This window comes from Microchirus variegatus (genome assembly GCF_963457635.1).
Source record: "Microchirus variegatus genome assembly, chromosome: 5".
In the NCBI taxonomy this organism is placed as follows: domain Eukaryota; kingdom Metazoa; phylum Chordata; class Actinopteri; order Pleuronectiformes; family Soleidae; genus Microchirus; species Microchirus variegatus.
In genome coordinates, this window is record NC_139806.1 from 19,867,175 (window position 1) to 19,926,480 (window position 59,306).

Sequence of the window (59,306 nt, forward strand, 5' to 3'; positions counted from 1 at the left end):
ATGGAACTGCTTATATGACTCACAGAGGACAGACAGTCATGCCAATCATATAAATCTATAGACAACTGCGATTGTTAATATTAATCTTCCTGAAGTGAATTGTGAATAAGTTCGGCTCTCTCTGTGTGTGTGTGTGTGTGTGTGTGTGTGTCCCCCACCTCTCTCCCTCTCCCTCCCTCTCTCTCTCTCTCTGGTGATGGGAGGAGCGCAGCTCAGCTCCTCTCTCTATAAGAAGTGTTGAACATTGAGCAAAGGATTTTACACAGCTACTCAGGAGAAACGAAATGATCTGCCCTGGAGCCGCAGCAAAATGCTGGATGGACACCTACTCCTGGGATGGTTATCATTCACAGTTATAGTGCATCTTCTCAACTTGCCTGGACCAACCGCAGCATATTTCGGGTAAGCACTGACAGACAGAGGAGCGTGATGCTGCTTTCATTGATTTGATTGGTTGGTTGGTGACAAGTTATTATTTTTTTTCCCTCTCCCTCCTTTAATCCTCTAACTTTCCACTTAATTTATTTTTTTTTTTTTAACAACAAAGTGAGTTGTTTTGAAAGCATGTTTTGATTTCACTCAGGTCAGTGAGGTGTCACTTGGCCGCGGTTGCGCAGCGGCCTCACAGCTGGTGGCTGCCTGCAGCAGGTTGTCTGCACATGATTTGGCCCCACTGAAGTTGCTGACAGTCACTTTTTTGGAGACAGAAAATGTCTTAGCAGGCTAGGAAACCGCATCTATTGAAACTAGATAGACGGAGCCTTGAGTTCATCCCTCCCCCCCCCCCCCCCCCCCGACACACGCTGTTGAATTCCCCTGGCGTGACTGAATGGCAGGTAACGGTGCGCAGTGATTATCTTGCGCAACTAAGATCAGAACCTTTAGTCGACTCTGAAAACAGCCGCGGAGGGAAAGGTGAGTGTAAATGCCTCAGACTCAACAGCTGGTAACGATAAAGCAAACTGACTGACTGAGTGAACTAGTGGCCGAAACGTCTGCTCAGCTTGCACAGAAAATTCCCCCATCCAGCATAAACATATCACACAACTCCGGCAGAGGTTTTCTTTTTTTCTCCCCCTGCTGCCTCCATCAAGTTTAAAAAACACTTTGGAACATGTGCCGGGAAATTAATCTCAAACATTTAGCTTTGCGCGAATCATGTCACAATAGTGTTTGATTTAGACATAGCACAGGGGGTGTGCGTTTCAATGCCCACAAAACGCCTTGGATTCTAGGTGTATCCCACTATGACCTCCACTTAAGAGTGGCAGCTACACTTTAAAGTTTCTCCAGTTTGACTGTAAGTGCATTCTTTCCGCTCTGTCTCAGAATATTTTTCACTCAACTGACAATAACTGTATTTTTTACAACACCTTTCAAAACAGAGTTGCAAGGTGCTTCGCAATAAATAAAAATGTCAGAATACATCAACATCAATATAAAAAACTTGAAACGTTTGCGTCAGTTATAAGACAAGATTTTAAAGACAACACTAAGGTCCTTTAAACATCTTGTTTGATGAAAGAGCAGCAGTTTCTTAAAATGATCAGGTGGCATCACCTACTTAACAGAAGCAAGCGCTTAGTGTTTCTTTTATTAATCCCTTTATTGTGTGTTGATGGAATTGTTAGTGAGGCGCATGGAGACAAATGGCTGTAGGCTGCAGAGTGATGACACTTGAGGACTTTCGAGCAGAGTCAAATTTATGGTAGGTATGGGTGTTTTGTGTGGGATCCAGGAGTGTTAGGTGATCTGGGAACACAGTTCCCTCAGGGTGTGTTACACTGGTGTGCTGGACCCGTCGACCTGTTGAAGTGGCTCTCACTTTCATCAGCTTATCCTGAATAAGGTGTAAAAGTCTCGGGAGGCCAGTCAAAACATACAAGCACGTCAGGTTTGGAAGCACTTGAACACTCGTTAGACATCAAAGAGTCTGAATAACCCGGATCGCTGAAAGTTACACCCAGTTTTTCACATTTCTGGGTAAATGTTGTTCTGGTGGGTGTTGCGCCGAAGTGTTGGCACTCATCCTTGGAAACTGGGTGATGCAAACATGCTGCATGGCACCTGTAATAGCTCCGCATGCTGGAAATATCACGGCCCTTCACAGTTAAACGTCATCATCTGTAATGCTCGTGCATATTCTATATGAGGTACTTTCTCCGTCTCTGTCTTTGGTTTCAATGCAGCTCTAAAGTTGCATTAGAGCGACAAATGTGACCCCCGGCTCTGTGTTTCTGCCTCCCACCCTGTTGCAGTGTCAACTTTGGCAGGCAGTGTGTATTACAGTGGCCGTGCCAATTTGGCACACACATCTGCCTTAATGGTCCCAATGGTAATGCATATTTACTTATTCAGTTAGCACTTGTTTTCAGTTTCTTCTGTCAGTCTGTTCTCTATCTGCGGCCTGTGACATGTGGTATTACAATCCTCCTCATTTTCTCTTCTGCAGCCCCGGTGAGCGAGGAATATGAATGAGTGTCAGTGAATGATTTAGCCCTGCAGTTGAGGAACATGGAACATACTGACAGAGAATGCACAGGTGACACAGATACAAATGTGACTGCCCCCCCCCGGCAAACTTCCCAGAAATTCGACACCGCTGACACTCCGGCACAGTCCTGCTCAGCTTTGACTGTGGTACATACTAACATAAACCTGTTCAAATAAATATTCCATGAGCACAAGGCATCCTAGGGCCTCCTGGGTACTGATTTACTCAAAATAGAGGGTCAATGTTGCATACCCAATTTCCAGAGTGCGGTGGAGCGTAAGTGTAACATAAACACAATCTCTCCTGCCCATAGTCTGCGCAGCTGAGGGTGGGGTGGGATTCCTGGCGTAGTCAAGCACCCGCTTAAATTGTCATCCTTTGCCACAAGAATGTGAACACTCATTTTCCTTCCCTCAGCCTGTTGTGGCAGGTGCTGGTTCTGCTCAATCCGTTATCATTAGAGTTTGAATCGGAGATGTTTATCGAGCTTTCTTTACCTGACTTCATAGGTCACGGCACCTCGGCGAGATCCAGGGTAAACTGACAAGAGGAGGAAGGAGGAAGTGATTTGTTTGCTCGTTTGACCTCGTCACGGCTCAGAGTGCTGACTGTCTGTGACAACTCTGCTGATTTGAATTTCACTTTCAGTGAAATAGCATGTCATTCTGTGGTCTAGTAAACCACGCTGCATGTTGGTCCAAGCACTGCGTCAAGAGTTTGTTTTTATTTAGTCCATTTGTGATATATATACAGGAAGGTTGCCCACAGTCATGCAGCTGGGATTTACCCATCGCTGCGGCAACGCAGCATCTGCAGGAAGCAAATACACTGCTGCTCTAATTAATTGCGCTGATCTCTTTATACAGTGTATCATCAGTTTGCTCCTGACGAACAGATGTGTGATTGTTTTCCGCGCTCCTTTAGCGCGTGTGCCAGAAACCAGAGGAAAAAACAAATAGGATGTGTGTAAATAAACCGATGTTATTTTTTTTTTACTGTGCAGCTGTAAAGGGGTTTTAATCACTACTCTGAATTAGTTCCTGGTGCGTATCAAACAGCAGGTTGGTCTTAAAGGAGCCACATTTTCTTCTCGCACAGCACAGTGATGTTACAACTTGTTTTTTAAGTGGCTCCATGTAAACATTCCTTTTCGCTCCCTCCTCGCTCACTCTCTCTCTCTCTCTCCTCCCGTCACCGGGTTCGCCCGCCTCGTGCGTGCCGGCATCCCTGCAGTGGTTTGTGGGGAGCTGCTGGGTGATTACCACTCATTAGGAGCAGCAGAGTTAGTGTGGGCTCAGGCTGGCGTTGTCTGGCAGACAGTGGTGGCGGGCATCTCATTACCAGGCAGTAAGGACTGATTAGCCCTGACGTGCAGCAGGGCGGGGAGCCCCATTGATAGAGGGATTTCCCAAACTTTATAGGATATCCTGTGGCCACAGCCACACCTCATAGGGTATCACTTTACTGTGAGACAAGAAGATAGGATTCTCTCAGCACTGGTGCTCTGACCTTGCAGTGTGGTGAGATCATGCAAAACTGGAGGCTTAGATAACAGACCCCAGAAAAAGCAGAGCTTTGTTTACTTTATATTTCTGTTTGATAAGTCTGGATTTGAACTAAGCCCGGCTTTGCTTTGACTGCTCTGCTCTTTGACATCTGTCTGTAAAGGCCTGCTATCCCCGTGGATGCCACAGGGTGGTGCAGTGTGTTCTGAGAGGGCAGGATGATCCTCAATCAGCTCTTTTCAACCTGTTTTGTGTAACAGTAGGAGAGTGGGAAATGAAATGTTTAAACATCACATCTAAAAGGCAGCCGAGTGTGTGCAAAAAAGAACAGAAAAGAAAATACTTCTGTGCATGTTTAGTTGTGGTCAACCTGCCTGAAAGTGTGTGAGCTTACGGAGCAAAAATTCATCTATGCATAGTGTTACTGTTTATTTTACAGCTTGAATCATCAGAAACGGCACACACCAGTGATGTGCTGTTATAGAACAATGACATGACTATTTTGAAAAATAGAGGGTTATGCCCAGCATATATCGCATCACAGGACCGCCAGTTCTGGTTTAATCAGCTGAGACATGTTTTGTTTTAAAAGGATGGCAGCTCCAGCTCAGTCCCATTAGTCAGCTGTGCACACGAGTGGTGGATAGTCGGAAGATATGGGAGGGAAACTCCCATTGAAGGAAACTTGTCGGCCAAACTGCATGCATAATGATCTTTGCAGATGGAGCTGGAGACATGGGTAATTTGCAAAACAGGAAAACTAATATAGACTCACGATACTTTTAGTGGTCAGGCATTGATGAGATGATGCTTGTTAGTAAGACTGCCATGTCCTGTGTTTTCCATTCTTGACCGCAGGCACATTTTCTCTGCCTGATTTGTGGGGAGTGAAGAGACATGATACGTGCTAAGATTAGCAGATCGACAAAGTCTCACTATTACATACATCCATACATATATATATATATACACATGTTTTTATCTTCTAAAAATACATGTGTTTCCTCGTGTCTAACAAGTGTGTGTTTTTAATTAATAAATCTGCACCAGTTATCATAAAACAAAAAGCTTAATTAATAATATGTATGTAATAATATGCATGATTTCTTGTAGAATGGCATACGTTTTAATGAACTTAAGCCAATACTCATATTAGAGCCATTTGCCTTAAACACATTCAATATTTCAGTATGAGATGCAGCTGATGTGAATACGAAAAAAAGAATGTTTAAAAATGTTGAATAAGAATTAGAATGCCTTTTATGTCAATGCGTTTGTAGAAGTTGTATTGTCAAGTTGTTTGTAAAAAGTAGAGACCACAATCATCTCTGCTCCACATGGATCAACAACCCACGTGTAAAATCAATACTATCAGCATCAGTCAAGCTCTCAATCAAATGCTTCTTATTATTATATTAGTCAACCACATAAGGCATACGTTTTTATCCATAAATCCTGAGCAATAGTTTCACAGCAGACACAGTCAGACTGACATGAATGTGTCTGGACATGATCGATGTTCACCACTGCGATCAACCCTTGAGGAGTTTTGTGTCATGTCAAAAAAATCGCCCATCTGTATGACATTCAACTGGTTGACAAGAGGCAACCATTTTGACACAAAGTGATAAATGAGCAGCATGTATGAAACTCAAGCTACTGGCAGATATACTGTCAAAATAATTTCTCTGCATTATAGATTTAACAGCAGCGGATTAAAAATAGCCTCATGTGTTTTTGCATATTTTGTATTTGGAGTAATGTGGGCCTTGCAGGAACAATACAAACTCTTTTAGTAATGACAGTAAATAATGGTTAATGAACTCGGCCACTTGCAGTTACTGAGGCATGACTGATTCAAAACAGCCACTGTTTTGTTTTGGATTTCGTGGTTTGACTTTGTGTGCTTGGTTTACTCACAGAAGTGCTTCTGGCAAAAAACCCAAAACACCAATGCAACCCCACTCCTTCTAAACATTAAATATCTGGAGTTTGCAGTCAAGCTGTTGCGCACTAACCGAATGACCGTGCTCTGGGTCTTGAGTCAACATGTGCGAATTGGTGAGAATTGAGTAAAGTATGTGTGCCTGAATGTGTTTGGTGTGTGCTGGTACAGCACTCCTCTGTGCCATGGCGTAAGCTAGAACAGGGGAGTCATGCGGACACTGCTGTGCGCCCAATCTGTGCCAGTCACACAGTGACTATAACTGAGCTGCTGACCTTAGAAGCCTCGAGTTCTCACATAGCAGTTAAACCTCTTACCTTGCACCACACTCCCTTCCCCAAACCAAGCATGTGTAGCCCCTATACTCCTTACAAGCACTTGCATTCATGGCTTTGGATTAAAAAACAATACATATATAAATTTAGTGATTTTTTTTTATCAATCAACACACGCAATTCAAATTTAAGTATCAAGAGAGTCAATATCGAGGACATGAGCCAATCAGTCAATTAGTGGGAGTAGTCTGACACCAGCCTATGTTGTTTGTGAATGACCAGAAGAGACAGCAGATGACATAACTCTGGGTCATATCCTGTTAAGTCATGCAAGATAGTGGACTTTCCCTCTTTACGTTGTGGGCAGCACTTCGTATAAGCATTGCTTGACATTCCCACACTTTACAGAAAGGCTTATTATACATATAATAATGACTTACTAAGTCCCCTGGCCCCTACCACTTTGTTTTCAAAGTCATGTTGTCATGTTACTGTACTGTGTCAGTCACAGCTTGTAGGAGTAGTCACAACACCCAGTCCTTTCAACCAGTGACTAATCTTATCTTAGCCTCATACACAATTGTTCACACTTTGCCCTATTTCTGGTTTTAATGAGTTAGGGAATGAACAGTGTCACTATGGAGAAAATAGCAGGATTTTTCCTTTAAAAAAAAAAAAAAAAAAAAAAAACTGCTTGGAGGTGGACAATAGCCTGGAGACTCCCTGTACCAGAGAGCCTTTTGACACTGATTCATGATTCCTACAATTATTCAAGTCTAAGCAGTGGAGAACATTGTCAGCCTTAGTTAGAGTGGGCCAGAGGGAAAACACCACACACACTAACATTCCTACTACCTTTGGCATGGCCTGGGCTGTGATACACCAGATGGGACTTGGGCAGGGTGGTCTGAAGTTTATCCCACATTTCTGAAAAAGCAGACCCCCCCCCCCCTTCCCATCCCCACCAGAAATAAATGAGCACTTTAAACATTGTGATGGCAGGAGGAAAAAGTGAAAGAGAGAAAAGGGAGATCGGCAGGGTCAAGGGTAATTTCCATACAAAACCTTTAATAATAGTAGTTTGATTTTTATTTTCCATAATACACCGATTAATCTCATGTTTGGACAGTAGTTTGTCAGTTTTGACAGCTGAACTCGTCCAGGACACATGTTCATGTCTGTCATTGTCTTGTGTGTTGGTTACTTTCACAGACAGCGGTGGTGGTTTTGTCTAGAGAAGGCTTTGTTTTGAGCCAACAGCTGGGTGGAATGATTGGCATTCGTTTAGAGTAATTGGCCAGTGGGAATAGGGGGTGTTCAGAAAAGAGGAAGAAAAAAGAAAAGAAAGAAGGAGAGGGGGGTTGGTTGTGAGCTTGAGGACACCAGACCACACAACCTGCAAGTTCAGGCTGATGGAGAAACTGTGGCTTTTGTTGCTTTTTCTGCATGGGCGCGTTCAGCCACGACTGACTCTCTTGTAGGTGTTGACTTAAGGTTGTAAGTGCCCATATGCACACACGCACCTACACACACACACATGCACACACACACACACACACAAAGAGAGAGAGAGAGACAGACAGACAGTATCTGCAAATGTATAGCCAACACCTGCTGGACTCGTGGAGTGGATGTAATAAACAATAAACAACCACTGGATAAAAGTTGGTCGCTATCTTCATTCTTATCCTCATGACGAACACAGTGGCCGATCTACAGTTAGCTCCAATAACAGTGTTGTAGAATTGGTGCAGTATCTAAAGAGGTATTATTTGGAAATACCAGGTAACTGATATCCGTGAAAACAACTTGCAGACATAACAAAAACCTAGACATCATTATTTTCCCGAGATATGAAACACATACAAGTGTGACATTCTTATGTTTTAAAAGCTGGAAGACAAAAATCTTTGGATGATTTGCTTAAATAAACTTCATTTGTAATCAATTAACTATTCTGACATTAATTAATGACTCCACTGTTCCAGCACAGCATCCATTTGGAAGATTGCAGTACTTGAAAACAAAAAGCTGCTTTTGTCTGTATCTGTGTAACACTGGTAGTTACACTGCTTACTTCGAAACATATTGTACACATTAAACATGCTACTCATTGAGGCAAATCAAGTCAAAGCCAGATTTTTGTGTCCACTCTCTGAGGGTTTAGTTGTTATTACATTCATTTAACTATTTATATACCAAGCCAGTGTGGAGCGATAAGAATTACTGTAATGTAAAGCTAAAGCAGGGTTGATGAAGTTTAGTGCAAGTCAATCATTTCCTTGACTGATAAACTCTGTGGCTCCGCAATGTGAAATGAGGCATTTTCACTCAACCCGCTGCATTGGAAAATGTATTTAAAGTAAATACTACGGGCAGTGGGAGGTGCTGACAGGTGGAGAGAAAGGGCTAAACAAACGATATTGAAGGAGGTGCGGCGTGCATGAGAGTGTGTTAGTGATATTTGCGAGGAGTGCGTGGAGGCAAGCGTGTGAATGGAAGGCGAAGCTGAGCAAACATCAGCAAGAATCTCACCTCGCGTAGGATAATGAGGAGTTTTTATATGTTGTCGGTGGTGTTGGTGTCCAAATGCGAGTGGGGTTGCAGTGCCACCGACTCAAACAAAAACACAGAAACACAAAGTTACGAAAATGCACATCTTCTATGAGAAGCAACTACAATCTGTTTTTAGCATAATTTCTTAAAAACGCTTTCAATTTACAGTTGCAGAAGTTTACAGTTGGCTTTGAAATGTTTAATAAAGAGATAAAAGCCTTGTAGGTTTGTTATTAAATTACCCAGCGCAGGAGTATTCTTTTGGGATAAATTTTTTTTATTTTTTTATTTAATTGATTTCAACTGATTAATCCATGCATTGTAATTAGTTTAATCTGTAACTTTGCTTTTCCTATGTACAGCATATAATTGATAAAATTAAACCTTTGGCTACAGTCTACATATCCTACATATCCTATATAAAGATACACCGTTCCTCTTTGGCTTAATTTGTGATTTAAATTTCAGATTTATAATGGTTTTTGAGAAGATGCAAGCATGTTTTCCAGTTCAGCTTGAGTTCAATCCATTCATTGTTCAGCAAACAGCACAGTGATATTTTCTGTTATTTTTGCAGATCTTCATATTGGAATGTGTGACCCTTTTGTGTGACAACAGGGGTCACAGTACCACATCCAGGGAAAATATTATCTTAAATGAGCTGCACATTTGAATTCAAGAGGAACGAATGTAATCCAAACCCAGGCTGAGTCAAAACAGCACATCCACTAAGAGGACAGACAATCTACAAAGAGAAAATAAACAATATCAGTGTGTACATCTGTAATAGTATGTGACAACTGGTCTGCCGCAGAGTGGAAACATGCAGAGCGCAAACCGCAGCAAATAGTGTCTTCTCAGGAGGCGTGAAGAAGTGCTTCTCCACTCTCAAATCTCTCCCCAGCACACTTCACCCTCGGGCTTTCAGATAGAAACGCGTCTTTGTGTAAAAAGGCTGCACAGACACGGTAGCGCTGAGATCAGTGTCATGTCATCTTTGGCCTCTCTCCAGCTCCGCTCAGGCCATCTTTTTGTCTCAGACAGGCAGACGTCACACAGACAGTTGAGGCCTGTCACTCTAATGGGCTCTTGTTTTGGCAGGCATTGTGGGCTTTTAGAAGATTTGACGCTGATACGTGCAACTATCCATGTCTCACTAAAGAATGTCCACATCATGTTGGTGGTTTTGAGTGAACATACACACACACATATAGTATCAATAGCCAGTGTAATTAATATTTTTTTCTCATTTGTAGTATCATGGTGAATTTGAGAAATAGCTTGAAATTTTCCTTGAGACTATTGTTTCAATTGGACTTAGACGGGTACTCCACATGGCGCCATCATTCAATCCCTGGTTGGTTGCTTACCATAGAAATGTTGTGGAACGATTGTCAGTCATATGTATCCTACTGGTCAGTTGGAATTATTTGCTTTGGCACTTTGAACACGTTTCCTTGGCATTGTTAGCACAGTGAATTTTAACAAAGCATGAAACAAAAAGGAAATTATTCGGAGAGAGACACGGTTCTTTTGCGTTGCCTTGCTCTGTACGCCTCAAACCATACATTTTTTTTGCTCTCCAAGTGTTTTGGGAGAACAATCTCTGTCAAGACACGGCTTGCCAGGTTTCCATTTGGAAATTCATAGCTGTCAGACAAGTTAAAGAAAGGCAAATAGGCTTTGTAAAAAGGAAACCATTTGACCCAATCTGAAAGCAAATCCTGACGCCTGGTCTTTGATTTGACTGTTCAGATTCTTAACTAGGCTGTGAATGCACGGCACAGACAACACTGTAGAGCATATGTGAACTATTAGTCCATTGGTATGAAACTGAAGACTCAAAGGGAAACATTTCAGTCAGTTATTGGACTTAGTCAAACAAATCTGTTGAAGAACTCCTGTGACCCTCTGCTCGAGGCTGTAGTGAATATGAGTGGTGACAGAATGCAGTGTGAAGAGCCATAATGAAGTAATGTAATGTTAATGTAGATCACCAATCAACACGTCTGCTACATTAACTAAACTGGTGTGAAGATTTAGCAGGTGCCCTGCCTCTTTATATATAAAAAACAATATTGCAGGATAATTTCTTTTACATGCCTAGCTAAACTGCATGCCAGGTTTCCCAGTCACTGTGGTTACTCCTCGCAGTCTTTTTTTTGTCGTTGGCTGCTTAGGCGTTTTTCACACTCAAGCAGGGATTGACAGCAAATCCAAGAATGTTTGTGTAATGAATTTTTAATATGGTAATACACATCTGTATGTGTTTAGATTTCGGATAACTAGCAAATGGCTATAGAAACTAATTTAAGACATGAACAGGTTTAAATGTTTCCTATCACATTACATATAACATGCAACTTTCGCGTGCTAAAACAGGATACTCTGAAGTATCCTGTTTCTCAGTCATTTCATGGCCTGTATCTGTAAGACATTATTATCCAAAGCTGGGAGCTTAAGATAATAATGGAGGATGAAAATGTACATCGCAGCCTACAACAGACGTTAGAGGTCGACGTGCTGCGTTTCAGCAGCATTAAGCGAGAACTCAATGCGCACACAAAACTGTCCTTTCTGAGCGTGTCTGCAGAGACACGTTGGCCCGTGGACTTTTGTGAGTTCTGTAAATCCATTTATTCTTCAGTTTCACTTTAAGGGTGTCAAGGAGGCCAGAAATTACACATAATGAACAACTACGGTGCCAATCCTGTCAGTTGGTGTGACCAAAATGGTCACGGGCTGACAGTCGTGTCCCCTGTGTGTGTTTATGAAAGTAAAGCTCTGTTTTCCCCATCACGACCTCAGAACACTGGTTGTCCATTTTGCCAACAATGTGGCAGTCCCCGCTTTGTGTTTTATATATGCTTCCCTTAAATAAACTGACGAAAAAACGAGCGTAAGTCTACCACATGTTCTCCATACCATGTTTAGAAATGAAATTTCTGCTTGTTATTTTTCAAATGGATGCCAGGTTTAAGATCCCAAATACTGGACTTTTGTTATGGGGATTCTATAACGAGTGTGTCAAAGCTGCCGTATGATCATGTTTAAATCTAAACAAGTTAGTAACCGCCACCCACTACGTGATATGATATAAATATTAAACCAAGTATCCGCAGGCTACTGTGTCACATATTGTGAGTGTCACGTTCACTGCGTGCCATTGTTTGAAATATGTCCACGTACCAACTGAATGCTTTATTGTTCGTAATATACAAATTATAATCTCAAAAAATGCAAAGACCGCGAGTAATTAAGCACTGATTCGATGATTTGTTTTGCATGACAAAGGGGACGCCAGAAAGTAAACGAAAAGAAATAACTCTTTACACACATACAGACACACACACGCCTGTGCTGGAGGTTGATCTCCAGCAAATGTTGAATTCCCCTGAACATTAACCACTGAATAGCTGAATTCATTTGAACATTAACCAAAAGTTTTAGCATTATATTCCCCAGCTGTGTTTCCTGTGCTCTTTACGTAGTATATCTTTGCAACTCTTTTCACGTTGTTTATCCAGGGAAGGCCAGCATCCTGTTATTTATTTGATACTTTATCAAGGACTGTGTGGACTGTTTAAACTGACCCGAGTGTGTCTGTGATGTGATCTTTCTTTCTAGGTTGACAGGTAATGAACCGTTGTCTATTCTGCCACTGAACTCTCTACCAGAGGAGAGCATGGGCAGGGCCCACTACAAGCTGTGTGACCGACTCAAACTGGAAAAGAAACAGCGAAGGATGTGCAGACGAGACCCGGGTGTGGCAGAGACTCTGAGAGAGGCTATTACCATGAGCGCCCAAGAATGCCTGTATCAATTCCGCTTTGAGAGGTGGAACTGCACCTTAGAGGGGCGCCACCGAGCCAACATACTAAAGAGAGGTACGCGCAGAAGAAAAAGATACATTTTAAATCTTGAGTTGCATAAAAATTGGATGCTTCTCTTCATATGTTAAGCAGATGCGTCTCCACATGCTTCATCTCCTTGGACACTCTCTTCTCTCTCTCCACAGGATTTAAAGAAACAGCCTTCCTGTACGCTATCTCCTCAGCGGGCCTAACGCATGCATTGGCCAAAGCTTGCAGCGCGGGACGCATGGAGCGTTGTACGTGCGACGAAGCCCCTGACCTGGAAAACCGAAAGGCGTGGCAGTGGGGAGGCTGTGGCGACAACCTTAAATACGCCAACAAGTTTGTCAAGGACTTCCTGGGCAAACGCTCCAACAAGGACCTGCGTGCACGCGTGGACATGCATAATACAAATGTGGGCATGAAGGTGAGGATGCAGTCTGATTTTTGTTTTAATCTGTGAAACAATACAAACATGCAATGACTGCTTTTATATCTCGATCCACGCTAGAAGACATCACACATGCACTTACATAAATATAAAACTACAGTGGGACAAAACCTGGCAGCTGTCATTCATTCATTCCGTGGCAGAAGAGTCATGAGCTCAATGTCTGACACGAGATCAAACCGAACAATGTCAAACTGTAGATCAGTGAAAAAGATTTAAAAATCCCAATAACGTGTTAATCTTCAGCATTTAGCAAGGACATTTCTAAAATCTGAATATTTAACAGAGGAGTCTGGTAGCTCACGATTGCTGCATCAAAACCCCTTCTGTCTGCTGAACTCCGGTCATACAGGATGTTCTGAACTAATCTTTTTAATTAACTGATTCTAATGATTCAGTACACCAAACAGAACTGTTTTCTTTGCTCGTCGGTAGTAAAACGACATGTGACAGCAGTTTCTGGCAGCATTTCATGCTATGACGAGCCTGTCCACGTTGGGAAGGTACTACAAAGTCATGGAAACGACGTGCCTGGTACCCAAACAATGTACATTTCAGCCAATGTCGAGTGGTGCTAGAACTGTACAGTGGAAAAGCGCAATTAGATGGGGATATTAGACACAGTCCATGTGTCACAGAGTTCAGTAAATATGTCTGCTCATGACATGACCACTGCTGAACTTATTTTAGTCAACATGGCCTTGCACGACTGTGCTGCTACTCATATTACTGGGTAAGACATGACTTAAACAAACAGGTCACAAAGACATGAGGTGTTAGAGCTTTGTTACAGTGTCAGTGGTCATGCTCCAGACAGGAGGTCGATCCTCAGGTGTCAGTGTCTTCAAAGCTATAGCTGCTCCTCAGTCACTCAGGAGGAGCTACTTCTCTGTGGGGGCTTTTCTCTGTACCCCCATCTGTCTTTGATAATGACGATTGTAGGTAAAGCACTCCACTGACTTTACATGTCACTGTCAATTCACTAGTAATGAGTAACTTCCTCCGAGCCTGTAAAAATCAGTTGACTAGCTACTACAAGCCGGAGACCACAGGTGATAGAAGAGTGAATATGACACCAACATGAAATGCTAATATTGCTCTATGTCTGTGGATATGTATCAGCTCTATAATTTGGTAACATGTCAACATTTTGTTTAAAGCTTATCTGAGAAGAGAAGTGGATCTGCATTATGGCACTAATAAACTGTTGGCATAGCCTTGAATTTCCTATAAATGCCTGTTACAAAGACGTAGTAATTTGACTAACAGATTTGAGCTTGGAAAACAATACATAAACAAAATAATAACAAAAAAAAAGGCATTGCATAGCTATCCCAACTGTTATATAACTTAAGTTACCTTTATGGAGTGAAAACAGCACACCTGACTCTGACCAGGAAACACTCAAAAACCATACCAGTTTGAACAGGGCCAAAGTTCATTTAGAGTCACAGTCAGTATTTAAACAGAAATGTTTTTTATGTTACTTACACGAATCAGTTTCATGGTGGGAAAATTGTGATAGTACTTTTTGTTTGAACTCTTATGTAGACAAACAGCAGCAAGTGCCAATTCATTCAGAGCCTTGTAGCAGATATGCTGTATCCTACCTTCTTTGATTTTGCTTTTGTAAGTAAAGAGATTAAACATTACAGTCTGGGAAGTGACTGCCGTCCAAGACAAAACACACTGTCCAAATATACCGTTAAACTGGCCACAGAAGAATTTGATACGACCATAGCAGAATGACTGATATAGTTCAATACGGGGCATCTTAGGGGAGTGAAATTACTGAAAAAATACTGTTCAGTTTTGAATTGTCTCCATTAAAGATGGGGTAAAGGAATCGCACTCATTAAAAGGTAATTGCTGGTGTAAATTTGACAAAATGTGAAAGTGCTCATTAGTCAATATTTGCTTTTGTCGTTCTGATTAGATAGGCAACAACGCTAAATCGTGCTCTGGCACAAAGCAACAGTTGTTTGTGGTGAGCAAATATGGGCTTTTTTTCATCTTGGAAGTAAAACAAGAAAGGGAATGGTCTTAGTATTTCCAGCCAAAGCAAACTAAATGTCTGGAAGCTGTTATTTTTACTCAGCTTTTCTCATTTTGTCAAGATTTTCATTTGGTTTTCAAAGTGAATTATAGCAGAGGCACACTTCCCAAATGTTAGCAGGCATAAAACTATCCCAAAAGGCCAATGCAGACTCTTCCTTTTTAGATTGGCTCTCTGCAAATCTCTTTGTGATAAAAGATTTACTACATTATGTCTTTGCTTTTTCTTGAGATTTGCTCATAGTGAGATGCACCGCATCAAGTCAGAATGAATTCCCACATGGAGGATGGAAATGGAATGTGCTACCCTCTTCTACCCCCTCCCCCCAAAAAGCTGACCTATTACTTTTTTTCTTGACCTGCTGGTTTGATGAATATGCACTTCCTGTCCCCTGATCTCCTCAATCTCTTTTGCAGTGTCTGAGAACAGAACTGTTGATGCTATCTGAACCTAATCTAAGAGAACGTGTTAATGTCATTGACTTTTGCACACACACTGCTTTTTTTCATCATTGTGGTTGATGCTTAAGTGAATGCTAGCTGACCTCTAAGAGGTCCAGTAGCTTTGAAATAACATGTAGTGGTCATTTTAGCTGACAATCTCAATGTCTCAAATGCGATAATGTATGATTCTTGGAGCCACTAAAGCCAATCCCAGCTGATATAGGGTGAAAGGCGTGGAGCACTGGACAGTTTGCCAGTCCATCCCTGAGCCAACATTAATAGATGAACAACCATTCACTCTCACATTCAACAACTATGGTCAATTTAGGGTCTGCATGTTTTGGACTGTGGGAGGAAACTGGAGTAGCCGCACAAAATCCACACACATGCAAACTCCATACAGACAGGCCTGAACTGGGATGCAAACCAGCAACCTTCTTGCTGCGAGGCAACAGTGTTAACCATCGGTGCTACCGTCTTAAAACATGATTTTCTTTTGCATCAATTGCTCACTGAGTCATTAAATAAGTATAATAGATGATTGCGACAAACAACTTTGGACATAGAAAACACATTGCCTTGTCAGAGGATGATAATAGTAGCCACCGCACGGCTGAATCACTGAACTGTCTATCCGGGGACTATTTGAAGCAATAACCTCCCCTCACTTAACATAATAACAGTTATTGAGTTTAATCAAAATGTCATCAGTGGTTTATCATAACTGAATCAATGATCCCTCCAACTATTATCCACTTATGGTTTTATTTGAGGCCTTAGACAAAGTGTTACATTGTTCTCTCAATATTCAGAAGCAATAAGCCCCTAAATTCTCCCCTTTTATTACATCAAAAGAGCAGTGACTATTAATTTTATATGATTTCTGTCCTACTCCTGAACAAGCATCCTCTACCTCTATCATTAAATTGTCAGGCTACCTGGGTATTTGGCTCTTTGAAGTGCTGCTTACCAAACAAAGGCTTAATACGCTATAGTTTTCTCTAGGTTTCTTTAATTTTTCTTGGAAGTGAACAGTTTTTCTTTGTCTCTGAACCAGGTGATTAAGGCTGGAGTGGAGACCACTTGCAAATGCCACGGTGTCTCTGGCTCCTGCACCGTCCAGACCTGCTGGAGACAGCTCCTGCCCTTCCATGAGATTAGCAAGCAGCTGAAGCAGCGCTACGAGGCCTCTGTCAAAGTTGGCAGCTCTACCAATGAGGCAACAGGAGAGGGTGAGATCTCCACAGGCCGAAACCAGCAGCAGCAGCAGCAGCAGCAGCAGCAGCAGCAGCAGCAGCAACAACAGCAACAGCAACAGCAACCGCAACCGCAACCGCAACAGCAACAGCAACAGCAACAGCAACATCAACAGCAACAGCAGCAGCAGCAACAGCAGCAACAGCAACAGCAACAGCAGCAGCCACAGTCCCTGCCAGGCCTAAATGATCAGATCCCTCGCACTATGGACCTGCTCCACATCGAGGACTCGCCAAGTTTCTGTAGACCCAGCAAGTACTCGTTGGGCACAGCTGCCCGCAAGTGCTACAAGGATAAGAACTGTGAAGCTATCTGCTGCGGACGAGGCCACAACACTCAAAGTAGGGAGGTGACGAGGCCCTGTCAGTGCCAGGTGCGCTGGTGCTGCTATGTCGAATGCAAGCAGTGCACACAGAGAGAAGAAGTCTATACCTGTAAAGGGTAAACCTGTTTCCTTTCAGAACCAGTGGAACAAGTGAACGAAAGGTCATGTTGAAAAGGAGTGGTGGTTTTGATCTCAAACAAGGTTTTGCTTCCACTTTCAGAACAGTGTCTGAACAAAGAGGAGCGAGCTGATGGAAAAGCAATAAGCACTTTGAGGGATTTCTGTGGGTTTGGGTTTCAGAGGTCCTGTGACCTCCACCCCCCCCCCCTGTCTGCAGTTTGCATTATTAAAAAAAGAAAAAAAGAAAAAAAAAAAAAAAAAAAAAAAAACCTTCTCAGACAATTGGGTCAACATCTCAAGCGTTTTTGTCACAGTGTTGTCTTGAAGCGAGTAGCTTTGTATTTTCCTATTATCAGAACATTTGCATCTACTCTACAAGAAAACAGATTAGTATCCATGTATTCAAGGACGGAAACACCAACAAACTGGTTCCTGGGGCTTTACCCCAAGAAGAATGGTGTGCATGTGTCTGTGAATGTGTGAGCGAGTGTGTATGAGTGTGCGTGGGCACCTGCTAGGTAACAAAAGGGTGGGGCGTTCCAATGACGACTTTTATGGCGATGAAAACCATATTCAGAGACTGCGAAAATAAGACAGGGTGTATGATTTACTCTACACGCACATATTTACACTAACACACACTGTGTGTTTGCATATGTATGTACATTCAGTTTTATAGTAATTATATTATACAAGCCACTTATCTAACTATGTTAAGACAAACCACTAACCACACAAATGTATGTAGTTTGTGTGCTTTCTCTCACATTTTGTTTTCTTGATTCATGTTGACAAGACCCTCTGGAAAGCAGCACACTTTGTCCGTTGTCTTGCTGTGGATAATTTATAGATCCTTTGGGACTACTCCTTCATGGGGAGAAAAAGAAATTCTCATTTTTTTGTAATATAATATGAAGCTGTTACTAAAGTAAATGCAATAACAGAAAATAACTAAACCAGCCAGTTTGGGCTACTCTCAGCCTTGAGCAAACCAGTGTTCAGGGAATAATTTAAACCACTATTTGGACAAAATAGAGAGAAATAGTGCAAATGCATATACAATCCAAGTTGGAGATGACAATGGCCTTGTTATGTTAGCCAATACCATTTCAGCAAGTGATCACTTGAGCAGCGAAACAGTCCATGTGTGACTTAGATCAAAAATTGTGGAGCTCTGCAGAGCTTAAATCTACTTATGAGGACATTTTTTTGTTTGTTTTGTTGTTATACTTTGAATACTTTGTTGTAAAGAAAACTGTGGAGAACTGGAGGAATGTAGCCCCCTACCATTTCAACTCCATACATCCTCTTCAGCTGCCACAATTCAATTGAGCCATATTCAACATATGTGTATACATACATACATACATGCAGTATGTACAGTGGGATCTGCGTCAGTCCAAACAAAGGCGAATGGGGTGGAAATCTAACTTGTGAAGATAAAAAAAAAAACCTCACAGCTAATATTTACTATATTCTATACGCATAGTATTTGCATATAATGTTTGGAACATTGAGGTTCAGCAGACATGCCTCAGAAGGCAGTGTTGAGTTCATATTGATGCATTGTGGTACATTTAATACAACATAAGTAAATGCAGTGGTCAAATGTACCATCACTAATTGGTGCTTGTGCAAAAATGACTAAATCGAAATAATAAAGTATCCTAAATCCTGCAATGCAACTACAAAGACAGATCATTTTCTATGTTAGATGATTGGTAAATATGACTATAGCTGTCAGCTAGTTCATTAACAAAATTTAAATAAGTAGAAATGTGTTTTACAGCCGCAATAAGGTGGGTCTTGTTACCTTGGCAGGTCGTACGTCTGCCCCCACTTATTGCTATGAAATCAAGAGTTTCATTTGATCAGAAATGCCCGTGTACACACAAATGCAGTTAATATTTCAATATATTCTCAGCACTTAACCTCTGGGAACATAATATATGTTACACACTATAAGATAAGAGGACGTTACATGCCTTGTTTTTAATGGGTGTGAATTAACTACTGAGTGAGGGACCCAGCTTTGTAATATAACGCCATTCACGCACTGAAGCCCAAAAGCCTTTTTAAAGTATTTAAAGTCCTGTATTTATAAATACAGTTCAGTGCAGAATCCTTTTCTTTTCTTGTTTATTTGTTTTTTTTTTTTTGGAAATTGTAAATAGCAAAGGTTTCTTCTCCTGTGGTATCGAGACAAAAGTAAGGCACATGGTCATGTCTCAAAAGCATTGTTCAGCAATGTGGCATCGTGACAAACATCTTTAAGAGTGGATTTGCAGATGGTTCAGTGTCTAAAGATGATTACTGCAGCTTTTGAAATCAAACCATCGTCCCCCTGCAGCGAAAAAAACAATGCATTAGAAACAGACCTTGTTTGGCTTATTTGTCCTGAGAAGATGAATTCCAAGCATTTTGATATGAGGAGTCATGCCAAATAAAGACTGGTCAAAACATATACATAGAACTTTGCACGCTACATGGAAACCATAATAGCTATGCTGAGACTTGAAGCACAAATGCCTGCTTCCCACAGTTTCTGGTGTGTGTGTGTGTGTGTGTGTGTGTGTCTCATACACAAATACACACATACACTCCACTCACTCTACTATTGAATGGATTCAAAACAGGCATGACAGGAATACCAAATGCACAGTTTGTTTATAGATTGTACATAGGACTAAAATTTCTCCGAGGAGCATGATGCAGCAGCCGGTTTTGATTTTCTTTCTTTCTTTTTTGAAACGTCACGTTCATCCATATTCTCAAATCCAAAACTCTGCACTGTTAAGTCGTCAGTGGATCATGTACAAAATTCTATTTTGTAGAAAAAAAAAGATAAATTATTTTTTAAATATTATGAGCATGTGTTTAGTGTAAATAATGTCAAAGTCTAAATTGATTTTATATTCAGTTTTTTGTTGTTGTTTTTTTTTAACTCTGTTTTTTCTTTTTCGGTGTTTGTTCCTTTTGGGGTGGAGGCTTCAAGAAGCAGTGTAACTCTGAACATATTTCCTTTCATATCTCGATGTTTGCTGTTATCTAAGCACTAACAAATCCTAACAAATTCAGAACCCACCGACAGCCAGCTTTTCTTTTATTCGTTTATTCGTTTGAGACGTTTCCTTTTAAATCACACTCATCGACAATATTTTACTCTGTAAAAAAGACTGGCTTTGTAATGTCGGCCACGTGATACAGCACAAACTGGTTTATAATCACCTTTGCATCACTTTACATGTACATGTACTTTTTTGTTAGGATTTGGGCTGTGCTTGTAAAACAAAGATAAAACACCAACACATGTATTACCCTTTGTGATAATATTACACGAACAAAACGTTGTCCATGTTCACTTATTCATGTCTTATGGGAACCCTAAATTATTTTCCTCTACCTCATGTGTATAGCTTGTAGGTATAAACAGATCACAAATGACTGGTAAGAATGTATTTAAGTTATTTAACATCTTTGTATAACAAAGGCGAAAAAAATCTGAAATAATAAATGAATTTTTAAATTATGTCATGTGTGGCTTCATTTTTTTCTTCTCCTCACTATTGAAATAATGATCTCTTATTAGCGGAGGGATTAAAAAAGTGTCATGAGGGGAAAAACTATGATGTGCAGTTACTGAATGTAGTGTTGCATAATTTCTTACGATACATAACGCTTTTAAGACTAAAATAACATTTAAAAAAAGAACAGATATGATGAAGTAAGTAAAGTTGGACTAACGCATATTTTGATGTCACGCAAGCGTACTGGTAAAAAAAAATAAAAAATCAAGATTTAGCAAATATCTTGATCACACTGGAGGATCAAAAATCCAGTGACCTTCATGACAATCCTCAGCGACAATTTCACACATTTTCTGGCAAGAATAAATTTGAATTGCAGATATTATTGTGCCTCTGTGTGACTTTGTGGGACTGGGTCATTACATTGCCCCTAATGGTGTGAGAGACACAATGTAAAACAATGTAATGATGACAAAGCAAACTTGTCTTGTACGATGTATTTGCACATTTCAGACCCGAAAAATAAACAACAGACTAATAAACTCCTCAAAAACACAGTCATTGAGGGGATTTCCCTCGAGAACTACAGCAGCGAATCAGATGGGAAGGAAATGGGAACCGACCAGAAGGTCTTCAGTTCATATGCCTGGTCTGTTGTTAAAATGTCTGAGGCCCACCTCTTGATAGAAGAATAGTGAGTGAAGCACAAAGGCCTTCCTGCTATGTAATCAGATATCATTGTTGAGGTTAAGTGTTTACAGGAATCCGATCCAGACGTCGCTGGATTTCACAGTTTCAGGCAGGATCACCCTCAGGTTGCTATGACATTTTATATTGATTTAGTGTAAAGTGATTATCAAGGCCTCAGTCAAAGTACACTCCACACAGCCGTGGCAGTGATGTTTTTGCTTCAATGTCAAACAAAGTTACGATGAAACTAATTAGCGCCAGATATAAACATTTCTGTTTTGGATTTACAGTGTTCTGACAGACACAGGTGCCGGAAAATTACCCTGCTGAACTGCTATTATTTCAACAAGCTTTATTCCCTCAACAGACGAGTGGAGATTTCAGGGAGTTTTCTCTCTCAACAAGCTTGCATATCTTGTGGCCTCATCATACGAGCCTTGACGCTGGACTAATCCAAAAGAAAATGGGGCTTTGTGAATTTAGCCTGTGGATAGAAGCTTAATGTCCAGTTGGGAAAAGAAAACACTTTCAGTGTGTATCTCTTCTAATACCTACACATCAGTAGGAAAGCCCGTGATATCCCTGACACGTGGACCTAAATCAGCAGTGCAGGAGTAGCACCCTCTTGGTGTCAGCTATTCCTCCCATGGGTCTTAGCTGCTTTGCTCTAAGAAAGTGAGATGCTTTAATGTAGTTGCTCACCGGACTCCCCTCTGACTTCCTGGCCTGCACCAGGCTCTAATATGAGCTGTAACTTTGTGGTGTGCTGTAATCCGACAACGTTTTGACAGCTGTTACCATGAAGGCAAGTGGGTGCAACTTATAAAGCACAGAGTGAAAAAAGGTAATAGAAAAAGGAAGCATCAACCTCCTAAACTTCTTCTCCTTTCCCCATCTCGTCCCCCCCGGACTGTGAGACAGAGAGTGGACAGATAATTCTTGAACTGTTGAAAGTAGCAGGCGATTTATTTTTCCAGCATCATCCCACTGCACAGTATGTCTGTGTGCTGCACTGTGAGGGGGGTTTGTGAGGAGTGTCGATTGTGGTCTACTTATGCTGGATCGTGCAACTGGTTGCAGAGTTCATGTCATCACATGCAAAGAAGCAGAGACAATAACGCAGAAAGTCTCGGTGAGAAGTCAACCGAAATGATTCTTAAGAGAAGGATTATGCTTTTTTGGTTTCATGGCAGGAGTTCTATTAGACCAGGGGTTCTCAAAGTTGTGATACCTGACGGCCAATTTAGGAACCCAACATTGGACTGAGGGCCGCCAAAGGGAAAAAAACCAGAAAGAAATCCCATTTGTAATAACTTTAATGACCAGATTGCAGTTCTACAGTTTAGCGTTAAGTAATATAGGCGTTAATATAATAATAATAACGCTTTATAGCGCTTTTTATAATTTACTGGATAATTACCCAGTATTTTGGCCATTGTTCTTACCTTCTAATTACAGGTTAATACCAAGTAACACATTTCTGTTACCATATATTTACTGGGTAAATAGCTAGTAATTGGGGGCTGTAGCTACTTGCTTATTACCAGCTTATAACCCAATAATACACTAAAATTCACCATATAGAAACCAGGTAAATACCCAGTATTTTTGTTTACACTTATTGGTCTGTATCCAGTAATGTCCAATAAACATTTAACAAGCTTAGTAGCTCCTGGTTTAACCTGGTTTAAAAACTAATACTGGGAAAGCAACAATCAAATGTCAATGTTGATTTTTCTGTCTGTCGAATTCTGTGAATTTGGAACGAAGTGATGCGACTTAAAGCTGCTCTTATATATTAGCGAGCTGTCAATGAGTTTAACTCATGCAGCATGTATGTATTGCTCAAGCATGTCTTGAATAAACCGTGAAGCGTAATATACTTTTTTTTTTTTTACAGCAGATATGTCTTTATATTAAATAGAAGGACAAACACAGGATTTACCAGTAGCATTAATTAAGGTTCCACTCCAGTATTAACAGAGCTGTTTGTTATTGCTCAAGTGTAAGGGTAGATCACACTAAATACTTCACACCTGTAGAGGATATTGTTTTAATTTAATTTTGTTTTTAAAAAACAACAACAAAAAACTGCATACATATTATCTGTATGTGCTCCGGTAAAGTAAAATAGAAATAATTATCTTCTGTTGTTTAAGCATTGCTAAAACAACAAATCTAATGGCGGTTTAAGACTTCTGCACAGTACTGTATGTAATGAGGATCTAAGCATTAGCCAATGCATGGGATGAAACATATGTGCAAAGGCTTATAAAAACACCTTAGCTCATGCCACAGGTCTGTGAAACTCACACATTTATGATTTTTTTTCAGCTTGCATGGGAAAAAGCAAGTTCCTCTCTGGAAAGTGTGATAGGGGTCTGAAGGGTATGTGCCTTCCTCACCTCCTTCCTGTGCCCAGCCCAACGGCTTACCCTGTTTATAACTGTTTTTGATTGTTGTTAAGCACCTGTCAGAGCTCCGACTTGTCCCTCATGCCTGGAAAAACACATGATCTCAACAAACTCTCAATACAGGAGTGAAGTGAAGAAAAATGCAATGCATTAAGGAAAAATAATTAGTGCACTGTATATATGGTGCAAATCCGCTGCTCTCACAAGGACAAAGTCAACTTGTGTGAAATTGTTTTATAGGGCTTTAAGTGGCAAAGAGAGATGTTTCGTTTTGTTTCTGCAGTAACATTAAACACACACACACTGTCATTTCTGCCTCGAGGAGTCTTTTAATCAAAACAGTCAGATTTTTGTCAGACAATAATTCGGTTTTCTTAATGTCATGTAAACACTTCAGTCCAACTAAAGTGGAGCTGGTCTTAGTTGGACTAACATATCTGGATAATGCGATTCATAATCTGATTACTCCTGCATTTATACACTTAGTCGGACCAACATTTTCTCCCTGGTCTTTGACGGGATAACAACACGGCAAGCACATTTGCATCACGATTAACATGTACAGCAGGTTTAAAACATACAGAACCACAGCGCGATCCATCTCACCGTCCATCTCGCCATTCGTTTATTTTTCTGTGACGTAAAGGTCAACAGGAAACTGATTAAACACGCACTAGCTTATAGAGAGATACAGCCTACGGTGCCACCTACGGAGGCAGAGTCAGATGTACACGGTCAATAAATCAATTTTCTGCTCTGCATGTATACTCCGAATCGGCAAGTGGTCCATTTGCTTGTCTTAGTCAGACTACGGCCTTCGTTCTATTAAACTGAATGTAAACGTTCTGACTTTGATGACATCAGGAAGCAGTGTGGGATCATGGGAATCGTTGTTCAATTCCAGTGTGTTTGCGTTTTACAGACCGAGCTATGGCAGCACAACGCAAAAAGAAATGAGTAGTCATAGTCTCAACCTTAAAGATATTTTGATGCAGAAATGTTACATATCATATCTTTAAGCTGTTCAAATGACAAACTGCCAGTATGAGTAATATATTCTGAATATATCTTGTGATGCATGTCCTGTAAAAACTATCAGTGTTTCTTTACTGGAAGTGAACTGCTCCACTCTCCAACCCCTCTCGACTTGGGGGAAATCTCATTGACCATGTCTGAGGCCCCCCCGCGAGGAGCGATGGATAATGATGATAACTGGCTCGGGAGGTTTTCGACACTTGCTCACAATCATAAAAATGTCAGCTTCACATGACCAAGCTCATTTTTCAAAACCCCCTCCTTCTGTTATAATACGCTGTTCTTCTACCCAAAAGTCCAAATGAAGAATTAAAATATCGTGGATCTGAGTTGACATTCTCCTTCTGGAAAAACAAGTTAATAAACAAACAAATTATTCTATAAATAATAGTGGAGCATGTGTTTCTTGCATTGGCAGACATACTTGGAAGGAGAGGAAAGCCCAGGAGACCCCATAGCAGGATTTCTAGGGGGAAGGGATAAACATAGATCCTTGTGGACGCCTAGGTTTTTGGCAAGCTTGCCGCACTTGCAGAATGCACCAGGAGAATACGGGTGCTCACCAGGAGAGGTGCAGGGTTAGCAACATTTTATACTTGAGGAAATTCCTCCTATTACTCCATTATTCATCAGAATCCCAGAGGAGATGGATGCTCTAACTGCTCTAGCAGAGACTGTTTGCAGGAAAACAGTTCATTACCGTAGAGTTCCGAGACAAGAGCTTGTTCTGATGTATTACCAGTAAGATGTATGCGATGGACATACACTCCTCAGTCCATCAATTCACTTGGACAGTAACTACTTCTGAGATTGTTGAATGGATATTCAATACCATAACTATACAACATTTAATGTCAGCGTTGAACAGCCATTTACAATAATTGTAAATGGCTGTTGAGACATGTCGTTCTAGCAGGTCACCACCTGTTTTTTGCATCAGCGTTTAATAAAATGTTATCTACCGGGACGAATTTTGGGTTTTGTTTTCTCCCAAAACGTTGTTGTTGTTATATAAGGACAGAAGGGGAAGTTGTTCAGCTGTGAATCAAGGACGACCTGGAAGTTTCAATCAGCAGCTGTGCTGACCTATGACCACTCAACTGTGTCTGCATGTGGGGCGATGGTGAGGAAATTAGTTGTTTTTGTGGTGACGTGTGTGTGTGTGTGTGTGTAAGGCCAGTTACAATGTGAGGCCGATGAAAGTGAGGGGGTTTACAAAGATGACACTGCTGTCCAGCTCATGCTTCAATTGTGCAGTAAAGATTCCCCAGCTGTCCTAAGGATTAGCCTGTGTGCTTATGTGATTAGGATACATGGCACCGCGGCTAGACCAGGCGTCGCTGACCCGGAGAATGCGGGGATGAGATGAGACGAGAAAAAACGGGATGAATGGATGATGCCAGGATGGACAGTGGAGGACAGAAACACTGTGTCCCCCAACATAAACCCACAAGAGTGAAAAATAAGCCTGTTGCTGCCTAACGATATGAAAACCAGAGGAATATTTTGAAAACCTATGCTTGTGTGACTGTGATTGAATGCTCGATACCTCAAAGTTGATGTTTAGATTATTGTTTACTTGCTATAGAAGAATACAAATATTAAATAACTATTTGTAATGTTGTTTACTTAATAATTAATGCAGGGGACAATTGAGATTCAGATTTTTCCCTAATGGCAGACATAATCTATCTCTTTTTTTTATACTGCTGACTCAAGAAGCCTAAACAAAAACATCACGATTGTGCATTTCTTCTGTGTCCTCCTCACAGCAGTGCTTCATTTGGAGCGCTTCATTTCCACAGAAACATTTGGAAATAACTGTGCAATTTGCGACTGTGAAATCATAAGAGTAAATAGAGAGAGTGCTCATTAAGTCAAATTCAAATTCATTAATCACAATTAAATGCTTGGGCAAGTGAGAGCCACTGTAAACACCTAAATAGGGAATTTGTCAATTTAATATACGTCATATGTGAAAATAAATCTCCAGAATTGAATAAATATAGAAGAAAGTTTGAGGAGCAAATGCACTTCGGCCAAAAAATAGTCCATAACCAATACATGTGAATTAGAAACTGTTTAATTCATATCACATATTTTATCAATTGATGTTTTCCCATTGTGTATATGCAGTATGTATGTGGATTTAATTTACTCACATTCTAGTATTTTTACTGCTGTTTGACAACAACAATTTTGATTATCCACAATAAGGTGGTTAGTTTATATTATTATTATTATTATTATTATTATTAATAATAATAATAATAATAATGATAATAATAATAATAATAATAATAATAATAATTATAATAATAATAATAATAAAGTTACAAAAACAATGTATGTATTATATGTATATATTTATATATATATATGCTGATATCACACAAAAAATAATCAAACAAAAATATAAAAGTGAATAGTACATACTTTATATACTACATTACAATTCCTTTCCAATAAGAAAAGTCAACCTTCATCTGTTTACAACTATGTGCAAAAAGTATAGGACCTATTTGGATAAAGTTTTCTGGGGATGTCTATTATGACCCAACAAAAGATTATTTCATTTTGGTAGAGGTTTGTACACTCTGAATGTTTTCCCTTATATTATTTGATATTTAATGTTTATAAAGTGTAAAGGACATCACATTTCCTTCATCGTTGTTTTTACTAAAGCTTACATGTACCGTGATCTGACGGATCGCAAATAATGTCAAACCAAATGAAGGTTCTTGCGTTGACCCAATGACACAAGAGGTGGCTCTTGGAACATATGTGCACTGGACAGTATGGGGACGCTTGGAAATGAGGGAAACACTGATGCAAACACAGGAAGAGGCCATACTTTCCCCCCTGCATCCTCTCACTAAAATGTGCTCATGACCTGGGACAAGCTTAAAATGACTGACATATGGAATGACAAACAGAGTGACAACATAATGTGTGTGTGTGTGTGAGCTGCAAACCTGCACGTTGCTGATTCTGCTGTACCAGACACTATGGCACAGGTTCAACACTAATGCTGACAACCCAGGTCACATCAACAGCACTGTCTGCTCTGTGGCAGTAGTGAATTGCTGTAGTGTATAAATTAAGACAGCATAACACAAATAGTTGGAAGTTATATAGCATCATGGGTGGATGGTGTATAGGGGCGATCTCCTCCTACCAACTAGGAGGAGAAAGGAAATTGTTTTTCCTGACCAATTCCAAAGATCCTTAGTACTTATATCCCTTTCAGCTGTCTCTGCCAGCAAAAGTAGTTATTATCAGTGTGCTAGACATTATTATCTGTCATTGTCTAATCAGAATCGTCAGATTAAAGTCATGTTTTAAATGGTCCCGCCTCTTAAGTATTGTTCTAAGATGCCTTTAGCAACACATCTAAAGATCAAATTCTGCACTTTCCTTTACACTTAATGAGTAATTTGACTGCACTATCTTGTCATATGTTTATTGTATGTATCTGATAAAGATTGTGAAAGCTCTTGATCCTTGGTCAGTTGATAAATACTTGAATTAATATGCTGCCCCGTCTTTATGTGGCTGCTGGACACATCCTGTGTCCTGTTTAGCTATTTTACATCATACAACATTAGATTCATGTAAATCATTTTTGTTTATGAAGTTGCCATCTTGTGGAGACAAGAAGGACTCTGTTAATCATCTAACAACAAATTGATACCGTCTTGCTTTATGCACCTATTGAATGGGTCACCTTAATCATTACCTCCCCTGAAAGTGTATTCAGGAGCCGCCACTGTATAGCATATATAAAAATGGCAGGCCATTTATTCACTCAACACTATTACCATCACAACACTAGGGACAAACTTGGTGTGGGAAGGAGTTAAGGAGATAATAATCCCATCTATAAATGCAGGGTGCTTTGCTCAATTCCCACCCTTGCTGTGTTTGTGGCACGCATTCGCCGACTAAATTGAATCCCAAAGGTTAGTGGGATTTATTTTAATGGAGAGGTACTTGAGTGTCACCACGATCTCAACAAGTGTGACTGGCTGCTTAATGAAAGAATCAAGGAACAACCACATTGTCAGAGGGGGGCGGGTCTTGGTGGCGGAGGTCAGCTCCTTAGGATTAGTGGTGGTGGTGTGTGTGTGTGTATGTGTGTGTGAGTTTGTGTGTGTAGCATAAACACCGACCTTGTCAGGACCAATAGTCCTCATGGAGACCAAAACCTGGAGAGGCAGAACCTCATTTGGGAGGAACTGGTTAAGTTTGGGCTAAAATGTGAATTGTTGTTCGGTTAAGATTAGGGTTTTAATGTAATTAATTGGTTAGGGTTAAGGTTAAAGATAATGGTTCAGGCCGTCAATGCAGAATAGCATTGTGTGTGCATGTGTACAGGTATTTGTGGGGACCTAAATCTGTTTACACAGTCACATTATGGGGACTTGTCCTCCTTCTGGAGACACAAAGCAAGTTCCCATAATGTAAATGACTACATTTTAAGGTGAAGACATGTTTTAAGGTTAGGTGGAGGGTAAGGTTAAGGCCAGGGTTAGGATTAGGTCAGTAGTAATTATGGTTAAGTTTAGAGTAAGTCTCCAGGAAATAAATGCAAGTTAGTGCAATGTCCCCTGAAGTCATGCAAACCAGTGTGTGTGTGTGTGTGTGTGTGTGTGTGTGTGTGTGTGGTGGGGTTGGACTTAATTGTTAATCCATTGATTTAACTCGAGTTAACATGCTGGCCAGGGTCCAACAGAGACTTAAATCACAATTGGAGAGGGGCATGTATGTGGAGAGGAGACGGTGGGAAAGTCGAAAAGCTTTTGTCTGAGCAAAAAGTGGAATTGCAGAAACAGTCTGTGGTAGGTTTTCTGAAATGTCATCAACTACTGTCTACACTACATTTTGTGATTTGCTGTTGCTAATATTGTAACAAAAAATAAGAAATACAGGGGGAGAGTTTGACATATAAAAAAAGCAGGTCATTGGCAGTAAATTAATATTTTTACGCCGACTTATTGAAAAGACAAATTGTACAAACATCATAATCACGCGCACAAATCTAAAACAAATGTTTTCCTTCATAGCACACTGACAGAGCAGTATTTCCTTGGCAGTGTAAACACGAGAAACTTTGTCATCATGCTTGAAAACAGCAATGAATAATTTCATTTTAAAGAGAATAGAACAAGGGGGTGCATTGTCGAACATGTTGACCTGTAGAAAGATGCAGAGATTCTTGGAACATGTTAAAACAGGACAGTGAAAGCGTAACCGTCCATGGACAAAGAAACATTCCTTGTGTCAGCGATACTTGTGTTTTTTCACGTCCATTTTTTTTTTTCAATTATGTTAGCAGGCTTGTTGAGAGAGACAAGCAAGATTACCATGGAAAAAAAGAGAAAACACTCATCATTCTAGACAGCTATTTATGGTGCTGTTGTAGCCTCGCAGGAATGGTCCTCCACCTTGACTTATTGAATTATGGAGAAGTTGTTGACAGGTTGAGCAACTGTCTTCTTCTCTCTGTGTTTCCTTACATTCACTTTACTCAACACGGTGCCGCAGCTGTCGGTGTGTGCTTCATTCCTTGGCCGCAGCCAGCCAGGGTAGATAAGTGCACCTTGCAGTCTCAAATCACAGTGACCTCAGGTTGCTATCGTTCAATCTGCCTCTCACGCTGTCGGTCAACTGGTCACAAGAAACTTCCCTGGCAACGGCAGCTTTCTGGATGCATTGAACGCTCAGTTGACCAAACGCTGCTCGGGTTCCTATGAAGCATGATGAGTATGATCAGACTCTGATCTATGATTTCTCTGTTTATTCATATTCCTCTCACTGATTACAGCTAGAGTATATCAGCCCACTCTAGGATTAAAAGAAATTGCTTATTACATTATCACATCGTCTTTTGCTTATTTTAAAACAAATAAAATGATCATTAAAGGTACCGTCAGTGGAATATTTTAGTTGAAATAATGTGTGGCATATCTCTGTATCCTGTCACTGATCAGTCTCAGGCGTCTGGTGGGATCTAAAGCCTTGTTCAGACTGCCAGGAAAACAATCCGATTTTTTGAACGCCCAGATTTGATCCAGATCAGTTTTGAATGTCTGGACAACAGAAGAACACGTGAAATTTGATTTTCTTAAATCTGATTCAACTGCTGATGACTCAAGCATTTAAAGGTATGAAATAAGATACAGTTTTAAGTCGATTTTTTTTTGTCTTTTGTGTCACTCTTAACTAAGGCTGATATTGTTTAAAATATTCAAGATCATATTAATAATCAACATACAGTATAATCACATCAATATCTGGACTTTGATAGCGATTCCTGATATATATATATATTTTTAGTTTTTATATAACTGTGATAAAATTTGTTAAACTCGATCATCTTCTTGCAGCCAATCCAGATCCCGGTCAAACAGAAGGCTGCATGCTTACTGGCTGATGCTGATGACATTAACTCCCCAAGTATCACAATTTTAGATTGAATAACAATAAACTTTTGATACCCATCCTAAAGTCCCAAAAACCCTGAGAACACAGAGCATTTCATCTGCTTTTTTGTTGTGTGTACATCTGTTTATGTTTAAAAGTACAGTATACAGAAGCTACAAGAATGTGCAATAGAGTGTTGTATATCCTTTTTTTCAGCACAGCCTAGGCAATCGGATGATAAAAAAGTAATTTTCATCATCTATATGAACACACCTGAGCAAATTCGGATTGATTTTGTGAAATTTGGAAATATGCCACAGTTCAAAGTTCACTCGGCTCGTTTTTAGGAACAAAAAGAAATGATCGTCATCTAGACGGTCTATTTTGTGACTTCTGCACAATTATTGCTACTTTATATCACTACTAAAAATGCAATATAAATGAATCTTAATTTGTCTCAACAACACATCAAAAGACAAAAAAATGCATTCTTAAAAATACGACCTATAAACACAATAGCACAATTTAGCACGAGAACTCACAGCTGACCAGAGGCTGGACATGAGGGGATGAGGACATGCGTTGTTACATCACATCATTAGTCTTTACTTCATTTATGTTAGCACAATTGTTCAAACAGTACTGCGGTTCTGGAGAGGGAAACATCCATCCATTCATTTTGAGTGAACTTAGTAAACATAGTGCTGAGGCTGCAGTCCACAGCTCCAGCCAAAAAATACAGTGAATTATAAAACAGGTGTGTTTTCAATAAAATCACCTACATATGTCATTTGAACTAAGTGTACATACCAGCCACACATTAGTATTAGTAATGTGTTGATGGCTGTAAGAGTGCACAGCTGTCTGCTGAGATCTTGCTGAGCATTCCTTTCTTGACCAGTTTGTTGTTCCAGGTTTGTTGTTGGACACATGTTTAACACCGTTTTCCTGTCGAAACGTAATGCCACTAAAACACAGGCCAAACAAAAAGAAGCTGTCGAGTGTTAAATTAATGTTTTTCAAAGAGCTTTACGGCTCCAATTTGTATTTGGTGCTAGTTGAATTACCAGAACATAGTTGGGCGAATATGTGGTGGTGGTGGGGGATCATTAAACTGTGAGTGTGCACGTTAAAAATTGTGATCCTTTTAATTCACAGCCAGCTCTGATGTGCGATGGAAACGTCACAGTGTGGGTCTCGAGGAGAGCGACTGACGAGAACCAAGCCCATGGACCACATCCAGAAACACTGCAAACCTCCAGCGAAGCAGTATGGAAGGTGTTTAGTTTCATTTAGGTCAACGATGACCCTGCCAAAAAGGCAAATTCGTGTGAAGCGGATCTGCCACCTTCCTGGCTTTCCCCTCCGAGCCCCAAACCACACACTCCGTGGCAGGTATCAGTTAGTTACATGCAAAGCTGAGCACGCCAGGCGTCCTCCACGCCACAAGCTGAGGAGCGTGGTGCTGCTTGGCAGGAGAGAAAGGTGTGGCAATCAGTTGTTGCCTTGTTAACTGGGAATATCCGGCAGTCGAGTCAATTACAGATTAATGTACAGCAGGTGTTGTGTGTCTAGACAAGTGAGGAGAAGTACACTCGCTGAGTAATTGAAAGTGCAGGTGCATCTTGGGCTTCTGCCAGCATGGGCTGCTGTAATGTTTTTAGCTGCATGACATCTCACTTTTAGGGCTATTACATAAAAAAGCCTCCAAGTTGTGATGAAAAACATGATGCCTGAGCAATGCCAGATTTGCTTGTAAAACATCTCTCAAATATTATGTACTTTTGTTTCTTCAACTTTGACAGCTATTAATGTAATTTCATAAGTTCAGGTTTATGGTTTATTGAAGTGATATAAAATTACTTGGCAAGACATTTGGAATAAAAAACCCTCCTGACTTTGTCCTAATCGTAAAAACCTGGTGGGTTTGGCTTCCCCTGCTGACACAGAATGGTCTGAGCCAAGAAAAACAATCAAATGTTCCTGAAGAAGTCAGTCATTGTGGGTAACAGAGACAGGATAATGTCACCTGATATTCAGTGATAGACTTCAGTGCTACAATGGACTGGGGTCCTTCACAGATAATTACTTAAAATACCCATTTGTAATGACAAATATGTTGAATTTACAGTCTTACATCTATTTGAATTACATATCTGCTGCTTTTTATAAACCTGAAACAACAACATTATGTAACTTAATGAAAAAAAGAAAAGAAAATTACTGTACATGAAAAGCACTTATATCATATATATATGTGTTCTGAATAAAGTTTTTTTTAATTCTTTTTTTTAGTTTGAAACGTTTGCAACACATCAATAAATCAATGAGCAAGTAAAATCTGCTTTGTGTTAATTTATAATTAACCATTGTTGTAGCAGTGATGCCTGTTTTATGCTCTGACCTGTATGGCTGCTCCTGGCTTGAGGCCCTCACCGGCTATCAGTCTCCAGAGCTAAGAGGATAATGTGTTAGCTGATATCTTAGCTCAGTGTGGTGCTGAAATGGGGAAAGGGAGTGAGTTTAGCAGAGGTAATGATGGACCACTTTAGTCTGCCCTGAGATTGAGAGATTCAATTCAATTTCAGAGGGTGCACTTTACACTCTATAGCAAATGCATTGGTTTCCTGCATACTGATATTGCTTATGTCATATTTGTGCTCCAACTTTTTTTTTTTTTTTTAAACCAACAGACCGTTTCTAGTGTTTCTTTCACCATATCAAGGGGAAAAGAATGCTGTAAACTCAGATGTTAGTTATACTCTTATGTTAGTTATACTACTCAAAGTTATATGCTTTAGTTGTAAAATTATGACAAGGCTGAGACCATGTAACATGACTTCATCACTGCCTTTAGGGTGAAATCAGGATGGATATGGTGCCAGGCAAGGGTCCTCTTTCTCTCCTCACACTGAGTCTCTCCAGTCATGGATCACAGAGCTGGAGAAGCAGCTAATAGCTCTCTCTAGCTGGGCCTGTGCTAAATACTCCCTCCACTAAAATTATTCCTCTGGGAATCAATGGGCCCATTCTTTTGTGGGCTGCAGTTTGCTTGATGGTCCCAAACTCAATGTGAAACATTAGACAGCAATGGGGAAAACATAAAACATAATACTTGTGTGACCAGCTTGTCATTGGCTCCTCGGTGCCTGTGTTAAGAATTTTTGCCGAAGATAGCAGATTGAGTGAGGGAGAGACTAGTGAGGGTAACATGGCTCTCTGCAGCGTAAACACAACACTGATATGAGGTGAAGGAGGTGCTCCTGATCAGGATCATTGTAAATATTTTGGGTGCCTTTCACAGAAACACCAACATGCAATATTCAATTTCAAAGTAATGTCTTGTGACACGAGTGATGCAGATTCAGTTAATCACCACATTAAGTCACTCTGTTTAACAAGGCTCGACTGTGTGATAGTAGAATCGCAGAATTGCATTGGTGCAGATTCATGGACCCAAGGGACCTCGCACAATTAGCACAAGTATTAGATTTAGATTTATTTCAGGCTCGAGTTTCAACTGAGAACAGGAGGGGACAGAGGAGGGGACACAATCTGAGAGGGAACATGAGTTTCAGGCAGAGAAAGGTACGAAAACTACACTAAAGTCCTTTACCATGTCGGTTACCGATGTCAGACAGTGAAATAATTTAGATGAGGAGATCAGAAAATCAGCAACACAGAGTGTATTTAAAAAGAAGTATGTAAATATGACTATATGACCCAGGAGGAATGTGGATAAAGTTCAGAGACATAAATCAGTTGAGATAAAGGGGAGAAGGAAAAAGCAAACAAACAATAAAACCAAAAAAAAGAAAACAATTGTACCCAAACAATAGCTGACACTGCAATGTGCTAATGTCAACATGTAAGACGTATAATAGCTGAATCCTGTAGCCGAGACAATACGAAGAGAAGAAGAAAAAATTACTCCAAGATGGAATTGCTAAGCTGGTCACTGAATGCAATTGACAGAATGTTCTAACAAGGAGTGCGGGCTCTGACGAACCCAAATGCCCGGGCAGGACCTTCCCTACTGTGACAGCCCAGGCAACAAGTCGAGACTGTTGTCACTCATGATGGATCAATAAGAACACATGTATGGACATACACGTAGACTGTTGACTGTCCTGAGCTAGACTGCAGCTCTGTTTGCTCCCTGCTGCTGAAACATGTTACGTATTATTACGTAAGTATTGCGTGGGTAATGGGGGCGGGACTAGATAAACTTTTGCTTCTCCCGCTTTCCCTTTCGGCCAAACTAAGATGATGTGTGATGATGTTGCTCTAACTGACATGTCCGAAATAAACAAATAAATAAATAAACAGTATCTCTACTTGGGATGATGTGGGCTGTGCTCAATTGCCGCGTCGGCGAGATACATAGCGCGACATTGTACTGGTGTGCCGACAACGAACGTTATCAAACACGACAACAACAACAACACGACGGACAACAACGGAGTACATCCAACAGTGGCCAATCAGCTGACTGTCGTGGGTCTAGCTCCATGGTCTGTACCGTACCATTACTGTGGTACACCAAGGGAAGGGTAGCAAAAAATGGAACAGTTGGGGTTGGTTACTTTGATACTATTTCTACTTTAAATGCAAAAATGTAGCGTACCGTACCAGACCTAACTGTTACACTTCGTGGAAAGACAGCTTTGTACATCGATCAGAAGCATACCTTGAGACAGAGTATGTAATTTTCTGTCTGTAAAGAGGCTTGAAATCACAATTAACTTCTTCTTGTCCAAAACGTTTTAATTATAAGATTTATTGAGATAATTATCACCATTGACGGATTTTAAACTTTTTTTTTTAATAATGATAACTTAAGGACAGGATAAGGACAGATGCTGTCTCTGTATTGCCATGGAATTATTTGCGTCGAACTTCGTTCCCTTTATTTTTAGGTTGTTTTGTAGGACAGGCAACTTTTGCCAATGCTGGAACAGTTAACCTTAGTCAAAAAGCGAGTAGGAGTCTCCCAGAACTGCCCTGTGATCAAAGTCCCATCACATTTTAAGTTCTCTCTCAGATCACTTACTTTGGAAATATTGTGCAATAACGCCAAAAACATGTTGCCTACCCAAACTGTACTGCATCATGCTAATGAGCAACTCCTGCCAAAATGTTACCACACTGAATGAGATAGTAAACATTTGATCAAAACAAAAATCAGCACCACTGCACCTCTCTAGATTGACATTTTCCCATACAAATTGTTCAGTGAAACACACAGAATTGGGTTAATTATTACACAGGAATTTTGTTTTCCTGTTTTGGAGCTCGGTCAGACCCAGCACCTTGAAACCAAGGATCAAAACTGAACCACAGTCTTCTCGTCTGCATCCCCTTTATTGATTGAGCTCCACAAAAATGTCAAGCATCTAAAATGGAGCAAAGTATTTAGTGGTAAAACAAACATCTCTATTTCAGCTTTTTATAATCCTCATCATGTTCTGTCTTGAAGCCCCCTTTTAATCTTCCTGTAACTGTTCTTTCAGTCAACCACAGGGATCACTACCCTTCACCCAGAGAGTTTAGCCTAGCCCTTGACCACAACATCTCCGCTGTCTGGCCGCAATAAACTGATTCTTACTTGGCCATGATTCACAGATGCCAGGGTTTCTAGGATCTTTGCTTCTCAAATCAATTATCACAGATCTGCTCTGACTTCCTCAGCTGATGACAGCATTCTGTCTGACTGCCTTCTCCTCATACTTGAAGGCTCAAAAAAACAGAACACAGGTCCAATTTTAAAATTCTGTCAAAGTGGAGCCAAGTTACAGACATGTTAGCAAGAAACGTTGTTATTTAAGTGTAAAACCGGGCATTTATATTATTTCTAGAAAATACAAAACATGTGCAGAAAGACACAGAACAAATTAAGATAGATTTGAAATCAACTTTTGACTTTTTCATTTCAAATATGAGCTTCTTTTATCGATCATACTGATGCTTTTAATAGACCACTTGTCTACTAGTACTGGATATGAAACTCTGTTAAATCTGTTATTTATTGTTTTTGGTCAAAATATGTGTCTAAATGCAGTCTGGATGTGGCTCGTGTTCATTACGTCCCCCTGTCTATGCCAAACCTCTGCTCCACTTGTCTATTTGGTTACTACTACTGAGCCTTTGTTTGTGCTTCAGTGGAAGCTGATATGAGTCGTAAGAGGAGCCTGTTGCTACAAGAGTCTCTGCAAAGGTCAAACATGGTGGTTTGTTTTTCCTGGAATTCCTTTGGGATGCAGAGTGAATAACTTTAAGGCTTTTTTTTACCTGTAGGTAATAAGGTGCAACAGCACTCCTGCCAGTTAGTCAATTAGAGACAAACATGTCTTTATGGTCCTGGCTGATTGGGAAGGGTAAACATTTCACAATGATGACTAAAACTCAGAAGAAAAAAATTAGGAAAACGGCTTGACCACAGTATATATCAGACTTTTATCACAAGACAATTACATTTCAATATGAAACAATAGCCGAGAACTTTATTTCATTGTCAGACTGAGATTCAAATTATTATTTGGTGAGGAACCTGTATGGTTTTTGTGGTATTTATTTTGACTGTTAGTCATTTGGTCCAACCTACAACAGAACTACTCATTTGCAGTCACCACAGCTCCACCCATGAAAGACACAAAAGCTACTTGGAGAGCGCCCTCTTTGTATAATGTGGGACAAATTCAATATTAAGCTTTCTCTTGAAGATTTTTGGCTGGGCTTGGAATGCTGAACACAGATCACAGAGACAGAAGAATGCTTAAAAGGTTTACTGCGGCAATAATAATAATAATTTTGCTGAGAATTCGGCCCAAAATGGTAGGTGTGGCTGCAATAGGCTAAAGCAGAAGGAATTTTTAGTGTTTGATTTGTAGCATTCATGCATTTACTTAGTTCCTGTTCAAGTTCAGGTACCACAATTTGGGATTTCATTGGCACCGATTGTGCAGTTGGGGAACATTTAAAGAACATATATCTTCTGTATACAGCAGAGCCAAATTGATGGTGATTGGGCCATTAATCTGTAGACGTGGCTGCGTTTGTGCTGCCTAAATCAAGAGCACACTAACCCCAGCAAGTTGGCCTCATACCATGGGCAACATCGTCAAATGGAGACCTTATCTTAGCTTTGCTGTTGAATGGCAAACAGCCAAAAACACATACCTTCTCCTTATTGTCCTCAGTGTTTAGATATGTGCTTGTTGTATGGGATACAACTGATTTGTCAGTCACGTCAGACTCGAGAGTGATGACAAGTACACGGGGAATGTTAAGTGCAGTGTATCAGAAAACATCAAAGAATACACAGAACCCTGGGCAGCACGTAAAATTAATGATCCAGATCAACTTCTGTGCAAAACAAAGAGAGGAGAGAACAAGCTACTGTATCAAACAGGTCACAGTTTAAGTTCTGTGTATTTTACGGTCTGCTGGTCCATAATGTGTCACCTATTGAAAACTTAACATCCTGGATGTGGCACCAGCTTGGAAAGAATCTGGGCACCTGCCAAGAAAATTAAAACGGCTTTGATTTTAGAGAACCTTTTCTAATGCCTCCAGTCACAGCAGTAAACAATTTTAGAATACGGCAACGCTGCATTATTGTGAGATGAAGTTGAAACAAACAAAACAAAAACTTGGCGAAATCCAACAGTCTTGATACAATTATTCATGGTTGTCCATTGACTGTATGCGAAGTGACAAACTCTTGTGACTGGGACCAGTTTCACATGCAAACATACACCTGCTGGACAACAACACTAGCTGTCAATCACACTGGTGTCCACACATGCTGTGCTTTATCTTGTATTTTCCTAAAAGCGGGAACATAATATATAAAATTGACATAATGTTCTATTGAAGAGCTGAAACTACCGATTGAGACCATTCATTCCTCAGGAAAATGTTTGACATTATAAATCAAGTGAGAGGTAGTGACTCATTTTCCCACACACCTACATTCAAATGACATTCTTTATGCAACCGGAGGAGTCGCCCCCTGGCGGCTAACTGCTACTTCTGGCCTACTACACTTTTCAAACTAGAAGCCTACATCCATTTCTACTCACAGTCTATGAGCTATTTATATGTAAGCAGGAGTGTTATATGTATATTCCAGTAACCTGTAGTTTCAGAAGCATCTTTATTATTAATACAACTTTTTGAGACTTTAATGTACATCTCACATACTTGATGTCAGAACATTAAGTCTCTGTTGTAGTTTCTGTTGTGTTCAAAAAATAGTATTCGAATTACTTAACTGTTTATGTAATCATATGGATCAAGCTAATCAGTAAATATGGCACATTATCACACAATCTGTTACTCGGTAACTGCATTTCACAGTCATCTAACCCAACCCTGTTTGTGAATGTACTGAAGCAAACCCAATCTGGAAACTATCCAAATCCAACCAGCTGGCCAGATGCTTCTGTGGTGCCTGAGCGCTGCTCATGTCCATGGCGACAATCTCTGGCGACCAAGCAAGAGAGAAAAGCCTGAAAAGCTGCTTCCTGGGTGAGCTGTGGTGCCACTGGCGCCTGCATGAGTGAGATATAAATCCTGGCTGCTTTGAAAATAATTAGCACAGGGATAAAAGCAAGCAGGCCAGTCTCCCCGGCCTGGCGCTGAAGAGGAGACAGGTGCCACCAGTGGCCTAAGCCACTGCAGTTGCCCCCTTGCAGTACACAGCAGGCCCAAGCCTGGAGTAAGAATGCCAACTTTGATAAGACAAAAGAAAGAACCCCAGTGGTCAGGCAGCCCTGCTTCCTTTTTTGTGCTCCTGCATCACACAGTTTAGGACTGTGGGAGGCTGCAGGGTGTGGGGTTTATATGGGTCTTGGAAGAGAAAGTGCGAGGAGAACTAGGTTGAAGGGGTGGGATGTTTGTGTCCACCCCTGTGACCTGACCGTTGAACTGACCCCCTGGTAGGATGAAAGCTATGTTTTTATTTGGCCAATATCTACAGACGGCAGTGGAGTCCAGTGCAAATAGATGATGAGGAGATAGGACGAATGAAGACTTTCCAAAAAAACAAAGTGAAATCCTGAGTTGAGGGCTCGGCTGAAGATTAGTTAGAGATGTGATAAGAAAACACAAAGAACACACACCAGTTGTGAAAATGTATTTTCTGTTAACAAACGTCATGAGGGAGACACCATAGATTGAAAGCTATGTACACACTGGGGTGTTTCAAGAATAACTAAACTTTTAAACCACTTTTTTTTGTAATATTATTCACTGATCCAGGTCCAATTTTGTGTAAATTATTCAAATTATGTATTTTATGTTAAAAATGGGTGTATGTACCGCCTTCCCTGGATAAACACATCCGATTACATTTGATTTTTCGTATTAGCTGGCTCTTACTGGTTATAGGTAGCAGCTTCCTGCCAAAATGGCATTGTTTTGCTTTGGAGTGTTGCATGATGGGGTTGCATGACATCAGCAACCGTAGCGCTATAGAATCTCACCCCTTCCTGTCAGCTCTCTCGTTTACGCTCAACCCTCAAAACACAAAAACAGTTTCCTGACAAGTGATAGAAGCCAAGAATAGGAGAGTGTTATGGAGACAGCTGCATTGATACTGACTACATCATGGCATGACTACATCACCACAAGCAAGTTTCCATGGTTATTGTCACTTTTGTCCAAAATATGAGTGCGCCACCAACTGGACAAGAAAATGTTGTACTACAGGGAGCATGAGCAGTTGGCACAAAAAGGTTTGTGCGGACTCAAATTTGAAATGTGCTCCCGTTTGTCCGCGTAGGGTCCACGTCCACCACTGCAATTTTTACATCAAAAATACCATGCCAATGCTAGGTGTCTTTTTTTAAATCATAACACAGCCAGACATAATGTACCATCATACTGGGCACACCACTAAATCTGATCACGACTGGGGACTGCTGACAGCACAATGAAGGGTAAAACAGTAAAATACAGAATGTGGGTGGCACAAAAAACCCAAACAACATTGCTTTGACATATCATTGCTGATTAGCAGATTTATCTATGACATATATCAGCCATTCCTACAAATTGAGATGCTTCTTGAAAGTGTCAGCACCTTAAAAGTGAGCTCAAGTGAACATGGTATGGTTGTGTTTTGTAATGGAGCTTCTTGCTTACCCTCATGGAAATTATTCTTCCCTCGTGTTGAGAAACTGTCAGTCATTATCTGCAAGAACGACATGATCACCACCATTTTCCACGTTCAGGAAGCACGGGGATCCCTGGCTGTGGTCTTCCTGTGGACAGGAAAAGGAAAAACAGGATGAGAGGCAGTTCCCTTCTCTATGCGAGTCTCCAAGGTTAGAGCTGGGGATCCCCTCTCTGATCTGACGAGTGGTGTTCAGTGTTGGAGAAACTGACAATTGAGACGTTCCCATGTCAAATTTTCTATTGTCTTTTGCACTTGGGTCAGGAATTGACCGATGATACTGCTGCTGCCAGTCGCTGGTTCTGTGACTGGGAGTCTAGCTGCAAAGTCTTTGAGGATGACACTAATTCTCTTATCCACCTCCCAGTGGAAAGGGGCAAGAACAGAGGAATGCTAGGAGAGAAATGCAACTGATTGTTTTGACTCACACCTGGTTATTGTATGATTTAATAACAGTCATTGCGATAGACGCTTCAGTAAACTAAATGTGCCCCAAGTGCTGTAATTTCGAATCGCTTGTAATTTCATTTTATGTTACTTCACTACATTCCATCCTAAAATCTCAGAGTGAAAAGTGTAATTTTCTACAGTACAATTATGTGACATCAGCAGTTGCACAAAACTCTCATCTGACAAGCAGCCTATGTAAGGGATAGCTATGTCATGTGTGCTTAAATCGAAATAATCCAGTATATAAACAATAATACAATATTCTGATACTTCTGCTTTAAAAATAATTTGTTGATAGAACTTAAGTGCCTCACTATCATATTGAGCAGGAATTGTTATTGCTTTCTGGAGTATGTATAGTAATTCTAATTTTGCTTGATTTATATTCAGCATGGACACACACACACACACACACACACACACACACACACACACACACACACACACACACACACACACACACACACACACACACACACACACACACACACACACACACACACACACACACACACACACACACACACACACACACACACACACACACACACACACACAGTAATCTGACAAGTTGTTCTGTCCAGTTATCCTTGTTGAAAACTCTCATCTGTTGTAGAAACTATAATCGCTCAGATAACGTGTGTGTGTGTGTGTAACAAGAACCAGGATGGCTTTATTTAGCCCATGGAGACAATACCATTCACAGTGATGTGATGGGTGTTTCAATCATTCATGCCAACAAGCTCATACTTATGTCATCAGGATTAATCATTACTTCTCTCTCTGCAGGTGAGCTATGGCATATGTACTGAGATGAGTGGGAGCAACAGGACCGATGACATTTGCCTCAAGCTCAACGTTTCTTTAGCTCATGCTCAAATATTTTGTCAATGACCAGAAGGTCAGTTCCTATTATTACCCAGAAAAAAAACTCTCACGCTCACTTTCTACGTGTCAAGTAAAATTATAACTGCCTTGGTTGATGCCAAGAAACAGTCTATGTCTGGCATATCACTCTTACGTGCATGTGCCAAACACACTTCTCCCTCATTAGCTGTCAAGGGAGAGTAGTACATTTTGTTTATTGAAATAGTGAGTGGGGATTTATTATTTCCTCTTACAGAGGAAATGTGGACACTTATTAAACACCTCATACTCAGGACATTTGTGCAACAACGAAAAAGAAGCCAGAAAAAGCAATAAAGTGGGAAACCCAGAGAAGAATGGGGAGAGTAAGTGTGCCAGCCTTTTAGGAAGTTTAATCTGGAGACAACACCCTGCATTTGTCAAAGACTTGAGCTAAGGTCATGAAGCAGACTTGATGAGGTGATAAAGTGCTCAGGTACTTCTCATGCTCAGCAGAAGCAGGAAGTCTCTCTGTCTTCCATGAGGCCTAGCCGCAGAAAGATTTATTCAACTAGAGCGAGCGTTTGAGCCAAGGCAGTGACGACCGTGGAAGACTAATGCACATATTTAAAAGATTATTTATTGGCTTTGTTTAATTGAGTGCCAATGCCACATTTGATTTAGTGTCTGTGGCACTAAGCTGAAAAACAGCCATGGGAAAATCTGAGCTTTTTGTAAATAATTAGCACTGAGGATAAAAGTGGATACATTTTGAGCAGACACTAATTTCCATTTTGAAAAAAAAAACAAAAAAAAAAAAACACTTCTGTAAAAGTAACATGGTAATTGTTTGCCCAATTTGTCCGTAACCACAATTTGTCGGGATAAATCATATGACTGAGATACTTCCTTTCAAAACAGTATTTAAGAAACCACTGAGATATGAAAATCAGCCCTTATTTTCAAATTAAAGGCCAAGCACGTTCGGAGTCCACATTACAGAGATTCCTGATCAATTTGAAGCTTTCAAGTTATTTTATATCATTGCAACCACAAATGTTTAATGCTTCAGTTGTTTAAACTGCTCCAGGACTCGCATAATGATTGAACATTGTGTGTCCTGGAAGGGCTCCACATTTTTATATTGTGGGATATCTGCAGTAGCAGTCTTTCACTGGTTTCCCTCAGTGAATTTAAGAGTAGGAAAGAGGATGGCTGTTAACTTTGTGTATGTACTGACATCAGCCACTGACCAACGCTGTCGAACAGACATCAAAACATGCACTTAGGCAAACTGCACACTCCCTTTTCCCACATCCCATCCCAGAGCCCTTTATGTTGTCCACACAATGGAAATCCAAACACACAAGAAAGATTTTTCCATGCAAATGTGAAATCCATACAGGAAAAAGAAAAAATATGCAGTTCAAGATTCACCATGCACCCAAAGAAAACAACTCTCTGTAAAGTGCTTGTGTTGCCAGCCCGACAACCTCCAGCCTTTCAATTAAGCTGCCAGCAGTACATCAACTTGACAAATACTGAAGGATGTGACCTCTTGATCTGAGCTGAACCCAATCTTACCTCAACATTATGGTCAGTGTGAGCTGACGGACAAAACAGTAATCCATAAAAAGGAGTTTGTGTATCACGCATATTCAGTAGCTCCAAGCAAATGGACAAGAGACACTTTAACCTTTATTCTTTTTTTAATATTACTTAGGTTGAAATATGACTGTGACTACACTCGAGTGAATGAGATGTCAGGAAGGCCATCTGTAATTATATTCAATCACAGGGTGGGTCAGTGTTTGGATTAGCTCCACTTGTATCAGTTTGTAGATAATATGAACTTGTGTGGCATCTAACCATCGCTTCTTAAGTTAAACCTTAATGAACACCTGGTACTTTACAGATGACATACGACAGCCTCATTATGGTGTGGTCCCATGTTTTTATTCTCACGTGGTGCACATTATTTTGTTCCTCTTGTTGTTTTTCTTTTAACATTTTCGGTAAACACTTGAGAGTAGATAGCATCAGCAGTCCCAGTGGACAGGGGACAGGCTGTGGGAAAGTGGCACTGAAACGATGATCACTCTTCAGATGGGACTCTTAATTGTAGCTGTCTGAACACCTCCTCCCAGTCTTAGAGACACTGTTGTCTGAAACATGCCAGTGCTGTTAACAATTGTCTGTTAAAGCGTACCGAGGTCCCATGAGCGCCAGAATTTTGAAAGCTGCCTGGCTTTGGTGCAGCACGGCTACGCTGACAAGCCAGATGTGTCGCAGTAAGTTCCTTGGCGCAGTCAGCAACTACGCACGTTTCTCAGATACAGACAAGATAAACGTGGTTATGCTAATTAAAACGGACGCAAACACATGAGCAACTATGTCTGGATTGTAAAGGAACAGTTATCTGTTACTAGACTTGCAAGTCTACGGTATATGTATAGTTGCATGTCAACTCAGTCCCAAATCAGATAGACGGATACATTTTTTCACCAAATCTTTTCCTTGGATGAGCTGGCTAATGCACAGCAGTGGTTCAAAGACATGTCAGCCAGTCGTACTTTTTCAATGACTAACAAATGAAGAAAGTCTAACATGAATGATAGGTTTCTGTTTGGTTTATTCATTCAAAATGTGTTAACCATCATTGCAGAATGCAGCACAGAGATGAGTTAACGCACTAATAGGAACAAACAATGACTAATAGGGATGCAACGGTGCAGTTTTCCCACGCTTCGGTATGCATCACGGTTTTTGGGCCACGATATCGATACGGTTTCGATATCTTAATCTAAAACTGCTCAGACTAGCAAATGCAATATTGCATTGTAAAAATAATTAAAAACACAGATATAATCAAACCACAAACTTGTGGTAAACAATAGTGCACTATTAGATCAAATTCCTTTTTTCAGAGTCTCGTTCACGTCTCGTTCACGTCTCGTTCGTTGTTTTCCGTTGGTAACACTAATGGTTCCAGTAAGAACCATTTTGATCCAGAGAACTCTTTAAAACCCTTTTCCTGAATAAAGGGTTTTAAAAGGGTTCTTGGTTACACTCATGGTGGTTCTACCTGGAAGGACATAGGCCGAAGAACCTAATATGGTTCTACTTAGCACTTTTATTTCCAAGAGTGTACTTTATAAACCCCGTTTTCATAACCCCAAGCAAAGGTTATACTATTTACTGCATGTAAGATAACCATTTAAAGCACACAGGTTCCATGAGCTTTATCTTATATTCTGTATCTGTGTGCATACATGCATGCTCTATATTTTGTGTGTCTGTTCACCAGGTCAGGGACTACAGATGGAAATTAGCGAGTGGATAAATCTGGTATGAAGTACCTTTCCAATTGCTGAGATGAATTTCTTTTGTACATTGCCCATGATACAAATGCATGTATTAATCTAAAGTAAACTAAGTGCCAATGATGTGTTAGTGGATCAGAATTCCAACACAAGATTCCATTTGTGTCCCCCCACCTATAGTCCACAGAGATGGGCTAACAAGACTTGCCACAAACACCAAAAAACCCATTATCCTATCGACCACTTATCCTGTGAGGGTAATGGGAGGATTGCCCTGAACAGGTTGCCAGTCCATTACAGGGCCAAGAATCATCAAAAGAAAAGATGAATTACTTTGCTGATGTATGATTAGTCCAGACCAGTGTTTACTAAACGTTTTAAAGATGCCAAACAATCTCAACCCTGTTGCCTCACAGCCAGAAGGTCACTGGTTCGGATCCCCGTTCGATCGCAGGCCTTTCTGTGTGGAGATTGCATGTTCTCCCCAAGATTTTCATCTTTAATCTGGAAAAAAAACTCAGCAAGTATTTGTGCATCTTCACTTTGAGGTCTTCCATTTTACACTGGGTGTCTGCTGTAGGTGGCCACACTCTGACACTTGAGAGTACAGAGCAAATATAACAAAGATAGATAGTTTTTAAGGTCTGGCCCGTTTAAGTTTGCATAAGTCTTCAGAGGGCCTTCCTGCAAATTTGGTTTGCACAGCCATAAAATTAAAGGGAGCTATTGGCACGGACACATTTGACAAATTGTAAACCAGCTGAGAGTTTACCTCTTCAACCTTAACATGTAAGACTTGATGTGAATGAGTCACAGAACTCCACGATGGATCTGCCAAACACATTTACGTGCTTGGTCAGCATGCCAAACACAACACATGGATCCAAAAGTGTGCAAGTGAGACCTACACATCCATTTGGAAACCACAAAGACATTATGAACAGTTTTATTTAGAAAATTGGAAAAATACTACTACTAAAATGTAAAAATATAAAATCTGTAACTTGTGTGATGAACCCTTTTCTTGTGGAATGAAGGGGTGGGTAATTAAGAATGTGGTCTTTCAAACAATTTTTATCTCAACTATTATATATTTTTTATATGTTTTAGATTCAAAATACAATTGTGTGCTTCTTTTTGGTCTTAAAAAATGTCGATAGTACACTTTCAATAAGCAATCTTTATTATAATCTGTTATTTGCATGTATTGCTGGAGAATATATGTACAAATCATTCAATATTGATTTTAACTGCTTAAACCTTTTGCTGGCTTTTTCCTTCATTCCCTATTTTGTGCATCCAACTAAGCTGATAGGTAATTATTATCAATTTGCAGATTTCATAAGTGAATGGTTTGTGTTCTTGAGCGAGACACATCTGTATTTTTCTGAGCGTCAGGTTCAGCAGTGTCAGCGTTGAAGCGACAGCCAAGATCGACATTTGATCAGACAACATCTGATATTTCTCAACTGTAAATTCCAGTCTGGGACATTGTGCACACATGAGAATACAAGAATGATGCAACGATATCAGGCACATTTGACAATGACGGAGTGTAGAGCAGGAATAATCTACAGGGATGAGGCTACAAATCTCGTCTGTGATATGCATATGTGAAGTTCATTTCTTTACCATCGCTAGAATTCACAGTTTAGACACATGCAAATAAACATCCAGTTTAGAGAGAAAGAGATATAGAAATCCTGGTTAAGTTGAGCAACTTCAGGGCAAAGGTGTTACAAAAAAAAATTATAATTAAAGAATATAATCTGCGTGTATTTCTCTTGTGTCCTCTGTGGATACAATAGCACCAAATAAAAAGTTAGACATAACCAATTCTATAATATTTCCAATAAAATGAGAATATTATTACTGGAAGATGAAGAATCTTTTCCTGGAAGGAAAAGGATCCAAACCTGGCAGTCGAAGTTAAGATTACTTATCCTTCATGCGACACACGGGCTGAGTGGTGTATTTATATAACATACATGTCCCAGGACATACTGTATCGTGGATGTGAAATGGACCAGAAGAATCCAAGGGAGAAAAACAAGTCAATTTCTCAACCAAGAAAATGGGGAGATTTAGGAATGTGGCCTCAGACTTGGCACAAATATGGAGGACAGTCACGAAGCTGAATGTGGGCAATAAACAAAAAGTCACGCAAATGTACACTTCACATGCAACACAGTTGGTGATTCACTTAACTGTCTGGCTGAAATGTTATTCCCTTTGGCCTTGGTTACATATGGCATCATTTCTTTTTGCAGCAGACAAACACAAGGGCGGCTGAATGCAGGTTATCAATATAATACTCACAAATGACACTATGCTGAGAGAATCCAAGTAAACCACTTGCCAACTTCATTTGAGACAATGGAAACCTTTTTGGTCTCCCCTCCCTTATGAGCAGACAGAACGTTGCTCCCTCTTTACGTCATCTCCGTTCCCTTATTAAAACAATATATGAAAGTCTTTGTGAAAAGGCCATTAATGACTACAGGAATTAATATTGAGCCACAGCCATGTCTCAGAGGGCTATGCCGACTTCCCCGCACTATGAGAGTGTGCTGTGCAGCAGACTCCAGCGACCACCAGAGTTGCCAGGACACAAATGTTAACATCAGGACCTACATGTTTCCTCTTAATTAGATGCCTTTCATCAAACAATTAAATGCTGGCATCTGCCAACCAGCTGGGAAAGGAAGGGCTCCACAGAGATAACACAATTACATACGGCAGACGAAAGTAATATCAGAGATGCTGAAGGACAGAAACAGAGATATGAAAGAGAACCAGTCAAGTCTCAAACAACCCTTTTCCTAAACATATTATGGGTTCATTTAGGTTGTCATGTAATTCATCAAATCAATAAAATGACAAACATTCATATGTGTTATGGATGAGCAGTTTTGGTATTAAATATCATTATAAACAGTTGTTTTTTTTAATCATCACGTTACCCTAACCTTAACCGCAAACAACAACATGCAAGAGACTTGTGATCACATTTTCTGATATTACAGATGTGGGAAACGTGTTAAAAAGCTTTTTGCATGGAAATACATTTTTAAATGATAAGTCATTCTGGATATCTATCCATCCATCCATTATCTACCTCTTTATCCTCTAACAGAGGGTCGCAGTGGGTGCTGTGCCTATCTCAGCTGACATTGGGCAATAAGCAGGGTACACCCTGGACAGTTCGACAGTCCATCACAGGGCCACATATAGAGACAAACAACCATTCACTCTAACTCTCACATCAACGGTCAATTTAGAGTGTCCAATTCACCTAATCCCCATATCGCATGTTTTTGGACTGTGGGAGGAAGCCGGAGAACCCGGAGAAAACCCACGCACACACGAGGAGAACATGCAACTCCATGCAGAAAGGCCCTTGAACCCAGGGAACCCGGGTCTTCTTGCTGCAAAGGCAAGAGTGCGAACCACTACACCAACCGTGGGCCCCATTCTGGACATACCAGATAAAAATCTGACCACACTTATGCCCCTAATGCACGGATGTTTTCACTTATTTGGCCTGACTGACATCCCCCTGTGAGTGTGAATGGTTGTATGTTTGCCCTATGATGGACTGGCGAGCTGTCCAGGGAGTACTGTCAGCTGGGCAATGTGTTGTCCTTATGTTTTTTTGTCATTTTATTGTGTGTATTTTCTACAAATGGATCACGATGATGCTCTTTGTAAAGTTAATGCACAGGGGAACAAAACAAGACAACAGCACAACCCATGATCCCATGCTACTTCCCAATGTCATCAAAATAGGTCTTTTTTTTTATTGTTTTGATTGAGAGACTCCTAGCAGCAGACTTACCATGTGTTAAAGCTACATCTTATGATAAGTTATTGTAGTTATATGTTGATGGGTAACTGGCCACAGATGAAACACGCCTGGGAGTGGTCAGGAATGCATGGGAGAGTTATAATCTCACTGAGATCCTAAAAATCAATGTTTTAATCCTGAGAAAGCACAGACTGGATGATCCGGTCAAGAAAGAGGGCTCTAAACTAAAAGTATGCAAAATACATTACCAAATCAACCCACTCTCATTGGTTATGGCGGGGTTCTGCTCACTCCCCAATCTCTGTTCATTCGATTAAAAAAAAAAAAAAAAAAAGAAGACTTGATACGTCATACGTTAATCCCTCACACAACAGGATAATTTGGTCAGATGATCTGTTCAAATCAGCCTAAACTCGCAATTGTCAGAAGGACCAAATCGGGACAGACGTGTCTTGCTTTTCATGCTTTATATGTTAACAGATTAGAGCAGCCACACACAAAGTCAAACTTATTGTCTCTGCTTGTGGATCAAAGCAGAGACGACGTTAAAATAATCTTTATGTATAAATCTGTTAAATATATTACACACATAAATACTTGGAACAATTTCTGTACCCATTTCAAAGTAAGAGAAACTATTTAAATGTATTCCAGACATTTCGTTTTTATACACAGGCATTGAAATTATATTATTTCTGACCTTTTTTTTAAAGAAAAAAAAACCCTGTGTAAAACATGGCAGCAGCTCAGCAGTAGGCACGCAGCAGTCACACTCTGTGTGTGAGCAACAGATGTGTGTGAGACGCAGTAGATCAGCATCACAACCATCAAGCACAACACATGCATCCAGTGTGGCCCAGGCATTAAACGGTTTTAAAAACGTAATTTTGACAGTTAAATAAAAGCTGACTTTCTTGCATAGAAAAATAACAAAAAAAGAGACAACTATGTTCAGTCGGTGCTAAATACTAACACATCTGGTGGGACTGCCGTGGCAGCGGGTGAGGGACAGAAACAATCATCATTCATGCCAAACTTGGAACACACAGAGCCAGGCTCTGGGGTAGGTCGTTTTTTAATTTCCTGTAGTGGCTGAAAATTACACCTTTCAGTTCAGCAGAGTCTGTCAATTCATTAACACAGTCGTGAAACATGTTTGAGTTGTGTAGGGAACATCCGATCTGCATTAGAGCTGACACAGAAACAGAACTTTCCCGATTATGATCTTTTTTCTTTTGTTGTTCTTAAATAAGAGTTCTCCTAAACCTGGCATTGTTTCAAGGAATGTCTTCATACACACAAATCCCCCAAAACTACTCTGAACACTGTATATAGTCCAAGCCTGTATGTGGTGCTGTAATGCTGCCACAGAAAGACATCAGAAGCAACGATGAAGAAGTCAACGAGCATGCGCATAATGCTAGTGGGATATGATGATTGCTTTGAAAAGTTGTGCATTATTCCTATATGCGAAAAACACAAAGGTTTTGAGATCTTTTCACTCAGGGAACCATTTTAGCATTAAAGGGCAAGAAAAGTAGATTTTGTGGATTCTCCGAAACCCATTCTCGCGTGTACAGGCCCTGTGTCTGGATAATGGTGTTTCAGTGCGGACTGAATTCAAACTTGCAAGAGGTGTAAAATAAAGTGGTTTCATATTTTTTTTTATGTGTTAGCACTTTAAAATCCATCAATATCTACTAACATTTTAGAGTCACAGGTGGGGTGATTTACAACACTGTGAGTTATAGTAACATCTTCTAGTGTTACAAATGTGAAAATATTAGCCCTTGAAATATTCTGGCCACATACCACAATGGCTTGAAAGATTCATGTTGTGTTTATGATGGAGTTAGCAGGCTTTGGCCTCTGGGTTCAAAGAACCATCCTGAAACAAAGGAAGACGGAGACTGACCTGACCTGGCTCTGCAGTGTGAAATCACTCCCAGGTCACATGTGTTTCTGTTCATCCTCTTCACCTTGAGGTTTCAGACGATGGAGCAGATAGCACGCAATGGTGCACCAGACCTGCTGAAGGCCACCTCTCTGCTCCAGATGCAGTCTTTCATCTTTTTTTAGAAGCACAGTTGTGGTAATGATTTCTGCACTGACAGAGAGCCTGTGTATGATCACAGCACGCTGTTGCTCGGGGACAGAACAGGCATGTGGTTTATGATTCTGAAGCTGGAGAATATTTCATGGAAATATTCTCTGCTAGTCACGGGGGTGACAGCCTTTCACGCTGTTATTGACAACTCCTCCACAGCGAGCCAAGCGACTCCTCCAGCTTGCCCTTTTCACAGTCTGCCTGCATGTGTAAATTGCAAAAAAAAAAAAATCACATCGGTCAAACACTCTGAATATATAAAACTAATAGGGGCAACAGATGACACTAGACAGTCAAAATCAAATGAGTGCCATTATGTACTGAATCTCCACAAGTCTTTTGTGATAAGGGAAGCACAGTGAGCCTCTCCAGACCTGCTCTGCTGTCCCCGCACAGATAAATGGCTTCCTCTTTTGGAAGGTCCCACTCCTCATTTGGATAAGCAGCGTAATCAGCAAAACACTTTGAAACATATTCCCTCATTAATGTTCGCTTTAGCTTTGAAGTGAGGGACTTTTGTTTGCACCCAAGTCAGTTTGGATATAATCCATGCTCTGATTAACCTTTGTAGCGCTGAAGCTTGATTGCTCACCAAAACATGCGTTGACACAGATGCTCCAATTACGATTCCTCTGGGGGCTTTTATTGGCACGATGGCACGAAAGAGAACGTTGTAAACAAAAATCCCAAAATAAGTTAATGATGATTTCTGCAGAAGTATTTTATGTCAGAATAGCAAAAGGAACATCACAGCTGCGGATTTACATTCTCTGAGTAAAACCTTCAGTCTGAATTTTCATTAGCATAACTTCAAAAAAAAGTCCCAGAACAAACCAAGACAGCAAGGCAGAATTTAAAGTGCAAACAGAACTTAATGACCACAAAACAGATGGCAGAGGAATGTCTTATAACAATGAATAGATGTTCAAAAAATGGTGACATCTGCTCTCCTCAATGATGTGGAATTGACACGTTTAGAAATCACAAATAATCCCAACTCACTGTGTTTTAAGTGGCTGCAATTAGAAGTAATTCTTTATTTTCATTCATGTTTTGATTCTTAGTTAAAACGTTAAACGTTAATGATTAACTTATCATAATGCCATGAGTTGGTAATGATCTGTGTTTCATTATTATTATGATTTCCTGTATCTTTGTGCACCCTATTATAATGTTTCACCTTTTCATGATTAATCAAGTAGATAAATCAATAAACTATCACAAAAAAGTGTCTTGATTTGTCTACAAAACAAATATTTCAGTTAACGGTCAGAGGAAAGACATTTAAGAAGTTGAAATTAGAACTTATTATTAAAACTAAAACTCAAACCGATGAATCACTGATCAAAGCAGTTGCAGATTTAATCATTACATATTAATCATTTAAATGTTGCAACCCTACAACTAAATTCTCGTTGCTTAAAAGCCATTTTGCATGTATTTTCTTTATTATTATTTGGTCACTGAGCAACGACAATCGTTTTCTTCCAAGTACTGTTTTAACACCAAAGCCGTTCAAAATATATTAATTCTGTGTGAAGATTAAGTTTTTCCATTGTTAGTAACCACCAGTCGATGTCAAATGCAAAGCACCTAACATGAGGTCTCCTGCTGTTTTCCATTACATAGTTATTCAGACAAACTGAAATACAATACAACATATGGTTGTACTTAAACATACGCTGTCCTCCATTATGTTTCTAAAGATGACATTATCTTTTCATCTACTTGTAAACATGTTTTTTTCCTCATCGTGAGGCAGCTTTTTCCATTCTTTTGTTTATAGAAAATATGACTGATATTGTAAAAAAGTGTGAGAAAACGTACGTTTTTATTTCTTTTGAAAATTAATCATTTTTGACAGGCGTTAATGGCTTACTTTCACAATTCCTTGGGATGACTTATGACGGATCTATCTGTTCGTACACATTTTTTTCCTCTTCTTCTCCTCTTCGAGGAAGTGAGTGTGCAGAGTGGTGAGTTATTAGTGAGACATTTATCTGGGCTGTTGAGGTGGTGACACATCATACACTCACCCAACATTTTAATTATTTTGCTTTTAAAAAGAGAAAAATGAAAAACATGTGTGCTGTTGCCTTTTGTCTGAACCTTACGTTTTAGTGTTGTATTTAAACTACAGCAAACAATAATCATTGAAGTTAATAACACATTTAAGCCACCAAGGTTCTACTCCAACTTTAAATCAACTTTAAATAACTTTTTAATATAAATAATTCTCCATTACATTCAAATCATTGTCATATGAGTTCACACAATGCTAAATAAGCTACGGTGGCCCTTAGGTGAAAAACACAAACGCAAATCACAGGCAGGAGTTTTAGATGTCAGCCTGCATATGTGACGGACATCGGTTACTGTCATCTTCAGTAGCTCCTTGAGCGAAAACAGCCCCATATTCAACAGTGACCCTGAACGGAAGCACTACAACATGTTACCCAAAATAACATGCATAATAAGCATACACATATGGATGTTCAAAACATGGACTGTGCATCCGTCCAAAGAGCAATGACCCTGGTAGATCGCAGGTAACTGTCTTTTCCGTTTTTTAATTACGGTTTTTGTGTTTTCTGCTTTTGTGTTTGTGTTCTTTGATTTGCATTTGTGTTTTGTGTTTTGTGATTTGCGTTTGTGTTTTTTGTTTTGCGTTTGTATTTTTTGTTTCGCGTTCATGTTCAATATTCGAGTAACCACAGAGTATATAGTAATATAGAATATAAATTATTATAGAATATAAATATTCTACTACTTAAAGGTGCCAAATGTAAGAATGTGGCCAAAAACTGTTACTACATTCAAATTTAAAATACCGAGGTCTTTTGGGTTTTGTTTTCTGACGTAACTGGCAACCCGTGGTTGCTCGGCAGCTGAGATTCTACTGACTGCAATGATTGGTAGATGGCGGTAGGGGGCGCCACATGCCAAAACATGATTTCAAAACATAAACATGATTTGCAGTCTGCAAAATATTTTTTGTAATGCAAATATTTTGTTTGTACTGTTGTTGTTGGTGAGTTCAGTTTGTTATATGAACATTATTCCAGAGTCTCTGTGACATATTAGGAGGATTTTGTGGCCAGTTGGTTTATATGTATTACATAATGCACCTTTAAGTAAAGGTACCGCTAGTTTGATAAAATTTTACTTAAGTTCAAGTAAAAATACTCGTCTAAAAATGTCCTCAAGTTAAAGTTAAAAAAAGGAGCTTGTTTATAATGTACTCAGAGTAAAAGTTACTTAGTTACTCTTTTTTAACAAGTTTGCGGTTCTTTCTTGTCGTGCAAAAAGGACAAGGAGACACAAATCTCACTTAGTTTTTAATTAAATTCAAAGCTATACAAATTAAAGTGCTGACAAAATAAAATATGTAAACACATAATGTGTCAGTCAAAATGGGTCAAAGGTCACAAATGCTTTAACCTTCTCACTCACTCAGGGACCTTAATTAACGCCAATTCACCTGTCCTCGTTATTATTATTATTATTATTTTACGCAAGTACAGTATTTCCAAAAAAACCTACTCAATAACAGTAACACGAATAAATGTAATTCATTGTTTCCCCCTCTGTATATAAGTCTATTAGCTCCCCACAACTCCTCTGTATAGCAGTGTTTAGATCTCATGTCATTGAGAGACATTCCTGTGCTGCACACAGGAAGTGATTTGTTTGATGTCAAGAATGACGGAGGCAACAGCAACATTGCTTCGCTAAAGTGATACAGCGGCAGCAACTGCTCAGAACCACATGGCCGTTCATCGGTTTGATCAGATAAACGCTACATGACCCGTCCGCCAGTGCACTGCCGGTGTGTATACACAAACGCTCTCTCACTCAGGTCTGAGAGTATCGCTTTGCCAGAGCCTGTTTTCAGATGAAGGACACAGGCAGCACACAATTAACGTTCCATTGTTTCGATTCATGAAGACCAAACAGAGGCAGAACAATAAATTAACAACACAAGTCATGGAAATGTTACTCACTGGAGCTTGAAGCCTTGAATTATTTTGAAATTTACGATAAAGGAGGGAGAGTGAGATCACTTTCATCTCGACCAAAACAAGAATTTGGCAGTCAACATAGCTCCAAGTGTTTTTAAGGACAAAGAGACACAATTAAAGCCTGATCGCTCGATACACATTTTGCAATAGTATTTAGGAGGGGGTAAACTTTCCATGTTGGAATGACGATGATTTGTATCAGTTCATTATGCAAACTTTTAACTGGAAGTAAGATATATTTCTAAGTGTCATTTTCTCAGATGACACATTTTGAGGTTGTGAAAGATCATCATTTAACAGCTTTGTGCATCTGCCTCCTTTGGATCTCCAGATGTTTAATCCATGTGTGCATTTTAGTCCAAGTGAAATGTGCAACAAGCAAGTATGCATGTCATCTCAGAAACATCTAAGAATGTGTTTGTGATCAGATTGCATTCTGTGTCATCATGGCTTAGTTTTTTCTAAGGAAGTGTAGAGGTGGTGCTTGGTGTCTGTAGTGACATGTTTTATGTATAAATGTATATATACATAATGTATTCAACACATCAGAAGCACAAACGGAACACAATTTCAAATTAGTATTCAGGTTAATCCAGAATGGCAGCAGCTGTTTTCAATCATTGTTTCCAATCTATTGATTTGATCTGGTGAAATAGCTGAACCGCAGAGGGCTGCAGTTTATTGACTTTACATTACCACAATTAACATTAACAAAGTTCAGTCTAATGATATTAAATCAGCTTTAATTCAATGTGAAGAGAGAAGAAATGCCTTTTTACATACACATTTATAAAATGAACTTCATGGAGGCAAAGCAGCGTATCATATGTTCTGATATAACAAACAGGAAGGGCCGTTTTACATATTAATGGGAACAAAGCTGCAATTAAATATGTTGTGACAGGCTCAGAAGAGACATTCCTTTAACATAGTGCAACTTTTTTATAGTAGAGGGGGAAAAAACTCACTTCCACCCCCTTATTCTTCATCTTGCTTTTAATTTGCATTGACGCTGTTGCACCGCATATAAGCCAGTCATAACACAGTTTTGGAAAAGGGTGTAGACTTAACAGTAACAGACTAAATTTATGGACACAATGGCCTAAACCTGAGCCCACCCCTGACTGTCAAAACTAAATGAAACTTGAGTGCAGAGAAAAGGTTTGGAGAGTTCACAGAGTTGTTTTGTGTCACGGCTGAACTTGTGATGGGTCGTCCAGTCTCTGTGCTCATGTGGATGCAACGCATTGCGAAACACTGCAGTACCTGCGGATGCACTTGTATTTGTTTTCTCTTAAAGATCATTTTTTGGTGTTAAAACTGAGCTTCTCAGGACAAACAGTCCTCATAGCGTCAAAGCCTGGTCCTGAAGACGGGAACCTAATTTCTGAAGCGATGGTTAATGATAGAGATAAGATCTGTGGTTATGTTGAGGCATTAACAAGGTGGTTGACGGATAAGGGATGTGTGTGTGTGTGTTACCAGGACCAGTAGCCATCCAAGGGATGAAAGACTGGTTCTAATGAGGCAGGACCTCATTTCTGAGGGAAGGAAGGAGTTGTGGTTCTGATTAAGGTCAGGGTTAGGCATGAAGTTGCTACAGTATGTTTAAGGATAGAGATAATGTTTTGTCCAAGGGAATGAAAGTCAACAAGAGTAGGTGTCAGCAATTGTGTGTGTGTGTGTGTGTGTGTGTGTTTGCCCATGTATAACTAATGTTGTAAGGACCTAAAACTGTACACAGTCACGTTATGGGGCCTTGGCTTCCTTCTGGGGACAAAAAGTCCCCATAATGAAAATGACATATATTTTAAGGTGAAAAAAAGTTTTAATGTTAGGTTGGGGGTAGGGTTAGGGTAAGGTTAGGGGCAGGGTTATGATTAGGCCAGTAGTTATGGTTAAGTTTAGAGTAAGTCTCAAGGAAATGAATGTAAGTCTATGCAATGTCCCCTTAAGTCATGAAAACCTCACGTCAATGTGTGTGTGTGTGTGTGTGTGTGTGTGTGCGTGCGTGCGTGCGTGCGTGCGTGCGTGCGTGCGTGTGTGTGTGTGTGTGCGTGCGTGTGAGTGAATGCTAGTAGTAACATGAAAGCATCCTGAGATTTTGCGAAATGAATTCTGGAAAATGTGATGAATACCAAGAGTTCCTTCACTTCCAAGCAATTTCATAACACCACTTGTTGTGCTGCAGTGACCGTCTTCAAAGATAAACTTAATTTACAACCCCCAAAAACATTTTAACAGCCTTTATCAAAGAGGATGGAGTTGTCAAAGACACGTCATGCGACAGTTAATCCAAGTTCACTTGAAGAGCAGTATATATAGTATATATATATATATAAAAGACACTTTCATCATGTTCTCATCACCTTAACACACATGTGGTTACACTAAAAGTAAGCACTAATTCGGATCTTAAACATACATGTACATACACATGTAATCATAGCATAGATAATCAAAGCATCTGCTGCAACTTAGAGTAACCCGTGTGAACATCATGAATGAAATTCTCAGCCGAAAGGTCAGTCACGCGATTATTGCCGTCCGTGTACACATAATGTACACAATCAGTGTGCATCTGTTTGTGGTAATGTGGCTATTGTCATATTTAAGTAGCCCCTTCTCTGCTGCAGCTTCACTGCTGTGTGACGTGTGTGTGTGGGTCGGTCAGTCGTGCAGCATCTGCTTGTTTTCTCAGCTGGCACAGCCGAGTGTCCACCTTCACTGTCATGTCCACAGTCCGCGGTCTCTGCGTCGTAAGACAGCAAGATGAATGCGCCTGCTATGGGCAGCATCATTATTAATGAAAAGTGACATCATCGCGTGGTCTGCTTAACAGCAATCAGGCCTCTCTCTCTCTCTCTCTCTCTCGCTCTCTCTCCGCAACGCTCAATGCAATCCAGATGTCCGTTTGATTAAAGGCTTAAACGAGATTGGAGAGGGTGAGAAGGAGGGAGGCAAAGCACAGGTCAGTTCCTGGATTCTTAAACAAAGAGTTTTAATAAATTTCTCTCAAAATAAAAACACATGGATGGAGACCCCCCCCCCCCCTTTTCCCTCTGATGGTCCTCACCTGGTTTCAGGCAGCAGGAGTACGTGATAATCAGCATGGAAATTCTTACCTAATTGGATCCACTGCTTATTGTAGCATATTTCTTACTCTAATAATAGTTGTGGGAAATTCACTCACTGAC

The 59,306-nt window shown here is 40.1% G+C and overlaps 1 protein-coding gene across 1 annotated transcript; it reads left to right on the forward strand.

Annotated features, from left to right (window-relative positions):
• Positions 1–310: 310 nt before the first annotated feature.
• Positions 311–17,281, forward strand: wnt9a (wingless-type MMTV integration site family, member 9A; the record flags this gene model as incomplete). The annotated part of the gene is given in 6 exon segments (XM_083889875.1): positions 311–402; positions 12,403–12,662; positions 12,794–13,056; positions 16,637–16,811; positions 16,976–17,000; positions 17,002–17,281. Coding segments are annotated over 6 exon segments (1,095 nt in total).
• Between the last annotated feature and the right edge of the window lie 42,025 nt (positions 17,282–59,306).